This window comes from Hibiscus syriacus, unplaced genomic scaffold, assembly GCF_006381635.1.
Source record: "Hibiscus syriacus cultivar Baekdansim isolate YM2019G1 unplaced genomic scaffold, ASM638163v2 tig00116971_pilon, whole genome shotgun sequence".
NCBI classification, from domain to species: domain Eukaryota; kingdom Viridiplantae; phylum Streptophyta; class Magnoliopsida; order Malvales; family Malvaceae; genus Hibiscus; species Hibiscus syriacus.
The window spans coordinates 7308290-7369237 of record NW_024063495.1 but is presented as its reverse complement, the minus strand read 5'-3'; the positions used below and the strand labels follow the sequence as shown (position 1 = coordinate 7369237).

At 32.1% G+C, this 60948-nt stretch overlaps 3 protein-coding genes and 1 pseudogene across 4 annotated transcripts; 2 read left to right on the top strand and 2 right to left on the bottom strand.

Annotated features, from left to right (window-relative positions):
* Positions 1 to 13053: 13053 nt before the first annotated feature.
* Positions 13054 to 16117, bottom strand: LOC120191773 (NAC domain-containing protein 86-like). Of its 2 annotated transcripts, none has more exons than XM_039194693.1 (3): positions 15927 to 16117; positions 15551 to 15831; positions 13054 to 13532 (listed from the first exon to the last, which is right to left on the bottom strand). In XM_039194693.1, the coding sequence occupies exons 1-3, from the start codon at positions 16081 to 16083 to the stop codon at positions 13248 to 13250; spliced, it is 723 nt and encodes a 240-aa protein (XP_039050624.1). In that variant the 5' UTR covers positions 16084 to 16117; the 3' UTR covers positions 13054 to 13247. The 2 variants fall into 2 exon arrangements, with proteins under 2 accessions (XP_039050624.1, XP_039050625.1); XM_039194694.1 differs by having other exon boundaries at positions 15554 to 15831.
* Positions 16118 to 25407: 9290 nt separating this feature from the next.
* LOC120191882 lies at positions 25408 to 28702 on the bottom strand (annotated as a pseudogene).
* Positions 28703 to 42620: 13918 nt separating this feature from the next.
* Positions 42621 to 44773, top strand: LOC120191657 (pentatricopeptide repeat-containing protein At1g73400, mitochondrial-like). The gene has a single exon (XM_039194567.1). It carries the CDS (start codon positions 42824 to 42826, stop codon positions 44357 to 44359), a length of 1536 nt encoding a protein of 511 aa, XP_039050498.1. The 5' UTR covers positions 42621 to 42823; the 3' UTR covers positions 44360 to 44773.
* A 7854-nt stretch (positions 44774 to 52627) lies between these two features.
* Positions 52628 to 54584, top strand: LOC120191906 (glutamate decarboxylase 5-like). Its single transcript, XM_039194770.1, has 5 exons — positions 52628 to 52940; positions 53020 to 53220; positions 53309 to 53777; positions 53855 to 53907; positions 53984 to 54584. The coding sequence occupies exons 1-5, from the start codon at positions 52656 to 52658 to the stop codon at positions 54413 to 54415; spliced, it is 1440 nt and encodes a 479-aa protein (XP_039050701.1). The 5' UTR covers positions 52628 to 52655; the 3' UTR covers positions 54416 to 54584.
* The last annotated feature ends 6364 nt before the right edge of the window (positions 54585 to 60948 follow it).

The window sequence follows — 60948 nt, the reverse complement described above, 5'->3', positions numbered from 1 at the left end:
ATTAAATAGTTTAAACATAGCCTCCATTTTAACTTAGATTTCAAATTAGTCTCTTAATTTAAGGGATAATTCGAAGTGGCTCTCGCTTAAAAGCTCGAGGGACCATTTCGGTTATTCGATTCATATAATCGATTAAAATCAAATAGAATTAATATTAGAGCCTACGTTTTTAGATTTAAGCCCATAGATTCTTTAATTTTTATAATTTGTCACCGTAAGTTAGAAAACATCCTTAATTTATTTTTAGTATAATTAGGAAAATAAAATTTTGCTTGATCACATTGTTTTTATAAATCTAAAGCACTGTTCACTCATTAAGGAATTAATAGTATATCTCCCGCAATCATGCTCAGGGGTTAACTATTGGTAATTCCCTAAATAAGTCGACATCCTTTTCAAAATTGCATCATGTTTTCTAAAATTGAGGCAATGTTCAATTATTAGACATAATAGTTGATCTCCTGCATTTACGCTCGGGGGCGAATGCTATCGGTCTCAATAAACGAATACCCTTTTGAAACTCTGCATCCTTAACGATTTTTAAATTAAATAAAGATCGAACTCAAAATTTCCGGTTTTAAATATAGGACAATCAACTAGATACCAAATTTTGAGCGCTTTTACTCCCCACGCGTTACTGACTCCCGAACCTAATTTCTGGATTTTAGTAGACCCCAAAACTCAGTATTTTGATAAAAATAAAAATATTTTATTAAAATCAGTTGGTTTTTATGGTGTCCCAATCGCACCTTAAATGATTGGTGGCGACTCCTCACATTTCGAAATACTTTTCAAAGAGAAAACCCTCGAGTCGGTATCGGTCTTTTCCCCGCCCGGGCGAAAAACGATGTCGACACATGTTCTTTTAGTTTTTACAAGTTTTTCTGATAAATTTTAAATATAATCTTAATCATATTTAAAGAAGTGAGAGTGCTCCTAATGGGTCTAGAATTCATAACTTAAAAAAAAATGAGAGAACAAAGATGATCAGCTTGATCAACCGATCAAATGCGATAAGAAAATCCGATAAGATAAGAAAAGTCAGCTTAATTATTACATTAACGTTAAAAATATTTGTTATAACATAAAGAATAATTAACACATATTTGATAAACAAATTTAAATCTATGCAATACACATTAGTTAATTTCTTTAGTACAAGTGTTAAATAAATAATATTTTTTTTTACAAATTCTAAATCTAATCATAATCCTACTTAGAGAGAAGGAGAAGTGGAGATTTTAGGAAAAGGAAGGAGAGTGCTCGTAGTGGGTCTAGAACCCATAACCTAAGAGAATATGAAGGAATAAAGATGACAAACTTGACCAACTGATCAAATATTTTATGAAATTTAAGTTTTGCCTTTAAAAGTTAATACACCAAACCTTGAGGAAACCTATAACGTTTTATTATGTTAATCTCAACTACATAAACATGGACATGATATTAATTATTAAACATGTCATAAATACGCCATTGTTCTTTAAGTATCTTTGAATTATTAAAAAAATTAAACATTTCTTTAATAAACGAGACTAAGTTCAAGAAAACATGTTTATAAATATAGAAAGAAAAAATCAAAGAATTATGAGATTTAATCTTAGGCATTAATGGTCTTAATGATTCAAAATAAGATATTGACATAAATTAACCAGCATCCATATAACATTGTTGGATATAGGTACTTGATTAATATATATTTATTTTATTAGATATCATGACTATTATGTTTTTAAAAGAAATTTTTAATTTGATACCATCCGGACCAATTTATCTTCAAATGTGACATTTCCTTCACTTATAGGCTTTAACTCCATGAATTGATATTTATCTTTAGTGATTTCTTAAGCATTCATGATCAAGTATCAAGATAATGATCACTTGAATGTGTTTGCATTGAAGCATTGCTCCTCCATCTACTAGTAAAAAAATCAAACTTTATATTTTTGTTACCTGAATTCTCTTGGGTTCATTTGGGTTGGTGCTAAGAGTCTTAATCCCTTTGGGTAGCTTTAACTCCATGAATTGATATTTATCTTTAGTGATTTCTTAAGCATTCATGATCAAGTATCAAGATAATGATCACTTGAATGTGTTTGCATTGAAGCATTGCTCCTCCATCTACTAGTAAAAAATCAAACTTTATTTTTTTGTTACCTGAATTCTCTTGGGTTCATTTGGGTTGGTGCTAAGAGTCTTAATCCCTTTGGGTATCCGTATTGAAAGTGCATTCCTGTCTTGGTGTCATTAATCCCTTAAGAACTCGTATACTCTTAAATTATTTGCCTCTAAATGTGACTACCCTAAAAGGACATACCTATAGGGGCCTTTAACTGGAATACCCTAATCTTGAATACAAAATACTTGAAAACTAAGGTGTTACATTCAGATCATTGGAGCAACCCAATAATTTTTTTTTAAATATTTTAAAACATTAAAAACATTTCATATAAGAGAAAATAGGCTTAAATATAAAACAAGCGCCTAAACTATAACGTTTTTCACAAATAGGTGCCTACAGTATTTTTTGAATGATCTCGATGCCTAACGTTACAAACGTTATCTCTTTAGGTGCCCGACCATAAACATTGTTAATTTTCTTCGTTAAGCCTCAGGTAATTTGGAAATTTTTATTTTTTTTTAAAAAAACTTAAAAATATATATATTTTAAAATAAATCTTAAAAACCTCCTCCAAACTTTGAAAACCCTAAATCTAGTCCTTATACCCATGCCCGCTGTCGCTGTTGTTGTCGATTGGACTTCCACCTTGCCGCGCCTCCACCGAAGAACTATTCCCCGACGAACAATTGCTATAACAACAGTCGAAGACCCTAAAATCTACTCTGACGAATGCGACAAAACGAAAACAATTGGAAGACCACAATGACTCCACAACAAGGACGACATCTTCCAACTACGAAGATGGCAAGAGAGGTGTCGGAGGCGGTGGTTGGAAATAGAGGTGGAGTTAGGGTTAGGGTTAGGATTTTGGGATTTTAAGGATTTTTTCTAATCTTAGAAAAATATGGTTTTTTTAAATATAATAATATTTTTAATTTAAAAAATTCAAAAATATCATAATGTGACATATGTCACTTAACGAAAAACTAACGACAATTACGATCCGGACACCTAAAGTTGTAATGTTTGTAATGTTAGGCACCGAGATCATTCAAAAAAATATTGTAGACACTTATTCCTGAAAAGCGCTATAGTTTGGACACTTATTTTATAATTAAGCCCATAAAATATAATCAAATAGTTATACTAAAATAGTAATAAAAGTAGTTATACAAAAATATGTGGATCTCCATCATAAGTATATATATATATATATCAAAATAGTTGAAAATCTCAAAATAATAAATGAGTTACAAACCTCAAAATGCAAATGAGACCCTATGAATACAATGCCCATTAACAAATAAGATATTGTACTCTAAATACGAGATGTTAGAAGTCCTTTGTTGATGATGCTCCTCAGACACGAACAAAAGTTTTAGTAATATGAAAACATAAATAATTCAAAGGTTGAGCTTTACAAGCTCAGTGATACACAATTAATCTACCATATTTCAAATAATTCACAAATATAAACATGTAAATCAAATGTATAGATAGAAGCATGACACGAATAAGGAACAAACAAATCATATGTCACCAAAATTTTATAAACAAATCACTTGCATATCAAACTAGTCAAACTTATCAAATTTATCAACTTGTATAATTGGTCAAACTTGCATATATTTGTTTGGTAAGAAGCATGAAATTTTAAGGGGGGGGAGATTTTGTCTTTTTACACACAAGCATCTCCCTTATTATGTTCTCACACTAACAATGTCCTAATTATAAAACCTTGGGGGAAAATACTTATAATATGGTGCTTCTTTGTTATCGATCCTGATTCTTTTAAGAGATTCCTTTGGAACCAAACAAATATATGTCATGTCGTGTTTCATTCTTACGAGTATATAGATGCATTTTAAGAGTCCTACTCAATTTTTCTATAAATAATTTACAGTGATTATAAGGTAATATTTTTTTAAAAAATTTCTTAGTTATTGATAATGTGCACACACTCGCAGACACATTTGTTAGAACCCAGGATCTCTAAAGATAACAACACTCCTTTTAACTATTGAGGCTACTTGATAAATTCGAATCTCAATCAAAATTTAAGATTAATTTTAACGTTAGAGTGTGGAATATATGAGATGCGAATGTTACGAGATGAGTTGATGCAAATATATATATAATCAAGTGAATTTAGTTTTTCAAAAAAAGTGAATTTAGAATTATATTTTATTAAGATTAACAACTTCAGTGTAACAATTAAATGAATTTATACTTTTAAAATCATTATTTTAATAATTTAATTATTGATATCCAGTTTATTGATTGATTAAACTAAATCGAAAATTGTAAAAGGTCATTATAAGATCAATTCTCCAAATTTAATTAACTTCATTCATAACGTAAATATTGATAATTAAGACATTATTCTAAATCAACATTATAAAAGTAGTAACGAAATCAATTGGAGAGTAAGAGAAGTCGGTTAAAGGAAGAAAGTAACATAAAATAATTAAAATTACAAAAATACAATAATAAAAGTAAAGTTTTTATCGTATTTATACCAATTAACGATATTGTAATGGAAAGAATATTTAGATACGTTAAATATATTTCCGAAAGAAAAGTTTCATAGAGGGCGTTTGGTCTAGTGGTATGATTCTCGCTTTGGCCTTTGGCATTTTTTATCAGGAAATTAAAAAATAGTAATTTAATAATACGACGCCGAACCACCAAGCAAGAGCTTCACATTCACATTACCTCTGCTGTCACCATAAAGTATCTGTATTTTATGTAATATTAAACCTCCTCGACTGGATTTCGAGATATACATGGGGTTTAAACCTCTCTATAACTCAAACTACCTATCTCTCACAACCATGGAAGATATTAAGCTCACCATCGGTGCTGATCTCAACCCTTATCTCCACAAATTTGGTTGACTTTACTAGGGCTTGGAGAAGAGAGTGAGATGAGCAAATGAAGAAGGAATGAGATAAACGAAAAGGAACAAGGGTGCTCAGCTTTTCACTTCATTTTCACATGATGACATAATTAATATCAAGGAAATTTAGCAATGGTCTAATTACTCATTTGATTTTTTCTCAATTTCTCTCGACACAAGATCTCTTTTATAACTATTTAGGTCTAATTCTCAACTAATTAGGTCCAAACTCAGCTCAATGATTCTAATCATAAATATGCATCTGTCCGTAAATCTTTCGGATCAATCCATAATTAATATTGATTCAGAAATTTGAGAAGTTACTATAAATTTGTTTTATTTTTTGATATAATGTCAAAATCAATTTAACATTTAATCGAATAATCATTGTGCTCTCTATTATTTTTCTCAAGTAATTTAACTCTTATGCATGCTGAAATCATTAACTAACTAATCGTTATAGATCAAAATTATATTTTCTTTTTTTTTTTGTTTTGTTTTGGACGAGTGTGCAATCTTGAATTATTATATTATTTTTAACTTATTTATTATTTTAAAAATTCATATTTAGTAAAAAGAATTGAATGTAAAAGAAAGGCTAAAAACAAAGATCAGCCTCTTGTCTGCAAATGAACCTGATTGTAAGTATCTCTATGAAGAATACTACATAGATCGGGGGGGATCGAATTGTAAATTGCTAGAGAGCTGTCTTCTTTATAAACGAATTTAGCCATGTTGTCTGTTGCTTGATTAGCTTCTCTTCCAATCAGATGATAAGTCGAGGGAAAATATATTGGGTCATAAATTGGTCTTTAGATAAGTCAAGGATTCATTTGAATTAAGATAAAAGCTGATAAGTGTGTGAGGAAACAAAATGATTATTAGAGGAAGTAAATAATTTATTTAAAACAATTATTTAAATTAGAATTCATTAATCACATAACTTTAGCGGTATAGGATTTTTTTTTTTGAAAGAGTGTACTTTGTATTAAGAGATGCAAAGTACACCACCTCAAGGTCCTCATTAAAAAACCTCCCTAATCTTAAGTGGAGGAAAAAGAGTGAGCCAAGAGGTGGAAGGGATCTAATACAAGGATAGCACTTATATCAAAAGTGCATACCCCAAACCACAAACAAACTCACATAAACACCCATACAATCCAATGAGCATAAAGAGACTAAGAACATAATGGACAACAACAACTGAATGTAAACGAACACAGCAACAATAGGGAGTGACCGAACAGCATCAAGAACCAGGTTCACCAAACCTGTTAAACACTACAGACCACTATGACTCCATCGGTCTTCAACCCAGCACACAAAATACAACCTAAACTTCCTTTAAGTGCTCCTTTGAGACTAGGCCTACCAACCTAGGCACTCCAGCGGTATAGGATTTTCACTCTAGTTTTCTCTTAAGCATTTTTTGCCTCTTTTTCTTTTCTTTAATTAATTGATTGTGGTATTAGTTTTGGTAATGGTTATTAATTGTTAGTATTTTTTCATTTAATTTTTATATTACATTTTTATTTTTATTTTTTTAATATTTTTTCTTTCATAACACATTTTTCTATGTCTTTATGGTATGTTTTCTCTATCTTTTGGTACATTTTTTTTCTTCTCTTTCGGTCGTTTGATAGTTCTTCTTGTTTAATTTTCTTAGGGTTAGATTTGATGTCATCTCGAATGATCAAGATGATGCTTATTTATTATCTTGTTGATCTTCTCTGTTTTGGACCATCGAATTGGATTCTGATACACAATTTACGTTTGGAGATAATTTTCTCAAGTTAATTTTCAGTGATGTTTCAATAGTTTAATTTATTGTTGTGTTCGTTTTTCAATACAATCAGTTATGTTCGTATTTACATTTTATTTGAATTTTTACATGGATTTTTAATCGTTTCCTTGTATGATCTCAAGTGTCTAGTTTCTTGTGTCTATGATTATAAAAAATGCACTAATTATGTATTTACTTTATGATTATGATTGTAAACTTTTATTATAATTTTGATTTTTCCCTAAAGGAAACATATTTCCCTAAAGTTTCCTCTCTCATGAACTTCAAAAGAAGAGTAATAAAAACATTCAACGAATCTTTTGAAGTGGTAATTTGAAAGATCTATTCACATGTGTATTGTTTTCTTGAACATTTGAAGATTTTATTCAACATTAAATTGTAATACTTAAAGATCTTATGTGATATTGTTACGAGAGGAGTAAATACGCATTGTACGATCTTTTTCCCTTAACCAAGGTTTTGTCCCATTAGGTTTTTCGGGTAAGGTTTTTAATGAGGCAACATGTTAAGTGTATTAAGGATATGTGTACTATTTTTCCTTCATTAAGGTTTTTTTCCCACAATTTTTTTTATCCTAGTAAGGTTTCTAATGAGACACATTATCTTCATAGACATCCAAGGAGGAGTGTTATGATTATTTATTTATGTGGATTCATATCCCTATCTATAATATAAGGTTTTGATATATTTTATTATCAAGACTTTAATATCCATTAGATTTAAAGTTCTATATGATATCTAATCCTTATGCTTATAAATATGAAGTTTAGAGAAAGTATTATACACAATTCATAATGAGATTATAATATAGTTCTCTCTCCTTATTTTTATATATGTTTTTATTGTTCTTCTTATTGCTTCTTTCTTTCTTATTTCACATCACAAATATATTTTTTTAAAATCAGATTATTTTCAAAAATATTTTATATTTTATATTTTAATATTTTATATATTTTTTTGTTTTTAGTTACTAACGTTGCTACACCACTTTAATCTTGATGGGTGATAATAGGGGTGCTTAATGAGTTAAGGATTTCATGAATTTTTTAATTTGACTCGGTTAAAATTCGATTAATGCTCAACTTGAGTTGACTTGACTCAAACTCAAGCTTGACTTAAGATCTTAAAGAGTTAAGTCGAGCAAAGTCCAACTTGACTCAATAAATTCTTAAACAATTCGTTAAGTTTTTATATAATTTTTTAGAAGTTACCTTAAAATTATTCCATTAAAAAAGTTTAATTAATAACTACTAACTTGCTAATAGATAATAAAAAAGATGTAAATTACTAATTAATAATTACTACTATTTTTTTACAAGCAACAAGAAAGATACTAAATTATTAATTTCCTAGATTTTACATATAGTCAAAAAAACAAGGTAAAATTTCTAATGAGCTTAATGAGTAACAACCGAGTTGAGCAATAAGTTTTTTTAAAGAGAACGAGTCGAGCAAAATTTTTGTAACCCCCAGACCGATGCGGGTAACCCGATCCGATCTGGGTTGTCACATTAAGGCCACCAAAGCGACCCACCGTAAAAATAGCGGAAAATTTAAATTTTTTTATCAGAACATGCAAACTTATAAAATCATTTATCAGTATGCAGAAATAAAATAGATTTTTAGGCTCGTATATAAAACAAAATACAATTACATGCCCCATAATCACATGTATCATACTCTGCAAACAACACCGGAAGAACTCCCTTACTGAAGTCGATAGCCGCACTGGTACAATTCTTTTAACCTGAAATGTTGAGTAATAAAGTGAGCTTCGAAAAGCTCAGTAATACAGAACTACCAGATGATGTTGAATAACGTGCATATACAGATAAACATATATTTCCTTATTGGTTCAGATATTTACAGATTTTTAGGCTGAGCTGAGATCCCATTGATATCTCAGGTAGTAACAGATATTATTCAATCCAGATGGAAAATATTTTGGATGTTTAGGTTCAGGAGATCAGAATAGGTTATCTAATGTGTTCCCGTAAAACCAGTAAAAAGATACAGATCTTTTAAAACATATATATATATACCCCCATCCATCACGAACAAAATGTGTAGGTTCCCTAGAACCATACAACCCCGTCATGTCCAGTAAGGCCCTGAGCACAAAGCCGAGGAACCTGCAAGTATTCTTCCTCCAATAATACCCCCAATAAAACATGTTTCATCCGTAAACGGATATATCAAAAATCAAAACATAATTCAGGTCAAGTATCATATCAGATTCCAGGTCATGTATCAGATCAGAATCCAGGTCATATATCAGATCAGAATCCATGTCAGTATCAGATCAGAATTCAGGTTAGGTATCATAACAAAATTCAAATTGGAAATCAGATAAAATATTCATATGATTAGGGAACACACCAGAGTTTACGGATATTATTCAGAGGTACTGGATAATCTTATCAGGAAGAGAAACATGAATCTTCAATATGTCGATAGAATGTTGGAATTTAGAATTACTATTGGAAGAGATCAATAACTGATGGAATCATCTGTTATTCAGAAAAAGACTTGAGTTGATAAGGATGAAATGAAAGTTTAGTACATTTATAGTCTGTGTCGATCTATCAGATTATCGAAATAACTTAAGCTGAACAACTCTCAGAACTAATTCATGTTGACCAATCCATTCATTGTCCTTACATGTATTCACTCTTTAATACCTACAATTATTGTCCATAAATCATCCTTTGAGTCATCGCTGAATGGATCTTCCAATGGTCATTATTTTATTTCCATGCTTCAAAGATATCAGAAAATACTGACGTACTTGATTTTTGGTTCATAACCCATAGTAATGGTACACTATGTAAACTCATCAGAGTTTTCATACTTATCCAAATCACTTACTTAATCCATAGTCATTGAGGTTACTTAGTTCATTTAGAAGTCAAGTCTATTCTAGTTACTTCGGGTTTTCCAGAGTAATTCAGACGTTTCTGAATTTCATATATATATATAATACTTCCGTTCAATTCAATTTGGTGTTCATAGTTGATTTGTCTAATGAATATCCACTTCTTAATACCGAATGCGATCTAGAGTTGAGTACTTCCAGAATTATCATCGATCCAAACTTTAGGAGACGAACAACCATTCAAGTGGTACTTATACCATTTAGGTACTAATATAGCACTAGCTTTGGTTGACCCACTCAAGTTGTGTTCCATAACTTTTAAGAGCAGTACCACATCTATGCTTATTTGGATTCCTTAATTAATCCAAGACATTTACTTAATATAGGCCATAAGGGTATTTGGGTCATTTTGGCATTTAGTTTTATTCCATTCATTATAGAGCTCGAAGATATCCATTCATTCATGAGCTTGGTGATATTCTTGGGTCATTTCCATTACAAGGGTATTTTAGTCATTTTATATATCTGGTGTATTTCAATCTTTTCCTTCCATATGACCTTATTATTTAATTCAAACTTATCATCTTTTCCAGACCTTTCGAACAATTCTAACAAAAGAGCACCCTCGATAATTTATTCTTAACTCGGAGATTTTCAGGTCAATTGTCTTCTCAGAAGTTACCAACAGGTTATCAAAAATTTCTGTACAAAGACGGATCTTAACAATTAAATCAATAATTTATCGAGTTAAGTACGAATCCTCAAAGTACTTTCTCATTCAAGGTCAACTCGGACTATTTTTACCTTTCAAGGGCATTTTCATAATTTCTTAACCAAATAGTTTCGGTATTAACTCTTAACGAAAATAACTATAATTTAGAGATACTATGGTTAATTTCTTTCCATAACAAATCTTGAAATGATTCCTTAACAAACTTCTATTATCATGCATAAACCCTATTGGGTTTAAAAACCGGTTATCCAAATTTTCCAATTAAAACTAACATTTCTTATGCACATCAGTAGTTTTATCATACCATTATGTCTTTCATATTTATTAATCAACTTCCGGGGACAATTCTTGTCATTTTCCAACATAAGGGAAATTTTTTAATTTTACCTAATCGAAGTATTTTTATACCTTATCAAATGAGATAGATTATAAATTGCATATCCAATATTGATTCCTATATCACTTAATCTCATAACTTGTAATTGAATTCAAACTGTCCTTCAATTTCTTATATTAGTCGTTTGATCCATATTCAGTTACAAATTTTTTTTTACTGTATTCAAATTAAGAGTAGAACTTCATTAATTACACATATGAGACCAAACATTTCCATTCACGCATTTACCAATACCAACATGTTCTATAAAGGATAAAGAGGTAGTAATGTATTACCTCGATTTTCATGCCATACTAATAAACCATATAAATTCCATTCGAACGCCTTTGATCTTTAATTCAACTTCCAATATTTCCTCGGATACATATCAAAAGAAATTACATAAAAACGGAGTTTAATTGCGATAAACAGATCGAATCAGGTGATTAATCAGTGAAAACCAACTTATCGGGTTCGAATTTGGCGAAACGGACATCGTATTCGAATTCAGGACGTCGAAAAGCCTAAAATATGACTTTTCAAAAATTTTGACTTTTCGGTCAAAATCAAAGTCAATGGGTTTGACTGGAAATTTCGAGGCCTTTCCGAATTTCGAAAAATTGACTGCGGAATAGGATTCAGAACGTCGAAAATCATCATGATAGGTATACCTGGTCGAAGTCAAAGGTCGTTAAATGCCCGGTCAACGCCGGTTAAAGTTCTGGTCAACAGTGGTCAACGCCGGTCAACGGTCAACAGTCGACCATTTTACACAAATATCACCCTAACAGAAATTAATTACAAAATTAGCCACATTCTGTAAATATTTACAAAACTAACACCCGAATTTTACACAAATAGCACTCAAACAGAAATTAATTATAACCAGACGATGCCCACTCTCGGGGGTGGCGCGTGCGGCGTGTGAACAGTAACATGGTGTCGGAAAATTCCCAAAAAAATCCTAAAAATTATTTTAATGCATTTTGAGACACTTACCAAGCTCGCTTCACAATTTTGAACGGCGGAGAGCTCGATTCCTAAACGTCAGAAAATTTGATAGTCTCACCCCTCCACGCGCCGTCGACGACGAAGAAACGGAGGACACTGGTGGATGCGGAACGATGCAAGGAACATGATGGTGAGGGAGGTGTCGAAAACGAATGACCGGATCGTCGTGAATTGACGAAAAACCAACTGAAATCGAGTTATTATCGACGATACTTCCGACTGAAATTAACGACGAACAGCGACGATTCACGACGAAAGGTTTGAGGGGTTTTGTTCTTCGGTCGAAAACAAACACGATGGTAGTTTCGATTTGTTGATCAGAGGTCGGACGACGAGTAGATCGGAGTTGGAAGTGGGTTGACGAGGGGAGGAAAATGGAGCATTTTTTTTCCTGCAGAATACACGGGAAATGGGTGTTATAATTCATCCCAAAAGAAAAATGGTCAAATCATGAGTTTAGCCACTGAATTTCCTACACTTCTTAAAACGGTCTATCAACTTTAAAATTTTACAATTTAATCCACCGTTTCTTTCAAAATACCAATTAAATCCAATACTTTATAATTTCTAAAATTTAGCCCCTAAATTGGGATGTTACAATTTTATTGAGTTTAACGAGCAACGAGTTGAGTCGAGTAACAATTTATTTAAAGAGCACAAGTCGAGCAACAATTTTTTTTAAAGAGCACGAGTTGAACACTTCTTAACTCGCGATCTACTCGTTCAATACACACATCTAAATGAAAAAACCGGATGGGATAGAAGTGGTAACAATAAACAACATTAGATATTCGATAAATATAAAAACAATATTTTAAAATAAACAATAAACATGTTCTTGAAGAGTTATTTCATTATAAATTTCCTTTTATCACACAAGTATTATAGAAATTGGTGGAGGCAGTCGTCCCCCCTGAATTTTAAATTAATATATATTTTAGTTTTTCTCTTAGTATTTTCAATTGATAATTTGTTTTCGTCCCTAAGTTCGCTTGTTGAAATTTTGAAGTTCACTCATTTAATAAAAGTCTTGTGTCCGCCCCTGCTCTCAAGTTTATATATAATTCATTTAATTACATAAATTAAATGGGTGATTCAATTCAAAGAAGGATCAAACTTTGAATTGTTTGTTATTTATCCCAGTAGAGATGCCCCAAGTGATGAACCCTTTAATACAAAGTGAAACCAAAAACTCTATAAGGGCCATGGGATACATTAGTTGCATGCAAGCAAACAACCAAACCCTCACAAAATACTACATCCAATCCAATTAGAGATAAAAGTAAATCTCCTACTGAGATTTATAATCAGATTTTACAATTATACTCTTTAATTTTGCTATCTTATTTTAAGAAACTTAGACAATTTACTTGTGTTATTCACCAATTCCATCCCTTTTTATCAAACCAAACCTTGGATCCTTCTAATTAATTTGTTAATGTGACATTAGAAACTTCATCTCCAGCCATAGCAGCAGTGTTAGAAGAACACCATGGATCATCAGTGATAAACTGCATCCAAGACTCATCTTTATCTTCCTCTTCGACGAACGAAGATGACGAGGCTAAGGGAATGTCTGGCGACATTGTTTCGGAATCATTGATAACAGCTTGAGAGCACTCTGTCATTAACAAGCTACTACACCGCACTTGATCTTCTATCTCCGAGCAGATCCCGTTTTTCTTGAAAACACGACACAAAGCGTAGGAATCCTGCAAGTATAACATCTAAAAATATAAGATGATGAACTCATTGATCGACCTTAATATTATTCTGAATATATATTATTTTGTAATCATCATAAACTAATCAAATATATATATATATATATATATATATATATGATCGTAATTTATTTAGTTCATACAATCATCTTTAAAAGATAGTATTTATGAAAATTCATGGGCTTCTAGGGATGTTTTAGAATAATGTAGGTGCAGTTGCCGACACCATTGGGGTGTTAAAGTACATTTGTGGACAGGCTTGAATGTGTGTTCTATAATCATACTTTAGAACCACAAAAAGTTTTAAAAGACAAATGCTAAAATAATAGGGTAAAATATACAAATGGTCCCTTAACTATAAGGCATTGCTTTATAGAGTCCTTCGACAAATAAAAGTAATAAAATGATCCCCTGATATAGAATGTTGCTTTGTTAGTCTCCATACAATTAAAAGTTACAAAATGATCACTCGACTATTCATATGTTTCAAACTCATCATTTTCCATTAAAAATTGATGGGTGACTGACTTCGATGTTAACTTATTGATTTGGATGTGCTAAAATTTGATCTCAGAATCTCACGACTATAAAATTCAAATGATTCTGGAATCATATTTTATCATATCTTGGTCAACAAGTTAACATCCAACTCGAACGACTGTCAAATTTTTAATAGAAAAGGACGAGTTTGGAATATATAAATAGTCGAGTGACCATTTTATAATTTTAAATAATTGAGAGACTGAACAAAGTAGTGCACTATAATTAGAGGATGATTTTATAACTTTTAATAATCGAGATACTCATCAAAATAGTGTCATATAGTCGGGTGACTATTTGTTTATGTTATCCAAAATAATAATACTATCTTGTTAGGTCTGACACACACAGGATAATACTTTTGTCTTATTACGAGTGAAGCCAAAACTTTTGCCCACTTTGAGAGATGTAATAAGCGACCCTAGCAAGCAACGAATGTCATCGACTTAATTTTATAACATAAAGATTCATAAAGCAAAAAGTGTGCTAATGCTCAAACTTCCCATGCAAGTCATGCATGCAAAACAAATTTCTCATTGCTCGATCTACGAATGATTGCATCTCAAATCATGTGCTACGCCTTTCTTTACTTTTTCTTTTCATAGGGAAAATTATAATAAAATTTGATGTCTTTTTTTATATTTATATATTAAATATGAGTGTTAAACGTAAATATTTAAAATAATAAAGAGTCTTGGATAAAACAGGGTAAAGTACACAAATGACCCTTCAATTATAAGGTGTTGTCTTGTTGAATACTGACTATTAAAAGTTACAAAATGATATTGATTATTCATCTATTCCAAACTCTTCATTTTCTGTTAAAAGATTGACGGTCTTTTAAACTGGACGTTAAATTATTAACTGAGATATGATAAAATTATATTTTAATGATGTCTACTGACATCGTCGTTACTTTTAAGCACTGACTCGACGACATAATGTTTCAACCACTGACTCAAGACATAATGTAAACGGAGACTCAATCCACAAAATATACTTCAAACGACTCTGGGATCAGATTTTATCATATCACAATTAACATGTTAAAGTTTAGCTCAAAAGACCGTCAAAATTTTAATGAAAAAAGGACTAGTTTGGACCATATAAATAGTCAGGTGGTCATTTTGTAACTTTTAATAGTCAGAGGATTCAACAAAGCAACGTCCTATAGCCGGGAGATCATTTTGTAACTTTTAATAGTCAAGGGGACCATTTGTGTACTTTACCCAATAAAATAAGTAAAACTAAAAAAGAGCAATGAAAGAATGGAGAACTCCTAGAGATGAATTAATTTCGATATGTGCATATTGAAACATATTAGCCTTTAAAAAATGGTCAAATAAGAAGGTGGTTGTTATAAAGAAGCTTAGATATTATTATCATTAGTAGTAGTAGCTCTATAAGTAATTTGTGAACGATTTGAAATGATATAACTTTGGTTTTAACATTGATCATGCACAAACTACCTGAATTGAACAGTGGTCCTCGCTCTCCTTGTCGTCTAGACGGTATTCATGCATGACCCAATCCGTCCTAATTCCTTGAGGGGCACGGCCTCTGTAGTAAACCAGCGTCTTCTTCATTCCGATGGCTCGATTTTGGCAAGCAACTCTCCTGTCCTTGCCAGTTGATTTCCAATATCCCGCCCTTGTCGCCCTGTTCGTCCGGAATCCATTTGGGTATTTTCGGTCCCGGGGTCCGAAGAAGTACCACTCCGAATCTCTGCTCGGCAATATCGATTTTTCTGTCACATGATCAATCAAAATACAGTTTCAGCATAATTGGACTAGGGGAATCAATAAACACAGCTGCAAAGAGGTGAAGATTAAGTGATCACACCTGCTAACTCCCATGGTTCGCATTTGTAGAGATCGACTTCGGGGATGATGTCGAGCTCAATTTCTTGGCCATTGATTTTCCTTTTGAGATAGTAATTCACCAGCTCCTCATCTGTGGGGTGAAACCTAAAACCAGGAGGTAATCCCACGGGTGCCATTTTTGCTTTACACTCTTCAAACCACTGTCCACTACTCTTCCCTGCAAATCCTTTTCATTATAACATTACCTTGCTATATACTTAAAAGAATTCTACTTCACAACTCTCTTTTTGTTTTCTTTAATAGATTCCTGAACAAACGTTTCTTGTAAGGTGTTCCAAATATCTTTATTATATTCTTCCGATTCTAGTAATCATTACGCAGATAATACTCTAATAAGGGCTTGGTTTAAAAGGGGTAGTTTTCTTGGACAATAATCTAATTTAAGGTTAAAAAATGACAAAAAATGAGGACAACCGAAAATGTAATAAAAAACATAAAATTTTAAGGGCGCAACCTAAAATATTAAAATTTTCTAACATTTTCGATTGCCAACCGAAAATGATATGAAGAAGATAACATTTTTAGTTCAACCGAAAATATTAGTATAAAGTTGACATTTTAGATTATGTCCAACCTAAAATATTATATATATATTTTATCACATTTTCAATTTCGTCTATTTCCAAAATTTTTAGCCTATTATTAAGCTTCCTTTCCTTATAATTCTCCGTTAAAACATTTGCTTTTACCATGCACAAGATTTTCCATTTGAGCTTGAAAGGGTTGAATCCCATTAGGGAGATGGGAAGTTCCAAACGTTTTCAGCTTAGGCATTTCAGTTTATTGAGCTTATGTCCTTGATTTTGAAATTAGTTAAATTGGTCCCTCCCAAAAGGGGAGGAACAATTTAATCTCTATTGATTTTGAAAGTGAACAACTAAGGACAGTTAATCATGGTGTAAACGGTTTCAGTTAATTTACACAATTTTAATTGACATAATAATAAATTTAGCCATCATTGTTTACACATTATATCATGTGAATTTGATTGTTAGAAATTTATAAGCGGAAAATAGAAACAAAACAAGATAAATATAAAATAAGACACGTGTAAGATATGAGATTTAACGTGGTTTGATTATACCTACCTCAACGAATGAGAAAACACAAATCTTACTATAAACTTACATATAAAAAAGAGTACAATATACATAGAATTGTGTATATCACATAACTCATTATACATATCTTAAATATGGTGTATCACAAAACTACCAACATCTCTACAAAATTCATTTATGTAATAAAAATCATAAAATTCGCTCAGGTCGTGAAAATGATTATATATCTCTAAAATAATCCTCTCTCATAATTTTTAAAATTAAAACCCACTTTATATTTTATAGAAAAATAAACTTGATCACTAAGAATCCTTATCTCATAAGAATTTTTATCTAAATACACTTAATTAACAAATAATTTTTAACCATTATAATTACAATAAAATCCAACATAATCAATTGGAATTTGAATCAATATGTAACAATCTTCCTCTTGACAGAAATTCAATCAGAAAATTGATCTTCAAGTCTTTAACAATTTATATTCTTATGTAAGTTAAATATTTGTTGAAGCATTGTCTTCAAATCTTCAATAACTTCAATTCTTACGTAACATTTGTTGCAGCACCATTGGATAAATTGAAAACAATGAACTAAAAATTCATTGCAACAAAATTTTTCTTGTATGTCTTTAATATCACTGACAAATTCTATTGCAAATTTTTTTTTTCAAAATTCACTATAAAACATGGAAATCACAAAGAGTATAAATATATGAAAGTCCTTGTATCCTATAACCTGATATATATATATATATATATATATATATATATGTATATAGCAATATATGATGTATCACAAAATACTCTCAATATTTTATCTATGTATGTTGGAAATATAATGGTAGTACTACAAAAGAAATTATTAGCATTGATTGTAAAATAAGATAATACAAATATAATAAAATATGACCATGTCGTGAAATAACAACTACCTTAGAAACAAAATCATCTTGATTGTTGTAATCTTCGAAATGGACGTTGCCTATTGAGGTTAACACAATCCTTCATAATTTTGTACACCAACATAATCTGAAGTGAAAATACCACTGCTCTTCTTGAAAACTTAAGGGAAAAAATGAAAATGAAAAAGAACTCTATGAGAGAATTGTAATTAAGAGAGAATTATGATTTAGATGAATTGAAATGAAAAAGATATTTTCTATTTATAGTTTGATAGAATGAGATAAAAACATCTCATTAAATGCAGTTAATGAGTTGTCTCGAATCAGTTATAAATCATATGTCTATAACGATAAAATCACTATAAATTACAATGACAACAATGGCTAAAAATCAATATTTAAAATGTTCCCCTAATTTCGGTAACAGGCATGGAAATATTTACACCAAAAATAGCCTATAAATATCATAGATGTTCAGCATTTTGAGTTTGTAAGGCTATATAAGCCAATTCTTTGTCTTTAGTAAAGGGTGAATGTTTTTCATTCCATTTCAACTTGAATTTATTTTTTGCATTTGGTATCAACTAGGTTGCCGAGAAAATAAGTAGATATGAATAAATAAAGGAGTGAAGGTAGTCTCACAAACATTCTTTGTTTTGATGCTCTTCACTACGACTGTTGGAGTGAGCTGATAGAGAATCTGTTGAGATCCAAATGGCTATGGAGCCTAGTTTAGTTTGATTTTAAGGAGCCTAGAACATCGACTGTGTAACCCCCTCAGACCGATGCAGATAACCCGATCCGATCTGGAGTGTCACATTAGGGCCACCGGAGTGACCCACCGTAAAAATAGCGGAAAATTTAAAACTTTTCTTAAAACCTGTAAAATCATAAAATGATTTATTATTATTCAGAAATAAAACAGGTTTTTCAAACTCAGATATAAAACAAAATATAATCTACATGCCCCCTAATCACATGTACCATCCTCTGAAAACAACGCCGGAAGAACTCCCTTATTGATGTCAACAGCTGTACTGATACAATTCTCTTAACCTGCCATGGTGAGTAATAGTATGAGCTTCGAAAAGCTCAGTAATACAAAACTACCAGATGATGGTACATGACATGCAGATAAATGGAAAGCCATATAATTTCCTTATTGAATCAGACATATACAAATTTTCGGGATAATCTGAGGTTCCACTGGTAGTTCATCAAATAGAATCCATGAATATCTCAGTTCACAGGAAACATTCATAGTGTCACGTTTTTAGGAGATCGACTAGGATGTCTAGTGTGTTCTAACAGTACAATAAAATCATAATAGGTACACTAATCAAATGATAGTTCAGTAAATCTCATAAACCATACTGTAGTAGAGCTTTTTAAACTTGTATTTTAAAACCATCGTATAAAGAGTTAACATATGAGAATATCTTAGGGCCTGAGAGCCTATCCAAGAAAGTTCGGGGCCATGGGGCTTACCTAAGAACACATCTTAGGGCCCACCCGAGAATTATCTCAGGGCCGCAGAGCCTACCTAAAGTCACATTAGGTCCATAAAAATTTTCCAGTTTGATCAGAGTTGTACTTTACAAATCTGTATCTCCAAGATACAATTTATACATTGATACAATTCTATAAACCATCACCGTTAAGTTGGTGCATCCATAAATCAGTAACCATAGATTTCAGTGTACCACATGTTAAAACAATAAAACTATTTATTAATAAATATGGAACACACTAGAGAATCCAAATACTTTTCAGAGGCATTTTGTAGTTATCAGCATGGATAACATGAACTTGTGCAATTTGATCGAATTACAGTAGCAAGAACTTATTGAAGAGAATCGATTTCTAACCGATCTAATTAGACATTTCAGATTGATACTTTAAAATTCCACTATGTTTTCATGTGCATCAGGAAAACGTTCAAGAACCTTTATACATAATAATTCTATATTCAGATTTACTGAGTGTGATTCCATTACCCAAACAATCAGGGGTATTCAGGAATATACTTTGCATTCATAAGATTTCAGTCCAATTGAACCAAATGGGGTATTCAGAATCTTTTCCTTCAATGTTACTTGCGTGTTTAGACCTGACCGAAGTGCTTTGAGATGAAGATATAGGAACAAAGATTCAAGATATTTACAATTTATGTTGATCGATCAGATTATCAAATAACTTTAGTTATATAACTCCCAGACTAATGCATATCGACAAGTCCATTCAATGCCCTTCCAGTGTATTCACTCTTTAACACTAACAATTCTTGTCCATTGATCACCTTTAGAATCATCACCGAATATATCTTAAGGAGACGAACATATATTCTAAATGTCTTTATTTCATTTCCATATTTCAACTATATCAGGAAATACAGACGTACTTGATTCATGGTTCATGACCCATAAGGACAATTCATCATGTAAATTCAACAGTGTTTCCCAGACTCATCAATCACCTATTTAATCCTCAGCCTTTGAGGTTACTTAGTTCGTTTAGTAATCAAGTCTATCCCGGTTACTTCAGAATTTTCCAGATTTATTTAGACGTTTCTGAATTTCATATACATATTGTATTTCCTTTGAGTTCAATTTAGTCATATACTAAAGTCATTCTGGTATTCATGGTTGATATGTCTCACGAATATCCACTTCTTAGTACCTAATGTGTTCTAGAGTTGATCTGAGCCAAGTACTTCTAGAATTATCATCTATCCAAACTTGAGAAGACGAACACACATTCAAGTGATATCTATGTCATTTAGGTATAGATATAGCATTAGGGTTGATCTACTCACTTTAGTTGTGTTCCATAACTTTTAGGGGTAGTACAACACCTATGTTTATTTGGATTTCTTATTTAATCCAAAACATTTACTAGTCTAGTTCGTAAGGGTATTTTGGTCATTTTGGTGCTCAACGTTTTTCTATTCATTTCAAAGCTTGAGTATATCCATTCATTCCTGGGCTTGGTGATATTATTGAGTCATTTCCATTCCAGGGGTATTTTGGTCATTTTACAGATCCAATGTATTTCAATCTTTTTCATCCGTCCGATCTTATTATTTAATTTAATCTTATCACTTACTTCAGTCATTTCAAACAATTCTGACCAAAAAGCACCATCGATAAATCATTCTTCAGTTATTTACTCATAACTCAGAGATTTTCGGGTCGATAGTTTTCTCAAAATTTTCAAATAGAATATCAGAAATTTCTTGGACAAAGACATTATCTTAACAATTAAATCCGTAATTTATCGGGTTAAAAACGAAATCTCAGGGTACTTTCTCATTCAGGGTCAACTCGGACAATTTTTACTTCTCAATGGCATTTTCATAATTTCTTAACCAAATAATTTCGGTATTATCTCTTAACGAAAATAATTATAATATAGAGATCCTATAGTTAATTGCTTTCCCGAACATTCTCTGATCTTGAAATGATTCCTTAACAGACTTTTAGAATCTTGCTCAAACCCTCTTGGGGTTAAAAACGTTTATTCAAATGTTCTAAGCAAAACTATAATTTCTTATGCACATCAGTAGTTTCATCATATCAATATGTCTTTAAAAACCCCTTATCCAACTTCCATGGTCAAATCTTGTCTTTTTACAACATAAGGCTATTTTCATAATTTTACCCTTCCGGAGTATTCTCATAATTTCTCATCCAAATACCTTTAACATTTAACCTTTGATGAAATAATTTATAAGTTACAGATCCAGGTTGACATCTTTATTACTAAACACAGAACTTGTAATTTAATTCTAAAAATCCCTCTTTTTCTTATAAAATTCATCTGAACCATAATCAGTTACCAAATTTCTACTGTATTCGGATCGAGTGTAGAAATTAATTAACTACACAAATGAGACCAACATTATCTTATTCATGCATTTACCAATATTCACATGTTCCATAAAGCACAAAGAGGTAGTAAAATATTACCTCGATTTCTGTGCCATACTGATCGACCATTTAAATTCCATTCGAACGTCCTCGATCCTTAATTCAACTTCCAATAATTCCTCAAATACATAACAATATAAATTTCATAAAAAACGAGACTTAATTTCTGAAAAACGGATCGAATCAATGATAAATCGGTGAAAACTAGCTTACCGGTTTCGAATTTGACGAAACGGACTTCGGATTCAGGATGTCGAAAAACATAAAATATGACTTTTTGAAAATTTTGACTTTTTCGATCAAAGTTAACGGTCAACGGCGGTCAACGGTCAACGATTTTACACAAATATCACCCTAACAGAAATTAATTAAAAATTAGGCACCATTCTAAAAATATTTACAAAACTAGCACCCGAGTTTTTTACACAAATATCACCTTGCGACTAGGATTTTCCCACTCGTAGGGTGAGACGCGTAGGGCGCGTGCGGCGTCGTGGAGTGTCAAAAAATTCCCGGAAAAATTGCTAAAAATTATTTTATGGCATTTGAGACACTTACCAAGCTCGGTTCAAAATTTTGAACGGCGGAGAGTTTGATTCCGAAACATCGAAACTTTGACTTTCTCACCCCTCCACGCGCCGACGACGACAGAGACACAGAGATCATCGGTAGACTCGGAACGATGCAAGGAACGCGATGGTGTGGGAGGTGTCGAAAACGGATGGCCGGATCGACGTGAATCGACGAAAAACCAACGGAAATTGAGTTAAAACCGACGATACTTCCAACTGAAATTAACAACGAACGAAAACAATTCACGACGAAATGTTTGAGTGGTTTTGTTCATCGGTCAACAACGAACACGATAGTGGTTTCAGTTCGTCAAACGGACGTCGGACGGTGAGTAGATCGGAGTTGAAAGAAGGGTTGAAGGGGGAGAGAAACTAGGAAAAAAAATGAATTCTGCAGCACGGGGAGAGAGTTTATAATTCTCTCCTAAACAAAAATGGGCAAATCAAGAGTTTAGCCACTAAATTTTTTGTACTTTATAAAATGGTATTCTAACTTTGCGATTTTACAATTCAATCCCCAAATTTCTTCCAAAATACCAATTCAATTCACTATTTTATAATTTCTAAAATTTAGCCCCTAAATTGGATGAGATAAAGATAAAGGATCACAGGGTTAATAACTATCAATATCAAGTCATAGATCTCATGTGGTTTTTAAACAGATATTGGCCAGACGAACCTCCAAAATTGTTTGTGATTCTTTGAAGAGTAAGTTTGGTGGAAATGAGAGTGAAAAGGTCTCCACCTCTCAACACCTTAAGAAGGGAATTTAAGGTGTTAGAGATGAAAAAAAGGAGAAATAACCAATGATTATTTTGCTAGTGATGGTTGTAACAAATCAGATGCAAAGGAGAGGCCATGTCAGACTTAGTGATTGTGGAGAAGGATCTAAGGACTTCAATAAAATGTTTCACCTACGTGTTAGTAACCATCAAAGAGGCAAAAGACACACGTACCACGTTGATTGATAAATTGCAAAGCTCATTGTTTGTGCATGGGCAAAAGTTTAAGAGAATGGATAGAGAAGATCACGTTTTAAAAGTCGTTGGTAATGAAAGGCTTGAAGGTAGAGGACGTGGAAGAGACAAAGGATGATCATTTGACAAAGCTTGGTTGAAATGCTATATCTGCAATAAATTGGGACATTTCCAATATGAATGTACAAGATGGGAGAGTAAGGCCAACTTTGAGAGACTCGACAAAGAAGAAGAGCTGCTATTAATGTTTTGTGTAACGAGACACAAGATTCATAACAAGATGGCGTATGGTTTCTTGATTCAAGATGCTAAAATCATGTGTGGGAACAAAATGTTAGAAAAGTTCATTAATCCGAGAATAATATAAAAAAATATAATGACAATAATAATCAAATATCATTATAAAATAATTAATTATAAATAACGAGTTTACCATGCTCTAAGATTGTTAGAAGTATAACAATCCGAGACCATAATCATACTTGAGAAGATAAAGCAAACAAGATTAAACTTCTTAATAAAATAAATAGAAAGAAAAATATTGTTGCTACACAATTTCCTTAAGACATATTTTCGACTATTCCTTTGGTGTTCGAGATTGTTAATCGTCTGTCTCCCAATATACAACAACTAAATGATCAACAAGCAGTAACACAAACTTTCGAGATCACAAACTATCATTTTCCTTCATCTATCACCGGAAAACTAATGAAGAAAAACTTTTCTACTTTTAAACTTTTTGAGATGTAGAAAATTATGAAACTTGTGAATAACCTAGCAGATTAACTCAATATTTATAGGAGATTTTTAAGAGAGATTTACTCCAACTAGATATCTCTTAATATTCAAATTTAAACATAAAATAATATCTTTTAATTTGAAATATTCAAAAGATAAAATCACCTTTTACTATTTAAACTTAAATAAATATTATTTTAATTTGAAATATTCAAAAGGATATAATTATCTTTAATATTCAAAGTTAAATAGGTAACAAATACCTTTTAATTTAACATATTCAAAGAATAATTATCCTACTAATATTCAAATTAAAAATATCTTTTAATTTGTAATATTCAAAAGGAACATGAATTTAATTTAAATATTAAATCCATTAATGAAATTCACTCTTTTTCTTAACAAAAAGGTGCTTTTTCACAACTTGATCAAAGCTTTTGACACTCTATCAAGCTCGGAAATGATACAAAAATGGTAGTAATGGGAAAATGAAACATAAGATTGAAGATTGGTGGTACTAAACATGTGATTTCTGAATTGTTATCATTCTAGCATATATTTCTTTTTCATTTCTTCTCATGATCGTAAGTGTTGGATTGCGATCCACCCATGAATGGCATCAAAGAGTTAAACAGAACAAATGGCTTGTTTAAATTTGTTAGAATCATGAGAGAAAAGTTTCAAGAAGCAGCAGCACTTTGTATGACTTTTGTTTGTTATCCTTTTTCCTACATGAAACTATATGACAAGAACATTTCTAACTCACGATATTAAAAAATGATGCAGGCAAAGAAATTAAGTTAAAATGAAGGCTCCTATGGGGTATCAAATGTACCATCATCCTTCTCCGATTTTAATTTAACAGCTGATATTTAACACATTAGTAGCTTGTGCTGCAGTTTACATGCAAGGTATGGAAACCATTCCTTTCTTTATGGAATCCTTCTTCTCTCATTTAGTGTTGTAAATTACATCTTTGTTGTCACAATATAAAAGGATTGACCCTTTTGTTATTCCCGTACAAGGTATACAATCTGTATGCTGTTTTGAAAACTTGATGATATCTCCATGTGATTGAGTGTAAACAATTTTATGAATATGCAGACATTTTGTTCAAGGATTGGCCTGTGATTACATACATAGAAGATGTCAACTTTCCTCTGAGATACTTCTTTTTTTTCCGAGCACAAACTTGTGAAGATGGTCTTCACCTCCGAAGCAGACAATATCTCGTATCAGACGTAGTTCAATCGGCATTTCTAATTGTTTTGGATCTTGTGAATGTAACATCCACGAATCAGGGCTCGGGTTTGCCTCCAAAACCTGTGTGCCTCCGATTTATCATCGACTAAGGCTGAGCAGTTGCTGTCATTGCAGTCTGCAAAGTATTTTCCACTCATCCCTTGTGCTTGTGGGCTCAGTGGTACGTAGCAGGTAGTGGATGCACCCTGCATTAATTCACAGTTCCCAAACTGCAACCTAGGCACTACTGTCTCCACCATCTCATTTTTGTTCTGCATTATATTTTATACAAATATGTTGTTTAAATTGAAATCAATTATATGAATCTATTGGATCATAAAACAGATTGTCGGATGTAGACGATGACAAACCTGAGATGTAGACTTGAGCAACTTGGACGCAATAAAGAAAAGAGAATCTGCATATATAGAAAACAAAATATATATATAGGATCAAAATGTTATAAAAGAAATAAGAGTAAAAAGAAAATCTTGATTAAATAGTCATTTTGATTATTATTATTATTTTTATAACATTTTGATCCTAATGTTTTATTTTTTAGTAAAAAAGATATCTCAATGGATGAAAATTGTTAATAAATGACTTGCACTTCAAAATATGTGCATTTTTGTCCTAAAATGAAACGTTGAGCAAAAATATTTTAGAGAAAAAAATGATGTCAAAACGATTATTTAGTCAAATATTTTGTGCCTTTTTACCTTAAAAATATAATGTTGAGACTAAAATGTTCAAGTTAATTGCATCTCATGTCCTAAAAGTATGAACCTCATTTTAAATTGATCCCTAAACTTTAAATATTCTAATGTCATCCCAAAATTATGACTATCATTCTAAATTAGTCCTCATACTTTTGAACATTTCAATTTCATCCCTAAACTATGACCTTCATTCTAAATTGATCCCAAACTTCTCAAACATTCTAATTTCATCCCAAACTATACGTATTTACTAATCACATCCTTTATTAATAAAAATATTATGCCAAGTTATATTATTGTATGTTTGAAAAAAATAAAATTTAGGTTAAACTATGGCTGTAACTAATTACATATTTAGATGGATTTAGGGATAAAATTGGAATATTCAAAAGTTTGGGGACCAATTTAGAAAGAGAGTCATAATTTAGGGTTGAAATTAGAATGATCAAAAGTTTAAAGACCAATTTAGAGTGAAAGACATAGTTTGAGGATGAAATTGAAACATTCAAAAGTGTAATGATCAATTTAAAATGAAAGTTATAGTTTGAGGACATGTAATGTAAGTTATAACTCAAAATGTTCTAAAAAATAAAAATTACTATTTAATTAAATGTTAAGAATATTTTTTTAGCATTGTACTTGTAACAAAAGAGATGATCATTAGAGATTTGAAATCATGGCAACTTAGATAACATGGATGGGGAGATTCTTGTCTGTAACAAAGCCCTTGTGTGCTCTGATAATTCCGGTGTTTACGATTCCTGGGTGTACGGCATTGATGGTTACATTTGCATTTCTCGCCTGCAAATTTTAACATTGTTGTTTACAAATTAATAAGAAACTTTTGCACTAACAAAGCAACTTTAGTGGTCAAGATATTGTATTTCCTTAAGGTTTCGGGTTCAAATATTGCATCAGTAGATGTATGAATTTTTTCTATCGAATGGTTAAGAGTCTTTAAAAACATAATATCTTGTATTCATCACAGACTAATAAAAGAAAGAGTTAATTACTTCATATTTCTCCATACTATAACCCTTATTTTAAATTTGTCCTTAAACTTTTGAAGATTCTAATTTGAACCTTAAACTAAGACTCTCATTCTAAATTAGTCCTTAAATTTTTGAACATTCAAATTTTATACCTAAACTATGACCCTCTTTCTAAATTGGTCCCCATTGTTTTGAATATTATAATTTTATCCCCAAATTCATCCAAATATGTAATTATTTTCAACCATAGTATAACCTAAAATTTGTTTTTTTTCAAACATATAATAATGTAACTTGGTCTAACAATTTTATTAACAATGGATGTGATTAGTATATGCATATAGATTGGGATGAAATTGGAATGTATAGAAATTTTGGGACCAATTTAGAATGAAGGATATAGTTTGGAGATGAAATTGAAATGTTCAAAAGTTTGAGGACTAATTTAAAATGATAATCGTAGTTTAAAGATAGAATTAAAATATTTAAAAGTTTAGAGACCTATTTAGAATAAAAGTCATACTTTGAGAACATGTGATGCAATTGACACTTTCAGGCTATAGGGAAAGGATTTGAAGTACTTGTTAGGGTTGAGCATTTGGTTGAAGCTAAAACAATCTCTTTTAACCCAGCTGTGAATCACAGAGGAAAGGTTTATGATTCTTCCTTGGATCCCTGTCTGCTCTGCTGTTTCTATCATCTTCTCTATCAACATTTCTGTCAACAAAAAATGCCCCGCAACAATGAAAAAAAAAAGTGGGTATAAATAAGATTATTATTGTAATATAGAAAGGGGAAAAAAGATAAATTGCACAAATGATCTCATGACTATAGAATATTGTTTTCTTAAGTCAAGACAATTAAAAGTTACAAAATAGTCTCCCAATTATAGAACAATGCTTTGTTGAGTCCTTCGACTCTTAAAAGTTACAAAATAGTTATCAAACTAATCATATGTTCTAAAATCGTCCTTTTTCCGTAAGAAGTTGACAGTTTTCAGAGTTGGACGTTAACATGTTGTCTGATATATGATAGTCGTTTGAGATTCTGGGATCAGATTTTAACATCTATCAGTCAGTAGGTTAATGTTTAGCTCAAACTACCGTCAATTTTTTAACAGAAAATGACGAGTTTAGAACATATGAATAGTCGAGTGATCATTTTGTAACTTTTAATTGTTGAGAGACTCAACAAAGCAACATCCTATAGTCGAAAAACCATTTTGTAGCTTTTAATAGTTAGAAACTCAACAAAACCACGACCTATAATCGAGGATCCATGTAAAAAAAAAAGTAGCTTACCCAGGTAATTTGTTGCAAACGTCATCTCAATTTTGTCCTCAGAGAACTCCAGATTCTGAGAGAATATCCCAGCGTTGTTTCTACAAAAAATAATGTTGAACAACTTTAGCATTTCATCAACTGTACTGATTTTCAATTGTAGAAAGAGTTTAAGGTATATTTATTGTTTTTTTTCTCTTCAGTTTCGAAACACAAAGTTAATAAAAAAAACGAAGCATATTTAAGAATCAAAAACCAAAATAAAAAGGAAGGGAGCAGATCTAGTTACATGGGGAGAGTTGAACCGTACGACCGGTTCATCTTCGCGGCAGCTGGAGTGTGAGAGAACCGAAGGGTCGGAATCTTTTCGGGGCTTTTTAGGTCTTTAGGGAGAATTTTAGGTAGTTTTGCCCTTAGATCTAGGCCTAGGAGTATAGATCTGAGCGTGAAGAGTGTTTTAGGGTTCAATTAAGGGTTTTGACTATCATGTGTGGCAGCCAAACGGCATGGTAGGGCGGTTGGCAGTGGGCCGACCGAGGGAAGAAGAGAACAAAGAGAGAGTATTTTTCTTTTTTTAGAAATCTACTTAAAAATGAAAAAAATAAAAAAAATCGGCATATATAAAAATATTTAAGGGAAAATTACGCTTAGGTCCCCTAATTCTCACGTATTTTTGCATGTTAGTCACTTGCGAGGACCGAGTTTGATATTTACCCATATTTATGTATGATTTATAATTTTTGGTATATTTGTTGTTTGGTCCCCCTAACTTTAGTTTGTTTTGCATGTTAGTCACATGTAGGGACCAAATTTGCTTTTTACCTATTTTTGTGCATGTTATATATTTTTAGGGTTATTTGCTTCTTAGTCCCTCTATGTTTAGCGTGCTTTTGCATTTTGGTCATATGTAGTTACTGTTTAATTTTTAAAAATGTTTCTGGACTGATTAGGTAATTTATCCATTTTTATTAGAAAGGGTGCTTTAGGCTTATAAAAAAGGAATAATTATGAAACGGTCCATGTAGTTTCATCATGTTTATATTTCGATCTATGATCTGTTTTTCATTTATTTTAATTCGAAATGTAATTTTATTTTGTTTTAATTTGGTTCTTATGTTTTATTTATTTTTTATCCTTTGTAAATTTAACTTTTAATATTAAAAATGTTCATTTTAGTCACTTTTGCATTTTATTTTGTTTTAAGTTTTGACATGATGATTTGTTTGTTTATATTTTAGTCCTATTTTCTTGTTGTTTTATTTTAATTTTTGCATGTTGCTTGCATGTTATTTCATTTTAGTCATTAATTAGTTTTGCAAGATACCCTCATAAGCATTTCTTAACTCGAACCGAAATAATTTGACTAAGGGTAATATTCATTCATTTTAATATTGTCATAGAGTGACTGTCTTAACGTATAAGAAAGTTACTTTCGATAATTTTAAAATGAAAGTATATCCTGTTAAGTGACACGAATTAAATTGAATGCATTTTTAAATTTGGGGATTGGGAAAAAGATCATGTTTTTTTAATTAAGTTCACTGAGAAAAGACGGTTATATTGAATCTAAGGTCTCGTCTCGATGTATTTAAATAATTGAACATTTTTATTCTCATAAAATGTTGGTAAAATAAATAATTAATTGTACTTGTTTGATATATGCTTTTAATTCGTTTTATTGTTGCGTGTGTTTTCCAATGGGATATCAAAATAGTAACACTCAATATTGAAAACAATAATATCTTTTCATTTTGATTGGAGTAATAAATGCTTGCTTTAAGGCATGAGAGGTCATTTATTCTCGATTGGAAATAATTAGATATTACCATTTTCTCTCGAATCAATATTGATTTTTAAGACGGAATAGTGATATCTCTTCATTTCGATTAGAGTGATAAATGAATGCTTTAAGACATGAAATGTCATCTATTCTCGATTGGAAATCATTAGATATTATTGTTTTCACTCGAATCAATATTGAATTTTAAGACGAAATAGTGACATCTCTTTATTTCGATTGAAATAATAAATTAATGCTTTAAGGCATGAAAGGTCGTTTATTATCGATTGGAAATAATTAGATATTATCGTTTTCTCTCTTAAAATTATTTTTGTGTTGTTATTTTGAATTAATAATGAACTTTATAATGGAATTGTAATATTTCTTTATTTTGATTGGAACAAGAATCGACTACTTTAAGGTATGAGAGGTCGATTCTTCTCGATAGGAAATAATTAAATATTATTATGTTTTGTCCTAAAATTCAAAGAATATTATGAGTAGGAATGGCAACGGGGCGGGTTTTGCTCCCCCCGTCCCCGTCCCGTTTCCCGTCGGGTTTTTTATCGAGGCGCCCCATCGTGGATTTTTTTGCCCCGAACCCGACTTGATCCTGAGAAAAAATCGAGCAACCATAGTGTTGAAAACATTTTGATGTTTCGATATAACAAATTAAGTTTAAATGAATTTTAAGATTTTACATATGATTTTCTAAGTATATTGGATTTAATTAATCGAATATCAAATTATTACTCCAAGTCTTTCAAGATCAATTTCAGACCTTACTAAATGTGTAAAATTGTGTTTTATACTTAAACTATTTTTGAAACAATTTTCACAAAGTATTTTGAACCAAAATCAAGCCATAAATCAACTTTTCAAAGTGATGCACCGATGCACCAATACATGCATCGATGCACCATGGATTAAATTGAACATCGAATGCATTTTATGCATCGATGCACATACCATGCATCGATGCACTTAGTGCATTTGATGCATCGATGCACTCTGGCTATTTTAAAACATTGAATGCACTTGATGCATCGATGCACTCTTAGTGCACCAATGCACTAAGGGTCCAACGGTCAAAATATTTGAATTTTACACTATTGCACCGATGCACCATGGGTATGCATCGATGCACTGACGTTCCCAACTGCTTTAATTAATTGTTTTCACACTTAAATGGCTCTATTGACTCCACTAACCATCCCCAACGTTCAGAATCATTTGAAGGAGTATTTAAACAAGCTTATAAGCCATCGATCAAAAACAAGAAACAACAAGCAACTAGAATCAAGAGAGAATCAAAGAGAAAGCATCAAACTCATTGTTTGAACAATTCAAGTCTATTTTTCATTCAATATTCATTTTGCTTTCAAGAACACTTCTTGTATTTTGAGTGTTCTTTTCTTTGTTCTAGAATTGTGCAAACATATTGCCTTGTGAGGTTTTCCTTGTAAGTTTGCAAATTTGTAATATTCTCTTTGAGAAAGAGTGTTCTCAAGAATTGGGGTATATTCTTGAGGTAGTTGTAAGGTTATCTCTTTGGACTCAAAAGAAAGAACAAATTAGTGAATTTGTTAGAAAATCCTTAGTGTGGATAGCTAAGGTAGTGGACGTAGACTTTGGTTGAGAAAGTTGAACCACTCTAAATCGTTGTGCAAATCTTTTCAATTTTCTGCATAAGCTTCCACCAAAATTTTAATTGCCAATTCACCCCCCTCTTGGCCTATTCCATCGATCGATTAACTCAACAATTGGTATCAGAGCCTCACTCAATTGAAGGTTTAATCGCCTCTTGAGTCGATTCGGGAAGAGTTATATCGATTTTCAAAGTCATCAATGGCTGGCACTTCAAACTCCGACTTCGGTCTTGATTTATTACCCGTTAACAAGCCTCATTTCTTCAATGGAGCTAATTATGCTTATTGGAAGAATAGGATGGTGTATTTCATTCAAGCAAGTGACATGGGAGCATGGAATATCATAGAAGATGGATACATTAAACCCTATACTCACTCGAGGTTGTGGAGTAAAGGAGAGACAAGAATGTTCCAGCTCAACTCCAAAGCTATCCATATTATCTTTTGTGCTCTTTGACCAGATGAATACGGGAGAGTTTCATCTTGCACAACTGCCAAGGAGATATGGAACAAACTACAAGTCACTCATGAAGGCAAAAACGAGGTTAAAGAATCTAAAATTAGTCTTCTAACTCATAGCTATAAAAATTTCAGGATGAAACCGGATGAAGATGTCAAAGCTATGACGGATAGATTCTCCACAATTGTCAATAGCCTCAAATCATATGGAGAAATCATTCCAAATGACAAGCTTGTAAGGAAGTTAGTTTACTCTCTTCCAAAAGCTTGGCAATCAAAGAAGACGACGATCATCGAGGCTAAGAACTTGAAATCCTTGACCCTCGATGAACTTATTGGCTCTCTCCTCACGCATGAAATGATGCTTAAAGAAGAGGAAGATCTTGAGAAAAGAGACGAGCCAAAGAAGGAGACAGAGAAGAAGAAGAACATAGGAGTTGCTCTCAAATTAACAAAAGATGAGAGTGATTCGGATGAAGATGATGATGACGAGGAAATGGCATTGTTTGCCAAACGGTTCAGAAAAATGATGAGGCCTAGCCGAGGAAGAAAATTCAAACGAAATGAAGGCTTCAAAAATGAACCAAAAGAAAAGGACTCGATTATTTGCTATGAATGCAAGAAACTGGGGTATGTCAAATATGATTGCCCACAATTGAAGAATAATGGTCAATCAAAGAGTAAGCACAAGGCTCACGTGGCTACATAGAGAGATGAAGAAGGTTCCGATGAAGAGGAACAAGAAGTAGCAAACTTGTGCTTGATGACATTCGGGGAAGATTCTAAGGTAATCTCTAGCTCATCTGATTTACATGATTTATCTTATGATGAGTTATTAGAGGAATATAATGGGTTGGCTTTGGATTATGAGAAATTGTTTTTAAAATATAAAAATGATATTTTAAAATTAAAAAATGAAAATAAACTCATATCCAAAACCAACAACGATCTTGAAAGTAAAATCAAAGATTTGCAAATCAAACTAGAAGAGTTTGAAAAAAAAATTGGATTTGCAAAATTCACTTTCAAAGATCAATGATGATCATCAAAAGAAAATTGATGATCTTAAAGCTTCTTTTGATAAAGTTGGAACAAAACGTTTTGAAAATAGAGAAAATTCAAAATCCAACTTTGTTAGAAAAAGTTTTAAAAACTACAATCATAGAGGTCCCCGAAGAACCTCTAATGGAAAAGTCGTTAGAAGTATATGGGTTCCTAAAGAACTCATTACTACTAAAGATAAGGATATCCTACACAAATGGATACCTAAGGGGACTAGGATTTTGAAAACTAATGAATATGGACCCAAAAGAATTTGGGTACCAAAAATTAGAAATTAATCTATGTTTGTAGGAAAATGAGCATTGCTACAAGGCACGAGAAACAAATTCAAACTAATGGTACCTTGATAGTGGATGCTCAAGACATATGACCGGGGACAAAAGCCGGTTCATAGAGCTCAACGCCAAAAATGAAGGAGAGGTGACTTTTGGTGATAATTTAAAAGGTCACATTGAAGGTATAGGTACAATAGGTAATACCTCTTCCATACAAATTAAAAATGTTTTATATGTGAATGGATTAAAGCATAATCTTTTGAGTATTAGTCAGTTTTGTGATAAAGGATTCAATGTCATGTTTGAAACTAATGGTTGTAAAGTTATTAACATTGCATCTAATCGGATTATGCTTGTTGGTCATAGAATAGGAAACATTTACATGGTGCATTTAGACTCTATTGATATGACTAATTTATGCTTAGTTGCTAAGGATGAGCATGATAGTTGGTTATGGCATAGGAGACTAGGACATGCTAGTATAAGTGTTTTGCAACGGCTAATTCAAGGAAATTTAGTTCGAGGGTTGCCTAAGCTTAAATTTGATAATGATAAAATATGTGATGCTTGTTCTAAAGGAAAACAAAAATGAATTTCTTTTAAATCCATTAATGATGTATAACCTAGTAGAGTATTACAGTTGATCCATATAGATCTTTTTGGGCCAGCTAGGACTACTAGCTTGGGTGGAAAACAATATGCATTTGTCTTGGTAGATGACTATTCTAGATATACTTGGGTTTTATTCTTAAGTACTAAAGATGAAGCATTAGAAAAATTCATCATGTTTTCAAAAGTAATCTAAAATGAGAAAGGTTACTCTATAACTAGTGTTAGGAGTGATCATGGAACTGAATTTGAAAATCTTGGATTTACTGAATTTTGTAATTCTAATGGTATTAGCCATAATTTTTCATCACCTAGAACCCCTCAACAAAATGGAGTTGTTGAGAGGAAAAATCGAACTTTAGAAGAAATGGCTAGAACCATGCTTTGTGAAAACAATTTGCCAAAATATTTTTGGGCGGAAGCCACAAATACCGCTTGTTATGTTATTAATCGAGTAATGATCAGTCCTATTTTGAAGAAACTCCATATGAATTTTTTAAAAATAAAAAGCCTAACATTAGCTATTTTCATCCTTTTGGATGTAAATGTTTTGTTTTAAACAACGGTAAAGACAATCTTGGCAAATTTGATGCTAAAAGTGATGAAGGAATTTTTCTGGGTTATTCCTTAAACTCTAAAGCTTATCGAGTATTTAATAAAATAACTTTAGTAGTAGAAGAGTCTATACATGTTGTTTTCGATGATAATCTCTTTCTGAGGAAGGATTCTTGTGTGAATGATGATGTAGGTGTTATAAATACAAATGATGTTAGACATGACGTTGGAGAACCATCATCAAAGGAAGAAACGAAAAATGAGAAAACTCATGATCCTCTCAAGAATCCAACCATTGAAGAAAGGGAAGTCTCTTACTCAAGGGAATACAACTATGTCAAGAATGGTGAGATTATAGGTGATCCATCCAAAGGGGTAACAACTCGATCCTCTCTTAGAAATATTTGTAATTATGTGGCATTTATCTCATGCATAGAGCCTAAGAATATTAAAGAAGCATTAAAAGATGAACATTGGATTATGGCTATGCAAGAAGAGTTAAATCAATTTGAGAGAAGTAAAGTATGGACATTAGTTGAAAGGCCTAGTAATAAATCTACTGTAGGTACTAGATGGGTATTTAGGAATAAGCTTGATGAAAGTGGTAATATAGTGAGAAACAAGGCTAGACTTGTTGCTCAAGGGTATACTCAAGAAGAGGACATAGACTATGATGAAACATATGCTCCTGTAGCTAGGATGGAAGCAATTAGAATGTTATTAGCATTTGCATGTTTTCATGAGTTTAAACTATATCAAATGGATGTTAAAAGTGCATTTTTAAATGGTTTTATAAAGGAAGAAGTGTATGTGGAACAACCTCCTGGTTTTGAAGATTTAAAATTTCCAAATCATGTTCTTAAATTGAAAAAAACACTTTATGGTTTAAAACAAGCTCCTAGAGCTTGGTATGAAAGATTGTCAAACTTTTTAATTAAAAAAGGTTTTTCAAAAGGGAAGGTTGACACTATATTGTTTTTTAAAGCATAAAGGTAAAGATTTATTAGTAGTTCAAATTTATGTTGATGATATAATATTTGGTTCTACTAATGACGTTCTTTGCCAATAATTTTCTAAGCTAATGCAAAGTGAATTTGAGATGAGCATGATGGGGGAGCTCTCATTTTTCTTTGAACTCCAAATCAAGCAAAGAAAAGATGGCATCTTCATCAATCAAGCTAAGTACGTTAAATATATGCTCAAGAAGTTTGGACTGGAAAATGGGAAACCTTATGACACTCCAATGAGCTCATCAACAAAGCTTGACATAGATGAATGAGGTAAATGTGTGGATGTTAAATTATATAAGTCAATGATTGGTTCTTTGCTTTATCTAACTGCAAGTAGACCGGACATTATGTTTAGTGTTTGCTTATGTGCTAGATTTCAATAATGCCCTAAGGAATCACATTTACTAGCTGTTAAGAGAATCTTTAGATACCTTAAGGACACTCCTAGTTTAGGACTTTGGTATCCTAGAGACTCTAGCTTTAGCTTGCATGCCTTTTCTGATGCGGATTATGGAGGATGCAAATTAGATAGGAAAAGCACCTCCGGTACTTGCTAATTCCTTGGAAATATGTTGATTTCTTGGCTTTCAAAGAAACAAAATTGTGTAGGATTATCTACCACTGAAGCGGAATACATTTCAGCTGGTAGTTGTTGTGCACAAGTTTTATGGATGAAACAACAACTTTTTGACTATGGAATTGAAGTAGGTACCATTCCTATCAAGTGTGACAATACTAGTGCTATTTGTCTCACTAAAAATCCCATCCAACACTCTAGAACTAAGCATATTGAAATTAGACATCACTTCATTAGAGACCATGTCACTAAGGAAGATATAGTTCTAGAATTTGTTGATACTTTGCACCAATTAGCGGATATCTTTACAAAGTCTTTAGACAAGGAAAGATTTTGGACACTTAGGAGAGAATTAGGTTTAACTGACCTATCTTCACTTAGTGTTTAAAATAATTTTAGCACTTTTAAGAATAAATGAAAAATGCTTATAATAATAATTTTTGATTGCATTTTTTGCTATTAGTTAGGGGGAGTTTATGTTGCTTGATGAAAATTAATTTTATGTTCAAATGTAGTTTAAGGATTAATTTGATTGATTGAACATGATTAATTTTCAATATATGAGTTGCCAATACCACTAGAGCCAATCAATTTAGCATTTTAAGTGTTTAAAACGGATTTTTGACATTTTTGTGCTTAATGCATCGATACACCTAACAGTGCATCGATGCATCCTTGAATGTGCATTGATACACCATGAAGGTGCACCGATGCACGCCTTGAATGTGCATCGATACACAAGGTCATGCATCGATGTATCCGTCGGGTTTTGAGGTTTATAAAACTTATTTTCTCATTTGTTCAAACCCTAAAAACTACACTTTCTCAGCCGTACACCTTATCTCCATCTCTTACTCTCAAAATTGCTCCAAATCCTTGGTTTTTGATCAAAATCTTTGAAATTTTCAACTCGTAATCCTGCTATTATCATCAAATCGTGCAAAACAACATCTCATTCTCATCAAATCCAAAATTTTCAAGGTAATATTTCAAAAACCTCTATTTTATTGATTTTTGATCTTAGGACTAGTTTTAATTAGTTCTAGAATGAACATTATATTGGGCATTGATTGTTTGATGATTAGAAACTAGATTTTACAACTAATTTCATCAAAAACTCACAAATTTTCAAAGAATTTTAAATTTTCGAAATAAAAAAAATCAAAAATCTGAATTTAATTTTTAAATTTGATGTTTTTGATTTAATTATGTTATTTTCATGAAAACTATACATATTATGATTTTACAAAAATTATTTTCAAATAGTATTCAAAACCTTGCCCATTAGGATACAATTTAGAGAATCTTGAATTATTGAGGACTCAATTAAGTTTTGGGATTGATTATATTGAATACATGTGTTTTAAAATTGCAGGTTTTATTCCTAAATTCGATTCGTTAACCATGTCCAATCCCAAATGCCCTAGAACTTCATCGAGTCGTTGTCGTTCAAACCAGCCTCCTAATCCCGTTCCTCCACCTCCTAATAGCTTATTAGGATCTTGTTTTAACATGCCTGAGCGTCGTAGAGACGAATTATACTCTAGATACAGAAATGATTTCCAATCTTATAGAATCCTTGAAGAACGTATTCCTTCTCTTCAAGCCATGATAGATATGGACTTTGAATACCTTCCGATTCTTAAAACTTGGAAGTTTGATAAATTTTTTCATCTCAAACCTATTGTCTATCAACAATTAGTCTGCATCTTCTATTCCAATGCGGTGTGTATTCAAAACGAAACTCAATATGGGACTATAGCCATTAGATCCTATCTTTTAGGCCAATATATTAATATTGACCTCGAGACTATAGCTCTCCATTTTGGGTTAGATGATAATGAGATATATAATGAGAATGAAAATGTGGAATATCCCTATGTTCCAAACTCTAGTGTTAGTACTCTACGATCTCATCATGATCGTTTTCTTCATTTGATGATCTATTGGTGGTTTAGACCATCCGGAGGTAGGTACTCCACTTTTCGTGCTAGGGATTTATGGTGGATGCACTGTATTAAAAATAAGATCAAAATAAATATGCCCCACATTATTTTCAGTCAACTAGTGGACATCATAAACATTGTTCCTTCCAAACATGTCGAAACTTTAATTTATGGATGTCTTCTTAGTAACCTCTTTATCAAACTAGGTCTAAACGTCTCTCTCTACAATCCTATCCCACTCCAAAATCAAATCAATCTTACATCCTTGAAGAAAGCGGATTGGAAACAAGACGAGGATACCATTCTTTGGGTCTTTCGACTCGGTAAGCAAACTCCGGGAGCGAGTTCTTCACGAACTGCTCCTAGTTCTTCTCGTGCTCCTCCTCATCCTCCGGCACCGGCTACTGACGATGATCCTGAGTTTCAACAACTTATGCAAGATATCGACGATCACGTACCAGACGATGAGCCTGCACCGGAACCGGCACGGCAAGAAGATCAAATGCCACCATATTTTCGATCTTTCTTGGAGTCATTTGATATGAGGTTTGCCATGGAGTCTCAGATTACTGAGTTTCAACGGGAGATGCGTGAACGTATGGACGCACTCACTCTTGAAGTTCGAGCTCATTATCCTCCTCCTCCCGACCCTCCGATGGATTAGACCTTTTCTCCATGCTTTCTTTGTTATTTCAAACTTGGATTGTTTTGATGTTTCTGGATTGTTTGTTTTGGATTGTTAGATGCTTGAAATTGTTATAATTTGGATGATTTGATTTTGAACTTTATATATATTTGGTTTGGGTTGAATTTTCATTATGAGCTTAATGTTTATTAATTTTATTTCTGCATCATTTACATATTACACATATATGACCACTTATGCCATTTCACATTTGATTATGGAACTGATGGCTAATCTCTCTTTTGATTGTGATCTTAGCAGCTTTAGTTATATCTATTAAAATCAATTGGCTATGCTTTTCAAAACCTTGTTTAAATCATTTTAAAAGTCTTTTTGATTTAACAAAAAGGGGGAGAAATATTAAGTGTTAAAAGGGGAGAAGTGTTATAGTAAGGGGGAGTAATTTTTCAAATTGTTTTCAAATTTTTAGAAAATCTTAAAATAACGCAAATGTTTTGTTATATCAAAAAGGAGGAGATTGTTGAAAACATTTTGATGTTTCGATATAACAAATTAAGTTTAAATGAATTTTAAGATTTTACATATGATTTTCTAAGTATATTCGATTTAATTAATCGAATATCAAATTATTACTCCAAGTCTTTCAAGATCAATTTCAAACCTTACTAAATGTGTAAAATTATGTTTTATACTTAAACTATTTTTGAAACAATTTTCACAAAGTATTTTGAACCAAAATCAAGCCATAAATCAATTTTTCAAAGTGATGCACTGATGCACCAATACATGCATCGATGCACCATGGATTAAATTGAACATCGAATGCATTTTATGCATCGATGCACATACCATGCATCGATGCACTCAGTACATCTGATGCATCGATACACTCTGGCTATTTTGAAACATCGAATGCACTTGATGCATCGCTGCACTCTTAGTGCACCGATGCACTAAGGGTCCAACGGTCAAAATATTTGAATTTTACACTGATGCACCGATGCATCATGGGTATGCATAGATGCACTAACGCTCCCAACTGCTTTAATTAATTGTTTTCACACTTAAATGGCTCTAGTGACTCCACTAACCATCCTCAACGTTCAGAATCATTTGAAGGAGTATTTAAACAAGCTTATAAGCCATTGATCAAAAACAAGAAACAACAAGCAACTAGAATCAAGAGAGAATCAAAGAGAAAGCATCAAACTCATTGTTTGAGCAATTCAAGCCTATTTTTCATTCAATATTCATTTTGCTTTCAAGAACACTTCTTGTATTTTGAGTGTTCTTTTCTTTGTTCTAGAATTGTGCAAACATATTGCCTTGTGAGTTTTTCCTTGTAAGTTTGCAAATTTGTAATCTTCTCTTTGAGAAAGAGTGTTCTCAAGAATTGGGGTATATTCTTGAGGGAGTTGTAAGGTTATCTCTTTGGCCTCAAAAGAAAGAACAAATTAGTGAATTTGTTGGAAAATCCTTAGTGTGGATAGCTAAGGTAGTGGACGTAGACTTTGGTTGAGAAAGTCGAACCACTCTAAATCGCCGTGCAAATCTTTTCAATTTTCTGCAAAAGCTTCCACCAAAATTTTAATTGTCAATTCACCCCCCTCTTGGCCTATTCCATCGATCGATTAACTCAACACGTAGTTTTCATAAAAAAAACGATCACAAAAAAATTGGAAAATTAGTCTACATGATTTACATTTCAAACTACAATCACAAATTCAAACCCAATTCTAAATAATTGTCTAAACTCCAAAATAAAACACATACATAATTAAATAAAAACTTGTTCTGATATTCAAATCATACAACGAAGATGCATACGTAATATTAAGTCAAATAAAGTCATCCAAAATTGTCGTTCCACTTTTTTCACTTTCTTTAGTAGCTCCCTACATTGAGAAATTTATCAAAAAATAAACCAAATTTCACTTTAATAATTATAAAAGCTAGGGTTTAAGGTTTAAATATTTAGGGTTTGTATTATATAATTAATATAAAAAATATAAAAAATTATATATATATATATATAATCGGGGTGGGGATAACTTGCCCCGAACCTGAACCCGAACCCAAAAAAATCCCCGAATTTTACCCCGATATGCGACTCGACCCGATATTATTCAAACTCAACCCGACCCGAACTTAGCCGGGTTTTGGGTTTCCCCGTCGGGTTCGGGTCGTTCTGACATTCCTAATTATGAGTATGAGATCTTAAATTAAATTAGACTCGAATTCTTAAATTTTATTGCAAAGAAAACTAATTAATTGACTAGGTACCGATTTAGGGTGCTGTGGGGGTGCTAATAATTCCCCCATACGAACCGACTCCCGAATTAAAATTTTCGTAAAGTATACCGCAAAATTGTTGTTTTAATTGAGATTAATATTTTTATTAAAATGACAAATAATTTTTGGGTGCCCAATCACACCCTAATCAAAGGTTGGTGACGATTCCTCGAATCACGTTTTATTAACAAATCATCAAATCATTCGGAATAAGACCCCTTTTTTAAAATTTGTTTCGACACCCTCTTTGGTAAAAGGTTGTTTATTGATATAATCAGAATTGTGTAGTGAAGCAACCTACCAGATAGTTTGGTTCGCTCATTACTCTTTTATCACTTCGTACATCGTATTGTTCGATAGAAACAGAGTTTTTATGAAGGTTATTGAATTTTTTTACACTATAACAAAACAGGTATTTAGTGGGCTTTTTTAGTCATATAGCGGCATTTTTTTGTCTACAAACGCCGCTAAAGGGTATATTTTTTAGCGGCATTATTTCCACAAACGCCGCTAAAGGTTATGATATTTTGTGGCGTTGTTGAAAAATGTCGCGATATATCTTTTTTTTGTGGCGTTTGTAAAAAATGTCGCTAAATTTTCTGACATATAGTGGCGTTTGTTCCCAAAAATATCGATAAAGGTCATAACATATAGTGACGTTTGTAATTTTAAAACGCCGCTATTGACTATGGCTATAGTGGTGTTTTCTCTATAAACACCGCAAAAGATCTAGAACTTTAGTGGCATTTTTTTCTAAAACGCCGGTATTGAGTATGTATTTTGTGGCGTTTGCAAACGTCGCTAATTAACACAGACTTTATCAATGGTGTTTTATGCTCTTTTGTTACCTAAATTTAAATTTTTAACCTGTAGCATTATTCAATAAATGTGACATCCATAACAAAAAACTTGAAATCCATAATAACCGACTTGAAATCTATAATAATAAATCAAAGTTTACACTAACATAAAATATAATGCAGTTCAACATTGTTAACTAGAATGAACAAAACATATATCTAAAATAACACCTAAGATGATAGACTCTGAGGTTGATTTTGTCGTATCATCTGCATCATAACTTGAAGTGGATTTTTAAAGTCTTTACATTTTTGTTGATATGTTCTCTCTTCTTCCCTCGCTTTATTTTTAGCTTTCATTTGAGTAATTTTTTTATCAATTTCAACCAATTGTTATTTTAAACGACTAGCTTCTAATTAAGAAGACGAACTCTGGGATGATATGTACTGAGATGAACTAAATCTAAAATATTTGACGGATTAACCAATGATTCTTGACAGTTTCATTTTAGGGTTGTTAAATTTGTTGAAAGATACCTCTTAGTTCTTGTTTTCCTCTTTTGATATCTCGTGTTTGCCATCCAGACAAGTTTGTTAGGAAAACCATATAATGACCAGCGAGAGAGAACTTCCAGATTCTGAAATTGGTGGTGAGTTCTTCCGGCGCCGCCGTTGCTCCTTCGTGGCTCTCCCATCTGGTAATCCCTTTATGTTCTTCCAAATATTTTAATTTCTTCACCCATTTCTTTCAATTCTAGTTTCCCCCATTTTCAACCCAGTAAATGAGAAGAATTCGTTTCGCATATCTTTTCTCCGCTCTTAAAACCCCAAATTTCTTTCTCCCTGATTGCAAACCTAATCCCCCAATTCATGCGAATTTCATTTCTTCAGCACCAACGCCCATTAACCCACCCTTTATTCCCCCCTCCTTTTGCTCCAATGCGACAACAGCGTTCGATTCCCGTCTCACTGATGTGGCCAAATTGTATACGACTGTAATGGATAACTCTAATGCCTATGATAACTTGAAGCTAGCTTTCAGGTTTTTTACATGGGCTGCGAATCAACAAGATTATTCCCATCAGCCTCAAGCTTATAATCTAACGATTGATATTTTGTCCAGTACAAAGTATAAGATTAAACAGTTTCGAATCGTCTGTGATATGCTTGATTACATGAAGAGGTCTAACAGGAACTCCGTCCCTGCCGAAGTTTTGCTCGACATTTTGAGACGATATACCGAAAAACATATGACCCATCTTCACAAATTTGCTAAGAAGAAGCGGATACTAGTGAAGACGCAGCCGGAGATTAATGCCTTTAACTTGCTGTTGGATGCTTTGTGTAAATGTAGTTTGGTTGAGGATGCTGAGGTTCTGGTTAGGAGAATGAAAGGGAGGGTTAAACCGGATGCTAATTCATACAATATATTGTTTTTCGGTTGGTGTAGAGTAAGGAATCCAAAAAGAGGGATGCTGGTTCTGGAAGAAATGATCCAGTTGGGCCATACACCTGATAGCTTTACGTACATTACTGCTATTGATTCTTTTTGCAAAGCAGGAATGGTGACGGAGGCAGCTGAACTTTTTGAGTTTATGAGAACAAAAGGGTCGACCATGTCTTCTCCCACAGCGAAAACTTATGCAATCATGATCGTGGCTTTAATGCATAACAACAGAATGGAAGAATGTATTGAGCTTATTAGTCAAATGCTAAATAGTGGTTGCCTACCTGATGTTTCCACGTTCAAAGAAATAATAGAAGGGATGTTGTCGGCGGGGAAGATTGAGGAAGCTTACAAGTTCTTGGAAGAGATGGGAAACAAAGGTTACCCACCTGATATAGTTACTAACAATTGTTTCCTCAAGGTCCTTTGCGATAATAAAAAGTGTGCTGAAGCTTTGAGGCTATATCAAAGAATGATAGATGTGAGTTGTATGCCTAGTGTGCAAACCTATAATATGTTGATTTTGATGTTCTTTCAGATGGGTGATCTGGATGGGGTGTTTGAGACTTGGCAAGAGATGGTTAAGAGGGGATGTGCTCAAGACGTTGACACTTACTGCATCATGATAGATGGGCTTTTCAGCTGCAATAAACTGGAAGATGCTTGTTTTATTTTGGAAGATGTTGTAAACAAGGGATTGAAATTGCAGTACCCGAAGTTTGACTCATTTCTGATGCAGCTTTCAGCTATTGGTGATCTCCAAGCCATACACAAACTTTCTGAGCATATGAGGAAGTTTTACAATCCTGCTATGGCAAGACGTTTTGCCTTGAATCAGAAGCGGAAGAGTCTGAGTTTAAGAGGGAAGTAGGACATACAAAAGTGTTTTTGGAAGCTTTACTTTCATCATACGGGAGTGGGATGTGAGATTGGTACTTGCTCATTGGTTCACTCTTTTCAAAGTTTTGAATACGGAGCAACAAGGATTTTATAGGATAAAAAAAGTGGTACTGTGGGAGGATTAGTTGGCTCGAAATGTAGCATGGATATCATAAAGAGCTTCAAGCAAGCACTGACCTTGGACTAGTGTGATTCACATGTTCTCGTAATCTCTGGAAGATGTATATGATCCATGTATACTTGTTTCATTGTTTATACTAGTGTTACCCCCATAAATTTCTATACTGAGTTTGGATCTGCCGCATGGAGTGAAGTTCTGTATTTGATCGTGTTTACTTCATCGTTTTCCAATTCAGTCGAGGAACAAACACATCACAGAAGACGTTAAACTGCATTTTACAGTGTAAGTCAAAATGCAAACTTTTCTTTTTCCTCTTTCATGTTTCTGAAAACATCCTTTTTATGTTTGAATCTAGTTAATCTCATACAATATCGACCGATACGGTTTACTGTTTCGTTATAGTAATTAGCTTTAGGACAGAGAATCTCGGTAATTGTTTCAACTTTGATGCTGGAAATCTTTGATCTTGCATTTTGTTTTTGTTTTCCTTATCTTGAGATGATTAATTACTTGGACTAATCCCATTAGTGCCATTATTAGGTTAGGCCATAGAAGTTGTGTAGAAAACGAAGCCAATTAAGGGATCTAACTACTAATTTTATATTCCCAGCAACAGTTCATGTAGTAGATATATCCATATCTATATATCATATTGTTTAAGGCATACAAAACAGAAAGCAGGCATATTCTGCATGAACTAGATGAATTTCACACTGCAAACAATATGGCTACATCTCAGATTTGGGAAATTATTAGACCGCCAAAAGAAAAGTCAGATTTAGTTAAGATTTAGGATTAGAAACCGTGAGAAGATCAAGACAGGAACGGAGCCGAGCACCCAGCGTTTCAAACAATGGAACAGTGTCCATATGGACATCACAAAAGGACATTCTCTCAACGCATGAAGCAATGTCTGAAACAAAGCGGAGATGCTGCTTATTGAAAAGGTAAGCGTAACATGGCAGCAAGCTCACCCCAAATACATATCTTACGGCAATTGTTGAGTCCATAAGTAGGTATAAATCCGTTAGGGGGACAGATTCTTGTTATTCATGAACATGTAGCAAGAAATGATAGGCATTCCCAACAGTAAATTCACCATGCTTCTTGAGACGATCCCACATAACACTCATGTGCAGGGGAATACCAAGGATGGCACGTGGAAAGCTAAAGAACATCAGTTCGCCAAATCGACCATTTTAGGTTTAGTTTGTATTCTGTTAGATTTTAGGGTAAACTATACATTTAGTACCTAAAATTTTATTTGTTTCAAAATCATACCTAGCATTTACTTTTTGTTTCGTTTTGGTATCTCGCCGTTAAAAATTTAAAAGAACTGTTACACCATGGTACTTTTTTATAGGTAAATTACATCATTCATCACATAAATATCTTCTCACTTCTATTTTGGTCACTGAAGTTTATTTTTTTATTTCAATTACTTAATTTTCAAATTACTCATAATTTAATCATTCTAACTTTCAAATTTGTTTATTTTTATTCTAATTATATTAATAAAATAATAAAAAATGCCATGTCAATAAAATTACTAATAAAATAAATTAGAGATATTAAAACGTGAGTACTTTGAAAGTCAAGTAGTTAAATTAAATTTTTTTGAACTTTAATGACTAAAATAGGAGTGAGAATATATTTAAGTGATGAATGATGTAATTTACAATTAAAATGTCACATGCACCAATTCCGTTAAATTTTTAATGGCGAGATACTAAAATGAAATAAAAAGTAAACGCTAGATATGATTTTGTAATAAATTAAAGTTTAGGTATTAAAACGAATAAAATTGATATTTAAGCTACTAAACGTGTAGTTTACCCTAAAATTTATAAGGGTCAAATCAAATCTGATTAGTTCGAGTCCAGTCAATATCAGATAAGTCGATTTTTCGATTTAAATTACTATCGATTTGTCAGTTTTTGGATCGGATCAATCAATTCTCAATATAAGTTAGTTGGAGTTGAGTTGAGTAGGAGTTCAATCATATATATATATATATATTCTTGTATATCATGTCTTTTGTTTGTCTATCTTATCATATAAGCCCAATTTCAATTCTTATAAGTTTAATGTTTCGAATCAACCATCATTTAGAGATAACAATTTGATCAAACCTAACCTTATAAGACATATTAGATTTTGTGACCTAAATTTTGTGAAAAAAATAATAGAAAATGATTGATGTTTAATTATAAATATAATATTTTTTTATATATTAAAAAATAATTTAATAATTATATTGGAATATATATTGAGTTAAACAATTTTATAAACAATATTATATCTATGATAATATTTTAATTTAAATCATAAAAATAAATATCCATTTATTGTTAAAATAAACTTTTATCAACGTTTAAAAAAAAGTCTTTAATTCCTTTTTCTTTTTACATAAAAATCTTCTATTCTTAAATAAGGATGATACACTACAACAAAATCTAAAAGTTGATACATACATTATTTGTCTTTACTAATATTATAAGATTCAATAGGACGAAGTTTAACTTTTCAAACTTAGTTGAGTGTAGATATTTGACTTTATTTGTGGTTGCATATCACTTTTGAATGAAAATTTTTAATTTAAAATTTACATTTTATGTTAATTTGTGTTCGTAAAAAAAATTGAAATTTCTTTTTTCTTTAAAAAATTAACTATAGTCTGTTGTCTAAGTGATGTCAATTATAGTTAATCACATAAATTAAAATTTTAGATGGTGATTAACTTCATTTCATAATCTTTCATATCATTTTAAAAAAATAAAAATTATTAGATTATATTATAGAGATGATATTTTAAAGGAGGAAAGATGATATTGACCTAGTAAACTATTATTAAAGGGTGAAGTCTAATAAAAGACAATTTAATTTAAGGTTAAAAACGACGTAAAAAGACACGGCTGGAAATATAAAAAAAAATATTAGGTTGAGTGTGACCGAAAATATGACATTGTTTATATATTTCGGGTTGCAACCGCTAAAAAGTACCCAAAAAATGGTAGAACTGGAAAACTAATAATACCAGTAAGTATCGATACTTTTGTCATGAAATTAGTATTGAATCATATTAAATATTATCAAATATCTAATATGTTATCGTAATTACTATAATACATTAAAATGAAATCCAAATGAAAAAATATTAAATTTAATAATTTTTTAATATTATAATATATTAGAGTAATTATTTCAATATATTAAATTTACAATTTTATATTATCATATCACTAATATAATTTCATATACTACAATATGTCGTACTAAGATTTAAATGAGAAAAATACTTAATAATTAATTTAATATTTTTGAACAATAACAACTGGATTTCATAATAAAATAATGGAAGGAAACAAAATTACAACGTACCCAACATAGAGAGAAAAATAGGACAATAATAATAAAAACTCGTACATAAAACAAAATTATTAAATCTATAGATACGAAGAAAAATGAAACTTTCATAAAACTCTGTCTCTGTTGAACGAGATACTTTACGAAATGATAAAAGAGTGGTGAGCAAACCAAACAATTTGGTAGTTTGCATCACTACGCAATTTTGATTATATCGACAAACAATATTTTACCAAAGACGAGATTTGACAATACATGATCACCAAAAAACTAATCATAAAACAAATATCATAATGATGTTTCTGTGAGCATTAACACGACCGCAAATGTATGCGAAAAACGTACCAAAAGTTATAAGCAACGTGCCACAAGAGCAGTGAAAAAGCATGTCACAATAATAGAGAAAAATGTATCATAAGGACAGATTATTATTTAAAATTGAAGAAACTCAAGAAAGAAAAAGAAAAAAAAGGAACATAATATGAAAAAGAAGAAGAAAAATAATAATCGCCAACGACCAACAACCAATATTAAGATTGATGCTATCGCCGGTTAAACAAAAAAAATGGACGGAAAAAAATATTAAGAGGAACTTGAGTTAAAATGCTATAATTTATAAATAATATAACATCAGAAATACCACATTAATTAAATTAATTTCAAAGATTCTTTAATACTTAATGTAATTAATCATATATATACTATTAGCCATGGATTCATATACAAGATTCCAAAGGTAGTGGCCAATGGCCATCGTGTGTTACCCTCGATCTTAGCTTAGAATGCCATCCAATAATTACTTTAAGAGAAAATAACTTCAGTGACCAAAAATGCCTTATAATATACGATTTTAACTAACTCTTTTTGGATTTGCCAAAATGACAACTAAATCGCAATGCGATCGATAATTAGCAACGCGATCTCCGGTATCGCAAATTAGTTTCCAGATTCGCAACGCGAACTTCGACTATCGCATTGCGATTTACATATTCGCATTGCGATAGTCGAAGTTCGCGTTGCGAATCTGGAAACTGATTTGCGATAGTCGAAGTTCGCGTTGCGATTTATTCCAAATTCGTTGCGATAGTCCAAGTTCGCGTTGCGATTTATTCCAAGTTCGTTGCGATAGTCGAAGTTCGCGTTGCGATTTATTCAAAGTTCGTTGCGATAGTCCAAAATCGCAAAGACTGGTGGTATTGCATTTGTTTCTTAAGAATTTTCTCTAAAAAGATAGTATTCGTGCGGACGGGTCGAAGGCACATATTACCACGACCACGACCCGACCCGACCCGAGACGGACGACGGCGGCGGCGCGCGAGAGTCCCCCTTGTTCTCTATCACTCAACAAGAAAGTGAGAAAGCCAAGCCTTAAATATCATTCCCAATAGTGTTTTCAATACTATGTGGGATTGAGCATTACCAACACTTGTTTCCAATACTATGTGATTATTCAGGAAACAATTAACAATCATGCACCTTAAAACAACTGAATCAGCAACCAATTGCATTAGTATTATACGATTAAATATGTCATAATTAAAAGTCAATCTACAATCAATCGTGATTATTACAATTTTAAGCAAAACATTTAAAAAAAATTGCACGATTAAATATGTCATAATTAAAAGTCAATCTACAATCAATCGTGATTATTGCAATTTTAAGCAAAACATTTAAAAAAAATTGCATCACTCGCGAGAATAAAAAGAATTGTTATCGTGCAATTACAATCAATTGAAAATAAATTAGAATTGCATGAAAACTAAACGAACCACAAATACTTTTCATACAAATACTAAAGTCATTAACTATAATTCACAAATAATATCACTATTTAAGGCTCAATCTCACATAGTATTAGGAACAAGTGTTGGTAATGCTCAATCCCACATAGTATTGGAAACACTATTGGGAATGGTATTTAAGGCTTGGCTTTCCCACTTCCTTGTTGAGTGATAGAGAACAAGGGGGACTCTCGCGCGCCTCCGCTGTCTTGGGTCGTGGTCGTGGTAATACGTGTCTTCGACACGTCCGCACGAATACTATCTTTTTAGAGAAAATTCTTAAGAAACAAATGCAATACCACTAGTCGTTGCGATTTTGGACTATCTCAACGAATTTGGAATAAATCGCAACGCGAACTTCGACTATCGCAACGAACTTGTAATAAATCGCAACGCGAACTTCGACTATCGCAACGAACTTCGACTATCGCAACGAACTTGGAATAAATCGCAACGGGAACTTCGACTATCGCAATGAACTTGGAATAAATAGCAACGCAAACTTCGACTATCTCAACGAACTTGGACTATCGCAACGCGAATTTGGAATAAATCGCAACGCGAACTTGGACTATCGCAACGAATTTGGAAAATCGAATTGCGATAGTCGAAGTTCACGTTGCGATAGTCGATGTTCGCGTTGCGAATCTGGAAACTGATTTGCGATACCGGAGATCGCGTTGCGAATTATCGATCGCATTGCGATTTAATTGGTCATTTTGGCAAATCCAAAAAAAATTGGTTAAAATCGTATATTATAAGACATTTTTGGTCACTGAGGTTATTTTCTCTTACTTTAATTTATAACTATTTACAACAATAAATTATCAATAATGAAATATTGTAGTAGTTATTATAATATATTCAAATTCATGACTCTGTATTATCTTATTTATAATAGATTGTGGTAATACTAGGATATATTAAAATACAACTTAAATGATTTTTAAAATATGATAATCTGTGTAATAATTATTCTAATATATTACTAATTACAATATCATATTATTATTTATAATATATAGTAGTATTTTTTCGTAATTACGATAATATATTACTTATTACGGCAAAACTTCCAAGATATTTTGAATATCTTGCGTTTGATATCACCATCCTCATTCAAATCAAACTATTTGAAATTTAAAATAATTTCTTCACAAATTGAATAATTTATTCTAATTTGACAAAATGATAAAATTTCTTAACTTTTGAACAAATGGTCATTTTGTCTCTATTGATTTATTTGGAGTATTTTAACCTTAATATTTTAATTTTTGGTCAAAATATATCATGTTGGATGAAAATTGTTAGTTGACTAACCGTCAGTATATGTTCTTAACGTGATGTTTTCACGTACGATCAATTACTGATGTGACATATATCATATCACTCAAAATGATGACGTAACAAATATCACGTCACCTAAAATAATGATATGTCATGTGCCATTTCACAAAAATGATGACATGAAATGTGTCACGCCAACAATTGAGAACATGTAGAAATATTACGTCAACAACAAATGTTGACCTTTAATCAATTAATTATTTTCATCCAATATGGTCTGTTTTGACTAAATATTAAAACATTAAGAACTAAAATACTATAAAAAAAAGAATAGAAATAAAGTTACCATTTATACATTGGAGAGTAATTTTATCATCACGTCTGCTAATTTTTATTTGCATAATGTTATCAACAAACCCAAGTTTAATTATGTTTTATAAATAATAACTTTATAAAAAGATAATATCAATGCGCTGAAAATAGCAGGTGTACGTATGATGATATGTCTCAATGACATAAATACATGGTTTTCAGAATCGGATCGGTTAGCGAACCGGTCATGTTACCAGTTCATTGGTTCAATCGGTCAAATCGATCCGATTGATCGGAAAAACCGGACGACGTCATAATTATTTAAAAAATTAAATAAAAATACCAAAAATATTTATTAAAAAATAATTTTTTTATATCACAAGTCATATTCAAAGCAAATCATAACATATATAAGTTAAAAACTATAAAATCAAGTGAAACAAAATGATTCAAATTAACTACAACATAATATTTAAGGTAAAACATATTAAATAATAAATATAATTATATAACTATAATTAAAAAATAAATTTGGGGTTAAAAAAATCATAACAAAATGATATTGTTTAATTTAATTTTTTTTAAAAACAATCCCACATGACTAAGAAACATAGAAGAGCATCCCAAAAGTCTAAAGAGAAAATATGAGAACAAAACAATCTCACATTGCTAAGAAACATAAAAGCGCATCACAACTAACTTCTATAAATAATAGAGGTAATTTGACATTCAAAATCATGGAGCCTTTTGGTGAGCATTGAGTGAACTATTCTTTCACTTCAATCAAGCTCGAATTTTAGGCTTCAATCGAGCTTCTAATTTTTTTTTTGAGTTTAAACCTGTTTGAGTTCAAGTTTCAATATTATATTTCGAGTTTGAGTTGAACTTAATAATTTTTAGCTTGTGAGTTTGAGTTGAGTTGAGCTTACTTTTAAAGTTTTCAAGTTCGAGTCGAGCTCAACAATACTCGAGTTCGACTTGGTTCTTTTAACAAACGACGTTGTTTGGTTTAATTTGTTAAAAAAAAAACAAAAATCATGGTTTTTCCCGGTTTTCAGTCGGTCCGGTTTGAACGATTCAGCGGTTTTGGCCGGTTCACTAATAGCGGTTCAACCGGTTTAGATTAAACCGGACTAAGCAACAGTTTCCGGTTGAACCGGCCGGTCCGGTCCAATTTTCAAAACAGAGCATAAATATATACACAAGAAGAGGTAAAAATGTCTACCGGTATTCCTCTAATGTCTCCGAACGAAATGGGTCATTTCAGTGAGTTATGGATCGGTTTCCCGTTTTTTCCTTTACATCTTCACTCTCCTAATGTATAAATACTCTAATATGCCTATGTTCCGACACATCCAGCTCTCTACTGAAGAGGAAGAAAATAAAAGTTAGAAACAATGTTGGCAGCTACAATCCCTACAGATGAGCATGTTCACTCCACTTTTGCTTCTAGATATACACGCAGCCCTGTTCCCCGGTTCCGTATGCCGGAACGGACGATGCCGAAGGATGCGGCTTACCAAGTAATTCACGATGAGCTTATGCTGGATGGAAACCCGAGGTTGAACTTGGCTTCATTCGTTACGACATGGATGGAACCCGAGTGTGATAACCTTATCATGGCTGCCATCAATAAGAACTATGTTGACATGGATGAATACCCTGTCACCACCGAACTCCAGGTATCCTATATTCTTTCACTTTCATAATCTATATCTTCAGCATTCGTCAAATTAATCCGTGATCATATCGCTTATGCAGAATCGATGTGTAAACATGATTGCGAACCTGTTTCATGCACCGGTTGGGGAAGAAGAGACGGCTGTAGGTGTGGGGACGGTCGGTTCCTCCGAGGCTATAATGCTGGCGGGATTAGCTTTTAAAAGAAGGTGGCAACATAAGATGAGAACGGAGGGAAAATCGACCGAGAAACCCAACATAGTCACGGGAGCTAATGTCCAGGTGAGATTATATTTTTCTATGATTCATGTTCGACACAGTTGAAATATGTGTCGGACATGGAATCAGACTGATGAAATTGTATGCACAGGTTTGCTGGGAGAAGTTTGCAAGGTATTTTGAGGTAGAGCTGAAGGAAGTAAAGTTGAAAGAGGGATATTACATTATGGACCCAGTAGAAGCAGTGGAACTAGTGGATGAGAACACCATATGTGTAGCAGCTATCCTCGGATCGACGCTGACCGGAGAGTTCGAGGACGTGAAGACGTTGAACGACCTCCTTATGAAGAAAAACGAGGAGACCGGTTGGAACACCCCGATCCATGTAGACGCTGCTAGCGGAGGATTCATCGCTCCTTTCCTTTACCCGGATCTCGAATGGGATTTCCGGCTGCCGTTAGTTAAAAGCATCAATGTTAGCGGACACAAATACGGGCTCGTATATGCTGGCGTTGGTTGGATTATTTGGAGGAACAAAGAGGATTTGCCAGATGATCTTGTCTTCCATATTAACTACCTCGGATCTGATCAACCAACTTTCACCCTCAACTTCTCCAAAGGTAATTAACACATTAATTTCATACATTTTCTTTATATCTTTTGCCTTACACAGATGATAATTGGCCTATAATCTCAGGCTCAAGTCAAATTATTGCTCAGTATTATCAGTTTCTACGCCTTGGTTTTGAGGTAATTGCCTTTATCTTGGTGTCAAATATATATGTTTTAAAGTGTATATGAATGAATTTGTTGATGCAATTAATAGGGGTACAAGAACATAATTGAGAACTGCATGGAGAACATGAAAGTGCTTAAACAAGGAATAGAGAACACTGGGCGGTTCAACATCGTGTCCAAGGACATAGGAGTTCCGCTGGTGGCTTTTAGTCTAAAAGGTACCAGCAAACATACGGTGTTCGAGGTCGCTGAGAACTTACGGAGGTTCGGATGGATCCTTCCGGCCTATACGATGCCTGCAAACGCGCAACACATCGCAGTGTTGCGTGCCGTGATCCGCGAGGATTTCAGCCACGGCCTTGCGAAAAGGCTCGTGGAACACATCGAGCTGGTCCTAAAGGAAATGGACGCCCTTCCGGGTCGCATCCTTCCGCATAAGAAGACGGAGAGGGAAACTCAGGAGGAGGTGTTTAGGTACTGGAAGCGGCTTGTTGATCGCAAGAGATCTGGTGTCTGTTGATTTATCATCACGGTTTTACCAGGACGAGGGTCCTTCGTCCAGATTTTGGCTTACCTAATGATTTATATCTTATTATCGTTTTAAATAAACATTTCATTTACGTTATATGTATGCTTTTTTTTTTCAGGCCTTGATGCTTAAATTGGAGTGTAAGATCATCACTCTATATTAAAAAGCAAATTAATTGTTTCCATTTTAAATAAATATAAAATTTAGATTTTTCTCTTTTATCACTATTTTTCTTAATAACATGTATAGAATATTAATTAGATGTATTAATTATGCAGTTGGGTTGGGTTGGGTAATTTTCGGATGATGTTAAAGTTTAAATCCCTTTAAATTTAAGTGGTTTCGAATTTAAATTAATTGCATAAGTAAATCTTTTGAGATACATATACACTGTAAATTTATTTCAAAACTGATGATTTATCATCATCAAAGCAACATGTTTATTTAAAAGGATATATCTTTTTTTTTATATATATATAAAGAGATATGTCGTGCATGAAAGGTTGTGACCTTTCAAAGTGATGTCTATTGGCATAGAAATAGATGATCCATGGTGTTCTTCAAATCATAAAAACAACCCAATCTTTCATAATAAAAGTAAGATTACAAATTTCTTGGTTTTGCTTACGAAAGAAAATTTATACTTCGTTGTATCCCGAGAGGAACTTTGTCTTAATCCTCTAGCATCTTTGTGTGGAGGCAAATAGTTCTATTTGAAAAGCGTCATCTGCAACTCAAAGTTTTTATATAATTATGTATCGTCTTTGATTCTACGGTCTCAACTTTATACGCCGGTTAATTTTCTTTCTTTCTTCTTTTCTGTCAACTTTGAGGGGTTTATACGCCGATTTTCTGATTTTTCGATTTTCCCATTTTCCTGAAATTGCATTATGGTTTGGTCCTGAAATGTTCATGATGAGGTCTTTTGGTCTGCTTTTAATGTTCATGATGGTCCTGAAATGTTCTTTTGCTTAATTTGGTACTGCTTTTGGTCTGCTGTTGATTTTAGGTGAAAACGATGGCAACTAAGATAATATACTACTTAGCCCAAAATTTACTGCCAAACAAGTTTTATTTCCACTCGGATGTGGTGGAGAAATTAAAAGGAACAGGCTTTGAAAATCTTATCAAGCCAACCTAAGTTTCAAGGTATTGCTACCCATTTTTTATAGCACTTCTGCAGAGGTACAATAAAAAGAATTAAGTTTTTTGAATTTGGAGTTAATAATTCTATTCGATTGTTTATAACTTTGGGAGATATTTTAAAGATTACTGGTCTACCTGTAAACGGTAATCCGGTTATAGTAGATGAGACGTTAATCAATCTAGAATCTTTGTGCTCCAAATATCTTGGCAACGACATAACCTTATGTAATAAAGGTGATATTTGTATGTCTACGCTTAGTGATCAGTTTGGAAAGCTTAAATCAGGTGATCAAATAGAAAAAAGTAAAAGTTAACTTTTATGTTCGGACAGTCGTATTGTACATAATATGCTTGTTGTAGTTCCTTCCTCTTCTATGGTGCCAGCATTTTATCTGCTATTTTTAAAAGACATTGAAAAAATTCAAAGCTACTCAAAGGGTGCGGTAATGTTAATCCATTTGTACGGCCTGGATAGGAAAGAAAAAGATCAGAATTTAAGTGTTTGTGGCAATTTTCACCTTGTTTCGGTGAGTAGAAAGGATATTTTAATGATTTTTTTATCTTTATTTCATGTGTAATAATTTTTTATTTCTCTTTATTGCATATGTTTATATTTGAGCACATCCCATGGGTTGTGTCTCAATTGCTTCGTCCTAGGGGTCCGAACATACTTCCAGACTTCGTAGAGGAAGTTAATGATCGTCCCATGGAATTCCCTCTAATGGTTAAATAAGAAGATGGTTGTCACTTAAAGATTCGAGGAATACCTTCAACGAGTCCATATTTACTGATTATTTTAATCTGTTATCGGAAGATAATGTAAGTGAAAGGTATGATCTTTATGTTCTTTCTTTTAGGTTAAACATTGATGAATTTTATTCGGTCTATGATATATGATCTTATTTAGTTGAATGTTAGTTTGAATTGGTATTAGTTTTAAATATTTCAAATTATTTTCTTATTTGATATCCAAACAGGTTGAATTCAGGCCGTATGCAAGACTAAAAGAAGATTTCTTGCCTCCGCTATATAATTGTCAAGTTATATTAAAAAAATCTTTAACATCAATTATATTCGTAAAAAAGAGAAATTTCAATAATCCTAATGTCTTGATGGAGAAAAAACAAAAAAATCTCATCCACATTTTAATTGAAAGAATATATTAAAAAATCAACATGGTAAAAACATTAAAAGTAGAACAGGAACTCCGGATAAACCAAAAGCTTTGGTTATATCTTGATAAATTCAGATTAAGAAGACAGTGATTTGGAAACGGGAGAAACGAAAAGTAAAACAAATTATAATGATGAAGTCATTTAATGATGAAATGACTAATGAGGGAGAAATAATAATAATAATAAGTGCTTATTACACATTTTTTTTAAATTTCTTATTATGTCATTTTATTGTTAGAAACTATTTTTAATATTTTATCTAATCAATTCAAACATTAATAAAATGTATCTCATCATCTTTATTATTATACTAATTTAAAATGTCTTAAAATCTCTTTAAAACTTATAAAATTTACTTAAAACATAAAGTAAATCGACTTTCATTTATAGCTTCTATCATTCAATCAAAATGAAATTGAGATATAGTTTTTCTCGTTTTCTTCCGTCTTTCTATTATTGAGATCTCGAATAAATTTTTTTAACATGTATATATTAAAAAGAGTCTGAAAATCTAAATTCAAGATTTACAAAGAAAAAATTATGAATTTTTTGCATAAAATTACAAGTAAAATTTATGATTTTTCAAGAATTTAAAAGAAAACTGTCACACCATCACAATGTTGAAGAATTACAAGCGACTTAGAAAAACAAATTTCAAAAGTTTGAAACCTCAAATTGCTGTTGAGCTTGAAACACGTTGAAGGGCCATGAAGTGATGGTAAGGATTTTAGGTAGTTTGAATTCATGGTAATGGATATGGAAGTGATAAATTTTGATTTTATTTATGATTTTATTTAATAAATATTTTTAGAGATTTTCTGAAATTAAATATGTAATGATTATCTGATATATTTTTTGAAGTGATTGGTTTTTTAATGATTTTAAATTTTAAATATACTAATATGTGGTCTCTAACTTTGAATTTAAAGTATATCAATTTAAAATTATTTTTTAAGAGTTATTTGTTTTTATTTTAATTTTTTAATAGTCTAATATGATTATAATATATTATTTGTTTATAATTTTTTAATATATTATTCACTTGTACACATTTTACATATGCTGCTACTTGAACTCAAGATCTTTAAGAATATCAATGTTTTCTTTTTTTCCTTGACCCATTTGAAGTGAATATAAAATAATATATGTCTAAATGTCATTTTTTAATATTATGATCACTTAATTGCAAAAATATTAATGACAAATCAATATAACTACAGCAGGCGGCCCACTTAAAAATAAAATAAATAATAAACTGTAAGGTTCATCACTTTTGTTTAAATTTTATACATTTTTACTCGTTAAATTTAAAACATATAATATTTAACACTTTTATTTTTATTTAATTAATATGTGGTCACTTAGAGTTAACTGTCGTTAGATTTTTAATAAATTATTGTTATGACATAATAAATATAAAAAACTAAAAAATATAAACTACACAAATAGATACTAATATTTGATTAAATTTTTGTTTTTCTTAATAAAATTTTAAAAATAACAAATTAGTCAAAATTGTTTTGCAGTATAGGTATTATGGGCGATTTGACCTAACTGAACCTTTTTTTTAAATTCTCCCGTTATAACACCCGTTGACCAATATTTCCTGAAATAGCACCCTTTCAGCTGAGGTGGCACCTGGGTTTATGCTGAGTTGGATGCCACGCGTGAAAGGCGCATCCCAGGGGATGCGCTTTACATAGGTTCTGCTGAGTCAGATGCCCCACTGATTTTTTTTAATAATAAAGATTTTATATTTTTTGTTATTATAAATTATTAATAAATTATTAATATCTCATGTATCAATATAAATTATTAATAATAAAGATTTTATAAAAAGTGTGTCGGTTATAATTGTACGATTATATATCTATAATTTTTTATTTTGATTATCGATCTATTAATTTTATCATTTAATTATTTAAATGTTATCAATCTTCAATACTTACATATTTTAATTTTCAATACTTACATATTTTATCAATTTAGTCTTAATTTTAATTTAATTTATTAAATTTAATCATCGAATTAGAACATGAAATGTGTGATCGTATACATTATTTTTTTAACTTTTAATTTGTTTAATATAATTTTTTTTCTCTACTTAGAAGGTGGAATTATTTTAATATTTTAAAATTAATACTAATTTTTTTATAATAAATAATACTAATTATTATATTAAATAAATATAATTAATCATTTTATAAAATTAAAATATAAATAATTTATATAATATTAATCAAATATCATAAAATAAATTTTAAATAATAAGTTTTTTTAAAAAATAAAATTTATTTAGGTGTACATACATTGGGAAATTATAGAAAATGTAATTACATTTAAATATTATAAACAAAAATATTCATTTAAATAGAATATTAATTACATAAAGGTTAACGGTTATGTGCTGATAACAGAGCTGTACATTTTTTTCTATTGTGTCCGATGTTTCTATAATGGCAACATCGTTTTTGTTCTGTTGACTCCTCCCGAATATTCATATCACAATGTATTCTAGTAGATTTTGGACGACCTGAGCCCTCAATAGCAACAGATCTGGTACAATTGTAAGCCAAGTTTGAATATCGTCTGGGTCTCTTTCGTTACCTATGGGCGGAAACTCAAATTCATATACCTTGAATACTTATGAAAGGTGGGATACGAGATCAACATAATTTTTGTAGTCCAAATGCGAATGTGAGCAAGCTGCAATTACATGAGAGCATGGATATTTGAGTGCTTGAAAGAAACCACAATCGCACCATCTCTCTTACAGATTAACTCTTAAAGAGTTAGCTTCAATCCCTTGCATCGAACGTGGCATTTCGGTTACACGAAACAATTCACAGGTGCGAGAAAAATTTGTAACCAACATCCCATTTGATGCAGCCACTTTTTTCTGTAAATCAGCTACTAGTCTTGGGTGGTAAATGTGACTGTTTTGCATCCAAGTAAGAGCTTGTCCACCGAGCTTTACAAAGAGTTGACCCAAACGAAAATAAGTTGTTTTGACCAACGCCGTGACTGGTAAATGACGCGCTCCCTTTAAGGTTGAATTTATTGCTTCAGCCAAGATGGTTGTCATATGACCATAGCGATACCCCCCGTCATACGCATTTGTCTACATTTCTTTGCTGATGTCCATAATGTACTCGCACCCCTTTTTATTTTTGCGAAACAACTCTTGTAGCATAGACTCAAACCTTTGAGGTAAGAGTTCGTAACCTAAGCCATTAGGAATATGTAATAGTTAATATGAAGTATAAATAAGTAATACGAAAATGATAGAAAAATTGGAAAAAAGTAACATACCCATCCGTACGACTAACTGGCGTTCATCGTTCTTCTTGTATTTTCCGTAATAGTTTGCAGCAATATGATGGACACAAGAACGATGTTGAACATGTGGAGGTCTATACATTGTACCCAAAGAGTTCATTGCTGCTTTTATCCCGTCTCCTCGGTCTGAAATAATGCATACTCGTTCCCTGGTGACAATATGTAAACGTAAATTTTTAAGGAAAAAAAGCCCAAGAATCAGTGTCTTCTCCTTGAACGAGGGCAAACGCAACAGGAAGAATATTGCGGTTTCCATCTTGGACCACAACCAATAATAAAACTTGCTTGTATTTCCCATACAAGAAAGTACCATCAATTTGGACAACTGGTTTACAGTACTTGACTGCATTAATACACTGAGGGTAAGTCCAAAAGACACAGTAGAATTGGCAGCGATCGTGAACCACTCTATCATTCACGTAATGATGTTGAGTTTCGAACTCAACAATCGTCTCGGGATTGAGTCTTTGCATAACATGAAACCAACTGGGCAGCTCGTTGTAAGAGGAATCCCATTCGCCATGAAGTCTGCAAATGGTATTCTGTTTTGCCAACCAAGCTTTTTTGTAGGAGACGGTGTACCCATATTGTGACTATATAGCAGAAATCAACACTGCAACAGCTATATGAAAGATTTGCTTCACAATGGGCATGATTGCTTGGCAAATAATATTGGAGTCCAAGTTGGGATGATCCTAGTTTATACCTCTTGCACAATACGTATGAGGACCGTTGTATCTGGTTAGTTCCCATAAGTTGTTATTCCTCTTCCTCTTTGATACACGGACCATCCATTGACATCCGTTGTTACGTTGGACGTAGTAGCAGACATATTTCTACGTGGTAGATCGATCAACTCGGGAC

What these genes read in the sequence shown, in the direction of transcription:
- LOC120191773 (XM_039194693.1), bottom strand. Translation starts at nt 16,083, where the DNA reads ATGGCACCCGTGGGATTACCTCCTGGTTTTAGGTTTCACCCCACAGAT. An exon ending in CGAACCATGGGAGTTAGCAG is followed by an intron (nt 15,832 to 15,926) that starts GTGTGATCACTT and finishes ATCATGTGACAG; the next exon opens with AAAAATCGATATTGCCGAGC. An exon ending in ACCACTGTTCAATTCAGGTA is followed by an intron (nt 13,533 to 15,550) that starts GTTTGTGCATGA and finishes TTATACTTGCAG; the next exon opens with GATTCCTACGCTTTGTGTCG.
- LOC120191657 (XM_039194567.1), top strand. Translation starts at nt 42,824, where the DNA reads ATGAGAAGAATTCGTTTCGCATATCTTTTCTCCGCTCTTAAAACCCCA.
- LOC120191906 (XM_039194770.1), top strand. Translation starts at nt 52,656, where the DNA reads ATGTTGGCAGCTACAATCCCTACAGATGAGCATGTTCACTCCACTTTT. An exon ending in TCACGGGAGCTAATGTCCAG is followed by an intron (nt 53,221 to 53,308) that starts GTGAGATTATAT and finishes TTGTATGCACAG; the next exon opens with GTTTGCTGGGAGAAGTTTGC. An exon ending in TTCTACGCCTTGGTTTTGAG is followed by an intron (nt 53,908 to 53,983) that starts GTAATTGCCTTT and finishes TGCAATTAATAG; the next exon opens with GGGTACAAGAACATAATTGA.